Consider the following 56,375-nt stretch of genomic DNA (forward strand, 5'->3'; position numbering starts at 1 on the left):
CAATTTGCCTACCTGGTTAAATAAAGGTGAAATAAATAAATAAATAATGATTATAATAAGTTTCATTCATACAGTAACATCTAAGTCAAATGTATACATATTTTAGTCATTTATTCATAAAAATCCCATAACACCCACCCATGCCCACATTGCTCGCGTCTGTGTCCAGGATAAAGGGCAAGGTGAGGTCAGGGGGGGCGAGCACGGGGGCCTCGATCAGTGCACATTTGAGGGTGTTGAAGGCCTCCTCACACTCCACTGTCCAAGTGAAAGCCTTGTCCTTCGACAGCAGGCGGTTCAGGGGAGCAGCGACACCTGAGAAGCCCTGTACAAACCTCCTGTAGTACGAGGCCAGGCCCAGGAAGCTCTTCAGCTGACGCTGGTCGGTGGGGGTGGGCCAGTCTCGGACAGCCCCCACCTTGTCCTCCATGGTGCTGATCCCCTCCTTCCCCACTCGGTGGCCCAAGAAGGACACCGCTCTCCTCTTGAAGTGGCACTTCTCGGGGTGGAGCTTCAGACCTGCGGCAGCCACCCGCTCCAGCACACGCCGTTGCGCCACCAGGGCTGACTGGAAGGAGATGCCATGGGCCAGGATGTCATCAAGGTACACCAGACACTGCTGTCGGGGGATGCCATCCAGCACCCTGTCAATCAAACGATCAAAAGTAGCTGGAGCGTTGCACAGGCCGAAGCACAGGACCTTGAACTGCCAGTGTCCTCTGTTAGTGGAGAACCCAGTTTTGGCTCTGGCCTCTGGGGAGAGGGGCACCTGCCAGTAGCAACTGCTGAGGTCTAGTGAGGAGAACCAGGAGGACCCCCTAACCAGGTCCAGCGACTCATCGATACGTGGTATGGGGTATGAGTCCTTCCTGGTTACCTCATTCAGCCGCCTGTAGTCCGTACAACCTCAGCTTGCCCCCCTTCTTCGGAACCATGATGACTGGTGCCGCCCATGGGCTGTCTGAGGGCTCGGTGAAGTCCGCCCGCTGCATCTCCAACACAGCCTTGTCTGCCGCCTCCTGGCGTGCCAGCGGGATACGGCGGGGATGCATCTTGATGGGTCGAGCATCACCTGTGTCGATCTCATGCTGCAGCAGATGAGTCTGACCCACCTCTTCCTCACTCAGCGCAAAGCTGTCTCTGAATTCAAACAGCCACTGCCACAACCGTTCCTGCTGCTCGGGGTCAAGACCAACACAGTTCCTCCCCCATATCTCCCTCACTGTAGACAGTGTCCTCTCCTCTCCCATCTAGGGTAGCTGGGCTGGGGGGGGGGGGGGGGGGGTGGGGGGGGCAGGCAGCCATGAGTCTCTGCTGCTTTAACTGTTGGAGTAAAGGGTATGTTGGGTTGAGTGAATGTGACATTAGGGGGGGCCATGGTGACTGCCGGCCCTCCCTGGAAGCTCAGTGTGCCCCCATTTAGGTCTAACTGGCAGCCTGTGCTCCTAAGAAAGTCCAACCCCAGTATGCAAGGGTCCTGCACAGCCGCCACCCACACAGGATGACGCACAGACCTGCCCCCTACTGTCAGAGTCATTATTCCCTTCCCTTTCATGGGTGCCAGCTCACCTGTGACTGTGCGGAGCTGCACAGTTGTGGGCTCACACTGAGTCCAACCTGGCACAATATCTGGCCTCACCAGGGTTACTGTGGACCCAGTGTCCACCAGGGCAGAGCAGGGCACCCCCTCCACAGTGACAGGGACATGACAAAAGTCCACAACACAGGTCCGGCCCACCACAACAACAGGCTCCATCCGCTTGCCCTCGTCTGATTCTGGGGGAAGTGGAGCCTTGCTTCCACCGTCTGTGCCGGTGGGCTCCTCCTGAAGAAGATGGTGGTTGGGATAGAAAGCCAGGGGTCCGCACTACCCGGTCTATGTGGACCCCGAGCCGTTTCCCTGAGCTCTGGGGGACATGGGGCAATCCCGGCGCAGATGGCCTGGCAGGCCACAACCCCAGCAGACCCTGGGACCAGGGCGTGTGTTTCGTGCCGCCTGTAGCGACACAGCACGAATGAGTTCTGTCATTTCAGCCACCCATGCAGGCTTTTCCGGCTCCGGGCTGCTCTGCCCCCCAGCTCGCACAGAGGGTCTGTCTCCCTGCACCCCCACCAAAGCCCCAGCTGAAGCCCCAGCCCACACCAGCTCCCTCTCCAAAGCCATCTCCAAGGCTATCTGCAATGACTCAAGATGAGCCAGCTGGGTCTGTATGCGCCGCTCCGTAGGAGAGAGTGCCTGTATGAACTGGTCCCGTGCTAGCTCGCTCTGCACGGAGGGGGGCATGTGAGCATGTGCCCACCGAGAGAGGCTCTCAATGTCATTAGCTAGCACCCGTAGAGGCTCTCCAGGCTGCCTGCATCTATTACTCAATTTCGGAGCACAGTAGCCCGGGCTGTACACACTGTCCATAGCGCCTCCTCAGTGCTCCCACTAAAGCACCATAATCACGTCTGTCCTCGGGGCTAATCAATATCAAACAGGCCAGAGCTTCATCAGTGAGGCATAAAGCCAACTGCAGTGCCCTATCTTCATTCGACCACCCCCTAAAATGAGCTAACAGTTCAAACTGAGCATGAAAAGCTTCCCAATCCGCCTTACCGGAATACTTCGGGGTCTTAACAGATACGGACGCAGCCGGGAACTGGGCGCCGCCATGTTTGTTTACATCCTGAGCCCCAGATTCCTCGTCCCGCCGGGTTGACGTCACCCCTTCGGTCCGCCAACCAGAATCCACGCGAAGCACAGTTGACGAAGGACTCATGCCGGCTTCAGCCGCCATCACTCTAACGTCCTCCCTCAAGCGGCCTCTGGGCTCCGATGCCCTGGCGATCTCCTCAGCCAGCTCCTCCGACGTCCATGCACATGCACCTCCTTGGCCATAATTGTCCTCTACCTCCACCTTCACTTTCGGGTTTCCTCAAAGCATTTTCAACCCCCGTTCTCACCTACGGTAGCTAGCCATAGAAGTCCGCTAGCTAGCTGGCTAACTTTTATCAACGTTTTTACTTCTGACACCAATGTAATGACCTGACTAGATCATAAAGGAACAATTGTCCAGACAGAGGGTTGAGTTTACGAATTGACGGTTTATTAACCCAACTTTACACAGGCTACTGTTTGGCCGTAGCCCACGCCAAATAAACGAAAGATACCCCACAAGCCAACCGTGACCTTCTCTTGTGAAGCCCAGACGTAAGAGAGAGAACAATGGCTAAACCTGGTCTTAACTTCCAATGCTCCATCCCCCTGCCCAACCCCCCTCCACGCCACTCCGCCAACCACCAGGATGCCCGGCATCAGAACATTCCAAGCATCCCCGTGATTGGCAGATAGCAGGTTGATTGGCATGTCGGACCCCGCGAACACTGGCAAGTACAACACAACCCACTAATAGCCTACCACATAACATTCCGCTGTCTGTGCGGGTCGCTACAATACTATTTAGCTACCTACATTGATTGATTAATATTCTTATGTAGTGATGTAACCTCCACAAACTACTGGTGTATTCAATAGTCGGATTCCGTTGCAAACGTTTTTGTGTTGCAGTTTGCAACGGAAACAGTTTACTCCAAACATAAAACGCTTTGCAAGGACACATTCAGGTAAGTCCCTCCCCGTTTTAGTTCTGTTTGGTTCCTAGAAAGTAAACGGCTTCCGTTGACAAATTGTTTGCAACAGAAAATGTTTTGCTGCAAATCAGACTAATGAATACACCTCTGGACTAATGGCTCTTTCAATGTGTTCTGCTAAACAGGTTGGACACCACAGGAGGACAAGAACCTGTTATTCTGGGAATGGAAGTACGGCAAGGGTACTCCCTCTATCCCCTTTGACAGCGTACCCTTCATGTTTATCGGACACAAACTGATGGGATGCCACAGGGGCCAGGCTAAGTGTGGATTCAAGAAGAGGCAGGAACTTGAGGATCAAAGGGTGCTACTATTTATGATATTCTGAAATGGCTTTTAAGTGTTCCATGTAGTTACAGATTGTTACACCAGATAATGTGATCTAACAAAATATTTTTGGTATCCGTTACTGGGAGTTACAGGTTAGATACCGTTTGGTGTAGCACAGAGAATTTTCCACCAACCTTATATTGGCAATGCTGTCTTCATCCTTAAGTCTTTGGTTAGATCACATTATCAGGTGTAACAATCTGTAGCTAGGATGTATTTTGCATCTAAACCTGAATCGAATTCATTAGGGCACACTATGGAAAAGTGTTAAAAAAGCATTGTGCAACTGAAAACGTAAAGGAGCTTTTCTTATTGGAGTAGAGGTTGTCCCTCCCTATTTCATTACATGTTCTTCCATATGGTGCCTAATGAATACGACCCTGGTTCCATCAATGCTTCTAGGTGGTTGACCAATCTCAACAACCACAGCCAATCTCAACAATTCCATTCTTACCTACCAGTAATTTTCTCCAAAATCCTCAAAAAGTTCTACAGCTGCACAACTCTGAGCATCCCGACTGGCTGCATCACAGCTTGGTATGGCATCAGCTTTGTATCCGCAAGGCGCTACAGAGGGTAGTGCGTACGGCCCAGTACACCACTGGAGCAGTGCTACCTGCCATCCAGGACTTCTATACCAGGCGGTGTCAAAAGAAGCCGCTAAAATGATCAGACTCCAGCCACCCATGCCATAGACTGTTCTCTCTGCTACAGCACGGCAAGCGGTACCAATGCAACAAGTCTTGAACCAACAGGACTTTGAACCGCGTCTACCCCCAAGCCTTAAGACTGCTAAATAGTTAATCAAATAGGTACCCAGACTATTAGCATTGACCCTTTTTGCACTAACTCTTCTGACTCATCACATACGCTGCCACTACTGTTTATTATCTATCCTGTTGCCTAGTCACTTTACCCCTACCTATATGTACATATCTACCTCAATAACCTCGTACCCTTGCACACACGGTTGAGGAGGGTTTTGTCTATTTCCATCAAACAAGCTCTCCAGACAGACCCAGCCTCGGTGCAGTGGAAGATACATTATTTCCTCAAATACCCAGTGTCACTGACCACAAGGGCCATCCTATTGGAAAGGTATTACTATGTTATTACTATACTATGACCATGGGATCTATTGCATTGGACTCTCTTTAGGCTACATAACTAGTGTCTGTATGTCTGTTCGGTAGACAGATGTAATAAAACCTTGATCTCTTCAAATTCCCTGTGGAATACAAGTATCTGACCCTGTAACAGTGGTTAGGGGTATTTTCTCCCTACTTAACAAAAGCCACTCTCTCCTCGTTCCCTCAGGGTGCAGATCAGATGGACGACAGGGTCACAGGTTACATCCGAGCGTTGGTGCAGCAGGGGGTGAGGAAGGTGAAGGAGGTAAAGAACCAGATGGTCCAGTACGTGTGGACGGAGCTGTTCCGAGACACGACCCCGCTGAGGCGCTTCTTCCCCACAGAGATAACCATCCATGCCGTCATGGCTCAGGTCATCGCAGAGGAACACTACAGCAACATAGACCTGGTCAACCTGCTGGTGAGAAGGCTGTGTTGCACTCCATCATTCCCACCTATTCATCAGATATTTGGATTGTCTTCTGAGATAAGGCCATTGGGGCTTGTGGTGTTAGCTGTATGTTTTCAATGCAATTTATGAACAGTTTGTATGCAGTTTGTATGCACCCTCTTTGAAACACTTGTTTAAAGGGGCATTTTACTGACTATTGTTTCATTAGTCAACTTTTTGATATAGTCCCAAAACATTCTGCATGTCAACATTCATGCTTTCAGTATATATTGCTTTCAGTCTCCTGATGCCCAAAATCAAGCAAGTGAATATGTTGGGTAAGGATAAACCGACAGTTGTGCTGAGCACATGAGGCATTGATATGTTATATTCTTCTAGAATCAATGAGTAATATATCAAGAATTGAAATGACAATTGAATAGTTTCCAAAATCCCAGTCTGTAGCTTTCAGTTTGGATGATTGTGTGTCAGTGCCTGTTTCTCTGCATGATAGAAAGAGACTTGACAAGCCTTTATTATACAATTCAGGAACGCACATGCAGAGTTTTCCACGGATTCAAGAAAAATGAAAATTCATAACAGCTTTGTGGTACGTTATCCTTACATGGGAAGAGCAGAAAGCCACTGAAAATGGTTGTCATCAGACCAGAGCCTGGAGTCTTTCCAGAGACTCCTTTCACCACCAACAAGGCTGTGTTTACTAATTGATCTTTTCACATCAGATCTTTTTCAGAACTGATCTGATTGGTCAAAAGACCAATTAGTGAAAAAAAGATCAGAACTGGGCTGCCTGTCTAAACGCAGCCAGAGTCACTAATTTGGATACATGGTCATTGCCTCCATTGCGATTGTATTTATATTTTAGTAATTTAGCAGACGTTCTCATCCAGAGTGACTTACATGAGCAATTAGGATAAAGTGCCTTGCTCAAAGGGCACAGACAGATTTTTCACCTAGTCGGCTGATTCTAACCAGAAACCTTTCTATTACTGGCCCAACGCTCTTAACTGCTAGGCTACCTTGGCTGGGCCTGGCTGCAAGGGGGTGAGCCCTCCAAGGCCCACCCAATGGCTGCACCCCTGTACAGTCATGTGAAATCCATAGATTAGGGACTAATGAATTCATTTAAATTGACCTCTCTATATGGGTTGTAACTCAGTAAATTCTTTGAAGTTGCGTTCATATTGGCCTTCCGATTGGCGCAGCGGTCTAAAGCACTGCATCTCAGTGCAAGAGGCGTCACTACAGTCCCTGGTTTGATTCCAGGCTGTATCACATTCGGCTGTGATTGGGAGTCCCATAGGGTGACAATTGTAAAAATTCTGTAATGTTGCAATTATGCATTCATGCAGGAGGAAATGCAATGATTGCGCTAGTGCATATGCGTGAAAGTGGTCTGCACATTATCCCCGGAGATGCCAAACTCGGGCAAAGTGTCCCCCATATGACGTCACAGTGATGTCATAATGAGTGGAGAAAAAAACACCTGCATCAGAGACAGTGCAAAGGTTTTCATACTCTGCCACATCCTGAAGAGTTACCTTGTTGTACAATGTCTACCATTTACTACTGGAATCTACATTGAATTTACAACATGTACAGTTTTTCTTATGAATACATTTCTTTGTTGTTGTCCCATAATTTTCACTTAGCAAAAATGAATTAATGTCAACGCAAAATTGATTGTGAGGACGAACAAAGGTACTTTTTACATAGTCCTATGTGCATCCCAAATCAACCCTATAAAGTACATTATCGGCCATGGTCAAAAGTAGTACACTATGTAGGGAATAGTGTCCCATCAGAGGACAACCACTCATGATGCATCATGGACAGTAGCTGTGAAGTGATACACATTGCTACAGTATGGTTTGTACTATGTTTATGAGCTTACTAGTACTAAATATACTGTATTTCAAACATAGAAGTGGATAAATTGGTTAACAGGCCTATGTGGATCTGGTGTTTGCTGTCTGTCAGGGTGGGTGTGGTCTCCCATGGCACCACATTACATCACAATTGTGATGTCATAAATGATTGTATTTACTGTTATGATGACAGCCTAAATGGTTTGACATAGCGTTACTCTCACATTACAGCAATACTTACAAGTTCAATTCAGGGTCAAAATCAATTCTATATTTTTTATGGTTATTTTTTAAGTGATTGGTAAGTAGTTGTGACCACTTGTGATTTAGTTTGAAAAGGCCTACTTTGTGACACAATTTAATTTAGATGATTTAAATAATAATATTTTGAAGCCATATTGTATCTTTTTCAGGATTACTGTAATTGAAGGAACTATGGGAAAGTTCTCCTTCCCAAGGATCATCATAAGAATGGTTAGAATCTCTTTTCTCTCACCACCCTCATAGTCAAAACTCCAGTGATTTAAAATCATCACTTTGACATATAGACCTATGAGCTTTTCTAGGATTGAAAATAACAAACTTGTATCACGATAACCTCATTACTGACTGCATGTTTGTCCTCATTTTCATTTCTAGCCATGGGCAAAGCGGACTGCACAGGACGATTTCTGCACAGAAACTACTGAACTCCACAGGCCCAGAACACACCAGCCTCACAACTCCTCACAACTCCCCAGCCTTAATGTAAGTCCCATCTGCAGGCTAAATCTACGACCCACTAAAGTGGTCCAGACTAATCATGTATGGCCAATCAGTGTAAACTTTGTACTAACTACGGCTTGATCTAGTGTCAACATTATACCTTATTGATATTGTATATCAATGAAATACAATGGAAGGCACATAATAATCCAATGAGTAAAATAAAATATACCATGTTCTATTCTCAATATCCCTACTACCCTAAAGGTGTGTAGGCAGGGCAAGGAGAACACCGATTCAACCCAGAAGAAGAGGAAAAAGAAGAGACTAAATGAGAAGGGAACCCAGGTTGAACTAGGCATGCGGGAGGATATCCATGACCTTGACCTCGCCCATTGGAGATTGGCTAGAGAGACATGGAGAACTGAGCGAGGAAACATAAGGGAGATTAAGGCGCTGTATGGAGAAATATTTAGGCTGCACCAACTCTTGGAGGAGGTAACAAGAGCAGTTTTCTTTAATCAGACTTTCATATAAGTAGATATACTGTAGTTGCTTTAGATGTTCCCAATCCTGATACACAGAAATGAGATCAAAATAGATAGAATAGTGAAATAAGAAGGCAAGAAAAAAACGGAACACTGGTAGTATTCTCAGGAAGGTCTGCATTCTGCACTGGTAGTATTCTCAGGAAGGTCTGCATTCTGCACTGGTAGTATTCTCAGGAAGGTCTGCATTCTGCACTGGTAGTATTCTCAGGAAGGTCTGCATTCTGCACTGGTAGTATTATTAAGAAGGTCTGCATTCTGCACTGGTAGTATTCTTAAGAAGGTCTACATTCTGCACTGGTAGAATACTCAGGAAGGTCTGCATTCTGCACTGGTGGTATTCTCAGGAAGGTCTGCATTCTGCACTGGTAGTGTTATTAAGAAGGTCTGCATTCTGCACTGGTAGTGTTATTAAGAAGGTCTGCATTCTGCAATGGTAGTATTCATAAGAAGGTCTGCATTCTTTGAATAAAGTTGAAAAAGAATGGAAGAATTTCTGAATTGGAATGATTCCAAAAGTTCATTTTCCTAATAGGCTAATATACAGTAATAAAACATGTTTTCTCTATGATATTTATTACCCATACACATGTAAATGTTTTTAGATTGTAATATCAATGACCATCAAGCTATTAAGTAATAAAAATGTGTCTGTCATCATACAGATTGAGGTGGATAAAGGGGTGATCAAGCAGCGCTCCACCTCCTCCATTCTTTGTCCCGTCTCCCCGACACTGCCAGCTTTCAACAGGTACAACCTCCACAGGTACCTCGCCAACAGCCAATCGGAGCCTGACCAGCATGCTGCCGGCACCCAGAAGGACCCATCTAAGAAACACTCAATATTTCCCTCTCTGGACACACAGAGCTGCACCTCCCCTGATAAATGGCCTCCTTCTCAGTTCAAGACGTCACACCCACACGCTTCACACCGATTTGCTGTCCCATCCCACCCCCTGGCTTCCGGCCCTCCTGCCCGGATGAGACAGACCCATCCGCACGTCTACCCCAGGTCCTCATTGACTGGACAGGAAAAGGTTAAGGATGAGGTCAACAGGCCAGAGATTGCATCGCCTGAGGAATTGTCTGAGGAAGTTCAACGGAGAGGCGCAGAAATTGCGAATATGTATAAAGCACAGCTGAAAGAGAGGATGGCCCAAAAGAGAAAGGAAGAGATTCTGAAGAAAGGGGTAAACAACGATGACAAGAACGATGACACTGAGGCCTCCTGCTCCTCTGCAGTAAAACAATCCAATACCCCTGCCACAGCCCCCGAGCGCCCGGCCAGCCCAGACGCCACGCCAGTGGCCGCCCGAGAGGACACTCAGGGGGACACCCAGCAGGACCTGGCAGAGGTTGTGAATGTGCTCAAGAGGCAATCATCTGATCTATACCTGCCTGACGACGTTTGTGAGGAGTCACTCACATGGATGTCTATTTACGAGGAGCTGTGCCCGCTCGCTCACAGGGTGAACACAGAAGCTGACTACATCAAGGCGCTCCGCGTCATCACTGAGAAGGCTGTGACTCCCTCGTGCTCGTCTGAGGATGATGTGTCTCAGAGTGTGAGTGAGGTCACAAGTCAGGAGGGGAGTAGTGAAAGTGAGGAGAGCATGAGTGGACAACAGCAGAGATGTCTACACAGGGAACCTTATGGTGAGAGGGACAGGAAGGAGATTGATAGTAGTAAAATGGAAGGGAGATATGCAACCGGCAATGCATTGTCTATGATGGCAAGCCGAGGGAAAGAAGAACTTAATGCCATGAGCTACGCAGACAGGATCAAATATTTCAAGGACGAGGCTAAGAGAAATGAAGAGATGATGAAGATTGAAAGAAGGAAGGAAAAAGCCAGGGACGAAGAGCTCAAAAAGTGGGAAAAGAGGCAGAAGAAATTGAATGAGGAGGAAAGGAAAAGGACAGAAAATATGGAAAAAAACAAGTTAGAGGAGCAGAGGAAAAGGGAGAAGGCAGAGATGAAACTAAAGATCGAACATGAGAAAAAGAGACAAGAGCAAGAGAAAAAAAGAGAGAAAATAGAAAGAAAGAATCAGGAGATGCAACAGAAGGCCCGTGCAAAAGAAGAGAAAGAGAGGGCAGAGGAAGAGAAAAAGCTGGAGAAAAAGAGGATGGAGGAGGAGAGGAACAGGGAAAAGGAGAGAATGAAGGTGTTGGAGATGCAGCAAAAGGCACGGAAAGAGGAACAGAAAAGGAGATTGAAGATACAGCAGGAACAAGAGAAGGAGGAACAGAAAAGGCAGACAAGGATACGGGACGAGGATAAGAAGAGAGCAGAGCTACAAAGAATAAAAGATCACGAGGCCAGGTTCAAGATGGAGATGGAGAAACTGTACGAGAGAGAAGAGAGGAATGCACAGATTGAAAGAGAAAAGAGGCGTGCGCTGTGTCAGAAAAAAGGGCAGACACAGAGAGCAAAACAGCTGGTGGCATACGAGGTCACAGCGTCTACATCTGACGCCTCTGTGCGGAGGGAAGAGAGAGAGCAGCGTCCAGAGACCGCTCACGCACAGTCTGCGAAGAGGAGAACAAGGAAGAAGCAGAAGAAAGCGGCGGACGAGGCATTGACAACTTTTGAGTAGATGACAGAAGAAAATACTAACAAAAAAAAGAGAAAATAAGCAAAAGGAGGAAAATATTATAAGGAAGCCAGGCATGAGGGTGAAGAGGAGGAAACATGAGAGAGGAGGAAGGGAGACCAGAGTGGTTTATCAGGAGGTCAGTAGAAGATACAGAATTCAAGTTCTGATGGACAGAATCAGGAAGGACCATGGGATAAAAGGTCAAGAGCAGAAAAGGAGAAGACCAAGAGCACAGGAAAAAGAGCCAACAGACATGTCAAAAAGAACTGAAGTCTGCCTCTTCTACTTCTCTTTTAAAGTTGCTTTGGTTTCCTTTTGTCCTCTTTCCAAGCCTGTTCAAGTCTGAGATAGATGAAAAGAGCAGCCAAAGAAACAGATCTGTTGAAGCATCAATTGGAAAGGATGGGAGGGTTGGAGGAGGAGCACAGCTGGATGACTACATTAGGTAAGTGTTTACTATCAACGCCTGTTCTCTGTAGACAACTGTATTAGTGTTGATAAACGTGCATTTATGCAATGTCTTTCAACTCAAGCGCTACAATTCCTGATCTCATGTGATTATTCACCTCATGTGAATGGGCTTTCGGATGGTTTTTTCCTGAAACAGATTGTGGCATATTAGGTCACTTTATCTGTTGAAGCATCAATAGGAAAGGATGAAAGGGGGGGAGCCAGGAAGAGGAAAACACAGAACAGCAGATGAGGTAAGTGCTTGGGCTTGTGATGAGAGGATAGGGGCTCCAGAACTGGGGTTCATGATTGAAAATTCTCAGACAAATGTATTACTGTGAATCCCATTCGTTCAATGACTGTTTGATTTATTCCTGATGAGATAATTGTTTTACAGGATGTTCTGCTTCCATGTGGATTGACAGTATTGCTTTCATGAGCTCCTGGAGGACACCATGGAGGAAGAGGGAGAGGGTTTATGATAGGCAGTTTGCCATGGCCCTAAATGGGCTTTTGGATGTTAATTCTTCCTGCTTTATATCATGCAACTTTACAATAAAAATGAATTGCAAGCATCAGCCTTTTCTGTTTGATTGTGATCAGTGCAGTAGTAGTAAGATTGGTGTAAACCCAATGAATATTCTGACCTTCTATGCATAGTTCCTCTGTCTAGTGTCAGTGTTCTTTTGCCAAGTGTCTGTGTTCTTTTGCCCATCTTAATCTTTTTATTGGCCATTCAGATATGGCTTTTTTTTTGCAACTCTGCCTAGAATGCCAGCATCCCGGAGTCACCTCTTCACTGTTGACGTCAAGACTGGTGTTTTGCGGGTACTATTTAATGAAGCTGCCAGTTGAGGCATCTATTTCTAAAACTAGACACTCTAATGTACTCTTGCTCAGTTGTGCACCGGGGCCTCCCACTCTTTCTATTCTGGTTATTGCCAGTTTGCACTGTTCTGTGGAGTAGTACACAGCGTTGTACGAGATCTTCAGTTTCAGTTTCCAATTTCTCGCACGGAATAGCCTTAATTTCTCATAACAAGAATAGGCTGACGAGTTTCTGAATAAAGTTCTTTGTTTCTGGCCATTTTGAGCCTGTAATCGAACCCACAAATGCTGATGCTCCAGATACCCAACTAGTCTAAAGGCCAGTTTTATTGCTTCTTTAATCAGAACAGTTTTCAGCTGTGCTAACGTAATTGCAAAAGGGTTTTCTAATGATCAATTTGCCTTTTAAAATGATACATTTGGATTAGCTAACAACGTGCCATTGGAAAGCAGGAGTTATGGTTGCTGATAATGGGCCTCTGTACAACTATGTACAGTTGAAGTCGGAAGTTTATATACACTTAGGTTGGAGTCAATTAAACTTGTTTTTCAACCACTCCACAAATCTCTTGTTAACAAAAAATAGTTTTGTCAAGTTGGTTAGGACATCTACTGTGTGCATGACACAAGTAATTTTTCCAACAATTGTTTACAGATAATTTCACTTATAATTCACTGTATCACAATTCCAGTGGTTCAGAGGTTTACATACACTAAGTTGACTGTGCCTTTTAAACAGCTTGTAAAATTCCAGAAAATAATGTCATGGCTTTAGAAGCTTCTGATAGGCTAATTGACATACTTTAAGTCAATTGGAGGTGTACCTGTGGATATATTTCAAGGCCTACCTTCAAACTCAGTGCTTCTTGGCTTGACATCATGGGAAAATCAAAAGAAATCAGCCAAGACCTCAGAAAATAAATTGTAGGCCTCCACAAGTCTGGTTCATCCTTGGGAGCAATTTCCAAATGCCTGAAGGTACCACGTTCATCTGTACAAGCAATAGTATGCAAGTACAAACACCATGGGACCACACAGCCTTCATACCAAGGCCTACTTACAGCCAGCAGCATACCACCCTGCACACCACTGCTGGCTTGCTTCTGAAGCTCAGCAGGGTTGGTCCTGGTCAGTCCCTGGATGGGAGACCAGATGCTGCTGGAGGTGGTGTTGGAGGGCCAGTAGGAGGCACTCCTTCCTCTGGTACTCCTTCCTCGGATAAATATAAAATACTGCTCAGGAAGGAGAAGTGTTCTGTCTCCTAAAGATAAGTGTACTTTGCAAATCAATCACAGAACAGCAGCAAAGGACCATGTGAAAATGCTGGAGGAAACATTTACAAAGTATCTATATCCACAGTAAAACGAGTCCTATATCAACATAACCTGAAAGGCCGCTCAGCAAGGAAGAAGCCACTGCTCCAAAAAAGCCAGACTGCAATTGCACATGGGGAAAAAGACTGTACTTTTTAAAGAATTGTCTTCTGCTCTGATGAAATAAAAATGAAACTGTTTGGAGGAAAAAGGGGGAGGCTTGCAAGCCAAAGAACACCATCCCAATCGTGCAGCACGGGGGTTGCAGCATCATGTTGTGGGGGTGCTTTGCTGCAGGAGAGACTGGTGAACTTCACAAATTAGATGGCTGCATGAGTAAGGAAAAGTATGTGGATATATTTAAGAAACATCAAGACATCAGTCAGGATGTGAAACCTTGTTCGCAAATGGGTCTTCCAAATGTACAATGACCCCAAGCATACTTCCAAAGTTGTGGCATAATGGCTTAATGACAAAGTCAAGGTATTGGACTGGCCATCACAAAGCCCTGACTTCAATCCTAAAGAAAATCTGTGGGCAGAACTGAGAAAGCATGTGCGAGCAAGTAGGCCTACAAACCTGACTCAGTTACAACAGTTCTGTCAGGAGGAATGGGCCAAAATTCACCCAACTTATTGTGGGAAGCTTGTGGAAGGCTACCCGAAATGTTTGACCCAAGTTAAACAATTTCAAGGCAATGCTACCAAATACTAATTGAGTGTATGTAAACTTCTGACCCACTGGGAACGTGAAAGAAATATAACTGAAATAAATCTTGATTATTCTGACAGTTTAAGAATGTGAACAATAGTGGTGATGTTACACCACTGAAAAAGGGGAGAAAGAATCACGAGTGTGATACGGAATGTTTACTCATTAAAACTTTTAGTGCAATCATTTTACATAAGTAACACATTTTACAGAATAACAGATCTACAGGAAATAGATTGTTTTGTAGGGTACAAGGCTTATTCAAGTCACAACAGTATACACTGTACATCACTGAAACAAATACTATTTTCAATATAACTGTCAAGCACAAAGCTTTAACTCAGTAAACCATAACTCAATTTATCAACAGGCAATAAAGTGTTTGAAAAACCATTACACAAATAACACCGCAAAATATCTTATTAACAACGCACATGTTCATTCACAATCGACATGAAATGGCAGCTACGTAGCAGTACCTAGCAGTACGAAGCTAGCTGCAACCGAGCAGGGCTCATATTTCTCTCTGCAAACTTAACTCACTTCCTCAATATGTTACTAAGACAAACCTTAAACACTCTTGACATGTTAGCGAGTTATTACATTTAAATTACTCTTTTTTATCATCAATAACATACCTGAAAAGGGGGAGAAAGAATCACGAGAGTGAGTAATGAAATGGTTGCATATCCCAGAGCCAATGTATTGCTGTGAGCCGGGTATGAGAGGGCTTTCAATGTTGTTCAGATGATGGATATACTTTTATAATGAATTATACGTCTTATTTATTTTTTTGTCCTATCATGGGGAACTACATTTTTTAAATAAATTATATCTAATTATTTATTATCCTATTTTAATGGTACGGTCCATGGCCCTATATCCTAGACACCCACATGAATGTCTCAGATACTAAGGAGAAGTCCCTAACTGTTTTATGTGCATGCTGTAAGCGGTCTGTATGCAGCCAAAATGAGGTCAGAGACCAAGAGCAGCACTGCCCCCTCAAGATTCTGAGCCTGCTTGGCAGGGTTGGTCCTGCAAAGCCAAAGCCCCCTAAAGGGAGAGCATAATAAACAAGGAAATTCTCAAAGCTGCTAATGAGAACCTTGACGACCTTGTACCTAGCCGGTGGGGATTCCGATGGGGTGCCCCCACCCAGGCAGTGACAGTGCTGGCAACACTAGCTGCAGTAACCCATGGGGAGGGGGTCACTCGGACATTCAGAGAGGGGGTATATTATTGTGGCCCTGGTGGCATGAAATCAAAGTCGGACTGCATGGAGATGCTTGGGAACATGGTCATGACGGATGACCGTATTGTGGGTGTTTCAGGAAGAAGGTGTACATTTGACCTCCATCATCTAGGATGTGACAATGGTAAATAAATCTCTACATTTATGCTCATTTTTTGTGCGGTCTTGCAGGCCTTCTCATGCAGCTGCAACTGCAAGTACATTTGTAAATCATGACCTATCTTGAGTTGGGCTCTGGGATGGTGCAATTGTTGAGAAAGTGAGCTTATGGTTGTGTGGGGGTAAGGGCTGAATGTGTGTGGGTGTATGTGTGTATCCCACAACTGTTGCGAAGGAAGAAGTAAAAGATGTTAGGGACTATAGAGGAAGATCCACAGCAATATATAATAAAAATCGAGGTGAGGGCGATGGAAATGCATTTGGCAATGGATCTACTTCAATTCGGTAAATGGCACTGTGTGCTCTTTTCAAAGGATGGATCCCAGTCGGTCCAGGGCTATGGGATACAGGGGGTCGAGGGTGGTCTGCCGGGCATTGGGATGACAACCCAACTCGAGATGAGGGCTTTTAGCGGGTGGAATAGTAGGGACCAATTGGAGGTTTACTTAGTAGAAATGCAAATATCATGGTACAACTATATAGACACTCAATTATTATGTTACTTTTTAATAGGACATTTACAAACATATATTTTGATAAAAAATAATTGAAAGGTGTCTCATTATGGTAAGTGGTGAAATAAGTATAGCCAGTTACAATTGTAATGGCTTAGCAGATAATAGGAAAAGACGATCAGTATTTAACTGGCTAAAAGAAAAGGATTATAATATCTATTGTTTACAGGAAACCTATTCAACAGTTTTAGATGAAGTTTTGTGGAAAAAGAACTGGGGGGGCGAAATATATTTCTCCCATGGGCAAAGAAATTCAAAAGGGGTGATAGTTTTAATTAACAATAATTTTGATCCAAATGTGCCACTTGTCCAAACAGATCCTCAATGTAGATGGATTATTTTAAATATGTTATTGGACAATAAACAGATATGGCTTATTAACCTATACGGTCCGAATAATGATGATCCAAGCTTCTTTGACAATATATATAAGAATGTATCAACTCTACAAGCAACACTAGACTCTATTATTATAGTGGGAGATTTTAATACGGTCTTAAATACCTCTATGGACCGGAAAGGAAATCACACTACAAACTATCACCCTCAGGCACTTAAGGAAATCCGGAATGTCATGGATATATTGGAATTAGTGGATATATGGAGACTTAAATACTCTGACCTAGTGAGATATACATGGCGGAGGCTTAATCAAGCTAGTCGCCTTGACTACTTTCTTATATCATTCTCTCTGGCACCAAAAGTTAAAAAGTGTTTGATAGGGGACAGAATGCGGTCGGACCATCACATAATTGGCATATATATTACTCTTACAGAATTTCTACGTGGGCGAGGATATTGGAAATTTAATCAAAGCCTACTAGATGATAAATTGTTTAGAACTAGGACAGAAGAATTTATAACTGACTTTTTTAGACATAACATAGATACAGCAGATCCCCATATTGTATGGGACACTTTTAAGTGTGCCTTTAGAGGCCATGCAATTCAGTACTCATCTATAAAACAAAAGCAATTTAGATCAAAAGAGTCCATATTAACAAAGGAAATTGAAGGACTAACAGTACAGTTAGATAACAATAAAAACGGTACCATAGAGGCACAGAATAAGTTAGAGGAAAAACAAAAAGAAATGGAGGAACTTATTCAAGAAAGATCCAGTGTAATATATTATAAAAAATAAAGCGAACTGGATGGAATATGGGGAAAAATGCACCAAATTCTTTTTCAATCTTCAATATAGAAATGCTACCAAAAAAAACGTATTAAAACTTGTTACAAATGATGGAGTCACGCATGATTCACCAAATGATATTTTGAAAGAGGAAGTAAAGTACTTTAAGAATATGTTTTCGTTTCAGGCTCCTCCATCTCCACTAACTGAAACTAATTGTATGGATTTTTTTCCTAATAATAATGTAAAATTAACATCTGTACAGAAAGACTCATGTGAGGGCCTAATTACAGAGGAGGAACTACTTGATGCAATTGGGGCCTTTAAGGATGGGAAAACTCCAGGGCTGGATGGCATACCAGTGGAAGTATACAATTTTTTTTGATATACTCAAAGGTCCATTATTAGCTTGTTTTAACCACTCCTATATAAATGATAGATTATCAGACACGCAACAAGAAGGTGTGATATCAGTATTACTGAAACAGGACCCAAGTGGTATATATAAAGATCCAGTCCATTTAAAAAATTGGAGACCTGTTGTGATGCAAGAATCCTAGCAAAATGCTTGGCGCATAGAATAAAAAAAGTTTTGTCAGATATTATTCATCCTAATCAGACAGGTTTTTTACATGGACGATACATTGGAGATAATATAAGGCAAGGTGTCATTGTACGCTGATGATTAATGTTTTCTTTTAAAACCACAACTAGAGTCTCTCCACGGCCTCTTAGAGGATCTAGATACATTTGCTATCCTCTCTGGATTAAAACCAAATTATGATAAATGTACCATATTACGTATTGGATCACTAAAAAATACTCATTTTACATTGCCATGTAGTTTACCAATTAAATGGTCTGACGGAGAGGTGGACATACTCGGTATACAAATCCCAAAAGAAAGAAATGATCTCACTCCAATAAATTTTTATAGAAAGTTAGCAAAAATAGATAAGATCTTGCTACCATGGAAAGGAAAATACCTGTCTATTTGTGGGAAAATCACCCTGATTAACTCTTTAATCATATCACAGTTTACCTATTTGCCTATGGTTTTGCCTACACCTAGTGACCTGCTTTTTAAATTCTAAATACTGTGAACCATCAGATCCTCCTCTCCACCCTCTCCGAGTTGGGCATCTCCGGCGCGGCCCACGCTTGGATTGCGTCCTACCTGACAGGTCGCTCCTACCAGGTGGCGTGGCGAGAATCTGTCTCCTCACCACGCGCTCTCACCATTGGTGTCCCCCAGGGCTCTGTTCTAGGCCCTCTCCTATTCTCGCTATACACCAAGTCACTTGGCTCTGTCATAACCTCACATGCTCTCTCCTATCATTGCTATGCAGACGACACACAATTAATCTTCTCCTTTCCCCCTTCTGATAACCAGGTGGCGAATCGTATCTCTGCATGTCTGGCAGACATGTCAGTGTGGATGACGGATCACCACCTCAAGCTGAACCTCGGCAAGACGGAGCTGCTCTTCCTCCCGGGGAAGGACTGCCCGTTCCATGATCTCGCCATCACGGTTGACAACTCCATTGTGTCCTCCTCCCAGAGCGCTAAGAACCTTGGCGTGATCCTGGACAACACCCTGTCGTTCTCAACTAACATCAAGGCGGTGGCCCGTTCCTGTAGGTTCATGCTCTACAACATCCGCAGAGTACGACCCTGCCTCACACAGGAAGCGGCGCAGGTCCTAATCCAGGCACTTGTCATCTCCCGTCTGGATTACTGCAACTCGCTGTTGGCTGGGCTCCCTGCCTGTGCCATTAAACCCCTACAACTCATCCAGAATGCCGCAGCCCGTCTGGTGTTCAACCTTCCCAAGTTCTCTCACGTCACCCCGCTCCTCCGCTCTCTCCACTGGCTTCCAGTTGAAGCTCGCATCCGCTACAAGACCATGGTGCTTGCCTACGGAGCTGTGAGGGGAACGGCACCTCAGTACCTTCAGGCTCTGATCAGGCCCTACACCCAAACAAGGGCACTGCGTTCATCCACCTCTGGCCTGCTCGCCTCCCTACCACTGAGGAAGTACAGTTCCCGCTCAGCCCAGTCAAAACTGTTCGCTGCTCTGGCACCCCAATGGTGGAACAAACTCCCTCACGACGCCAGGACAGCGGAGTCAATCACCACCTTCCGGAGACACCTGAAACCCCACCTCTTTAAGGAATACCTAGGATAGGATAAAGCAATCCTTCAGTCACCCCCCCCTTAAAAAATTTAGATGCACTATTGTAAAGTGGCTGTTCCACTGGATGTCATAAGATGGATGCACCAATTTGTAAGTCGCTCTGGATAAGAGCGTCTGCTAAATGAATTAAATGTTAAATGTCTATGAACAAAAAATATTCCATTTTATTTGGAACGGCAAGCCAGATAAAATTAAAAGGGCCTATTTATATAACGAATATGAATTCGGAGGGCAGAAATTATTAAATATTAAAGCATTAGACCTCTCACTAAAGGCATCAGTCATACAAAAGTTATACTTAAATCCAAACTGGTTCTCTAGTAAATTGGTACGAATGTCTCATCCTATGTTCAAGAAGGGCCTTTTTCCCTTTATTCAGATTACACCTGCTCACTTTCGGTTGTTTGAAAAGGAAATAATCTCCAAAATATCTTTATTTTTTAAACAAGCCTTAGAAAGTTGGTTGCAATTTCAGTTTAATCCACCTGAAAGGACGGAACAAATAGTACAACAAATATTGTGGTTAAATTCAAATATAGTAATTGATTAAAAAAAACTGTATTTATCGAAGAAATGTTTAAAAAAGGTATAATTTTTGTGAATGATATCATAAATAGGACTGGTGGAGTAATGTCACACATGCAGCTAACACAGACATATGGAAATGTCTGCTCGACCCAAAATTACAACCAATTAATTGCAGCATTACCACAAAAATGGAAGAGGCAAGTAGAAGGGGAAAAAAGTAAGGAACTTGTATGTCGGCCCTATATTAAAGAACATAAATGGTTCAAGAAAAGTGTGATATATAAAAACATATACCAATTTAATTTAAGGACCAAAAAACTGACAGCTGTGCCATATAAATTGCAAAATAGTTGGGAAGAGATTTTCGATGTACCCATTCCATGGCACATGGTTTATGAATTGATACGCAAAACAACGCCGGATTCAAAACTTCGAATTTTTCAATTTAAATGACTGTACAAAATTCTTGCAACTAATAGAATGTTATATATATGGGGGATACAATCTTCCCAGCTCTGTAGATTCTGCTGTGAGGAGGCAGAGTCATTAGATCATTTATTTTGGTATTGTCCGTATGTAGCTCGTTTTTGGTTTGGATTTGAAAAAAGCCATAGTCAATCAATCAATAATATAATAATTATTTTAGCAAAAATGTTTATTTTTAATTTACAATCCGTGGAAGCTATGAGAATAGGAAGATTCAAATCTTTTGTGAAGCATCACAGCACAGTTGAAAAATATATGGCAAATAAAAATCTGAAATGGATGATGTTGGAAGATAGATGGGAAGGGTTGAGTGGAGCTGAAGGGTGGGACTAATAACAAGATAAACAATGTAGGGCATACGGGATCTGTGAAATGTGTATAGGTGCGGAGCTTTTGTGAAATAGCACAGTTACAAGTGGAAATCAAACTGGATGGACAACAGAAAAAGGACTAAGAACAAACAAGAGAGAACTATTATAAAGTAGACTGTGTCTGTAAAATGTATATAAGATGTATAAATTGAAGGTAAAAACAGAAATCTTTATCAGTTTACTCCAATTGGGGGATCGGTGGTAGGGTTTGCGGGGAATAATGATAAAGGTATATTCTTTAAAAAAGTATGTATGTCTATATAGGTATGTGTATGTATATATGTGTATATGCATGCATACGTGTATGGATATATATATTTACCCCAAAAAATATCAGGGATTGGAAATGATGCAGACAATGACATTGGAAGCAACATTCTTTCCGCAATATTAAGCTGATACAACCCTAAAAAAAAATATAAAAAAATAAAATCACGAGAGTGATAGGTTAATGTTTACTCATTGAGAACTTTTAGTGCAATGAGAAAAATATCGCGAATTCTCCGTGAACTTGAGTGGAGACCAGAGCAATCGATCTCAGGCTCATAGATTAAGAGCATTTAGATCACAAATTAACACTTTTACTCACGACAACATAAAGTAATCAACAAAACGTTTACACATTCCTCTCACAATTCGTACCCTTTGTATGCTTGACGGATTTTAACACAATTCTATAAATATTATCAATCTCAACTAATACTGAATGCATGATCTTCTTAACCTTAGATGTTAAGATCCTCACATACTATGAATTTACTAATACTTTTTAATGTATAACAGGCTATTAGTATTTCCTTTAACCTGTCACACAGATCCTAACTAACCTAAGACAAGGAATTTTTACTAGGATTAAATGTCAGGAATTGTTTAAAACAGAGTTTAAATGTATTTGGGTAAGGCGTATGTAAACTTCCGACTTCAACTGTAGATATTCCACTAAAAACCTGCCCTTTCCAACTACAATAATTATTTACAACGTTGTCTACACTATTTCTGATCACTTAATTTTAATGGACAAAAAAGGCTGTCAAAAACAAGGATATTTCTAAGTGACCGCAAACTTTTGAACGGTAGTGTGTGTATACATCTTTATGTATATTTGTTAAGTATTCCATGCTAAAAGGTGGGCCACGTTCCTGGTACCGGTTATCCTGAATTGAGCTCAAGAGTTAACCAAAGTTCTCGTCAACTCAAACCTGTTTCGTAGTACACCCTTCCAGAGGGCGACATTCTGATTTTGGTGAGTCTATGATCCCTGCTGTCTAAGTCCTGTGTTACAGCGTCATCATTTTTAAATCATTTGTTGCCTAGCTAGTCAGCAAAGTTTTATACCTTAATCACCATTAATTTAAGTCGTCTCTCCTGCTGTGCTAGATCTACTTCATCTCTGATCCCACCTTGGGATGTATGATGAGCATAGCTGAGAAGGTCCATTATAGAATGAAATAGAACACAGCAAGAAACATCACACTGACTGGATTCTTTTCAGTCTAGGTCATTGTATTTATTTCCAAGACAAGTGCAGTGGAATAGGCCTAATTCAAGGCAGCAAGAGCACACAGGACAAATTAAACTACTGCCTGCTGCTGAACACACGTATAATACGTCAGAAAGCTTTAAGGGACTAGTTCAACTTATTCATTGTTGAGAAGTTAAAATGTCAGTGCCATTTGTGTTGGAATCTTCAGTCGACAGCAGCGGTGTTGAAATCTTCGATGGTGTAATAAATGCTAAACTGTGCATTGTTATTCTGTGAAAGACAGGACATGAACATGGTTAGAATACAGCACGAGAATGACTGCATTTAAAAAGGCAGCCCAACTCTGATATTTTTCCTGTCTCTGTGTGTGCATGTCTTTACCACATTGATAGAGTTTGTTAAGGCGTGTTATGTCCAGGGGGCTCAGGTGATTTCTCTGTCCAATCTGGACTCCACTCTTCTTGGAGCCAATAGTGGGGTTCCGGTTTGATGAGAAGTAGTATCTGCCAGGAGAAACCCAACAATGGGGGATTAGAGGACTTGCTACTTTAACACAAGGACTGCGTCACAATGCCACCCTATTCCCAATATAGTGCACATAGTTTGACCAGAGCCCAGGTAAAAAAGTGACCTAAATAGGGAACCATTTGGTACGCACCGGGAAATGTTACTGGAGCTGGATACTGTACACAGGCCCAGTAAAACTAATATTTACTTATTGCCAGCAGTTTAAAAACAAGGTGAGTAAAATTAGGACTTTAGTGGGAATAAGGAGGAGAGGAGTGTGACTGACGTTCCGTAGTGCATTATGGAGTCGTAGTCATAGGGCAGGTCCTGAGTGTCTCCTTTCTTCACCTTAAAGTTATCTTCTTTTCCTGGAAGTTAAAAGAGTTACAAGAGGCAGATGTGACTGGTGGACACTGCTGGGTGTGAATGTGATATAAGGGAATGAAAATGGAAATGTAGACAAGTTGAGATGGAAACCATTAAGTTGAACCTCTAGCAGGAGGAAACGCTACAGGAATCAAGGTATGAATATTTAATCTTACCTAATTAAACCCATTGCGGGTGGTAATGTAACAAAACTGCTCTAAAAAACAAGCTTACATGTTATCCCAGGATACCCATTACGGGTGGCAACTGTAAAAGGTATATTTTACACCAGGATACCCATTAACTGTAGATGACAATGTAGAGTTATTCGCGTCAGGTAAATTTAGTGAACAAGGTTGCTGCAGTCACGCCAGGGGAAATTCGCAGGAGTTAACAAATTCAGGTAAATTCTACATCATTGGAAATGAGTCTATAAAATACATAGTTCTGCATAGTATTGGTCTCAAACTAAAGAACACTGATGGTTACTGGTGTAAGATTCTCTCTGGTGTTTACAGAACTGGTGCTGTGAGATTAGGATAGCAGGATTCAAGGCTGCTATGATATTAGGCTATCAGGACCTGCTTAGACAAAGACATTTCAACAATAGAGAAAAGGGTTGCAATGGATGGGGGAATGAATGGCTGCAGTATTTCCGTTTTAATAAGTACATGATAAATGGAACGTTAAGGCATAAATGTATGAAAGAATATACTTATTTTAAACTAATGTTGTTCTGTCCTTGTGCTGTACTGTCTATTAAATGTTATATTGCGTTTCATGTTGTGTGGACCCCAGGAAGAGTAGCTGCTGCTTAGGCAGTACCTAATAAAATACTAAATGTCAATAGTTATTCTATACGGTCTTCACTCCAGACCACAAAAAGCTGAATCTGGTATGTTAGTGTTGGGCTGGTACAAAAGCCTGCACACTGCAGCTCTTCCATGGGACAAATTGACCAGCCCTGCCCCTGATCCACATGCAATGCCCGTGAGGTGGTTTAGTATGTTGTGAGTTACCTGGGACCACATTGTCCCACTGTATGGTGACGTATTGGTCACGGTCTGGCCGTGTGTGCTCGTGGTGCAGGCCCAGTGCATGCATCAGCTCATGACACAGGTTCCCCACGCTACAGGCTCTACCGAAGTACAGAGACTGGGCCCCGCCCTGAAAACCTACATACGACGCACAGCTAGAGTTAAGTGAAGAAAGATAAAGGTGAGAGAAGCGGGAGGAGAGAAATGGAGGAGAAAGAGGTGATATGACAGGAAGAGAGAAAAATAAAGGATTGAACACAGGAAAAGGAAGGAGAGGTTGTGAGTTATTAACTGTAAACTGCTGGGAAGGAGAGAATGTGTTAATGTGCCCACTTTGGACTCACCCTGTCCCAGAGATGAACTCGATGTAGTTCATCTCATTGGTGTATTCGTGGAAGAGGATACACGTCCGGTCTGAAATCATCTTGAACGCTGCTAGTATAGTTTCCTTTCTGTCCACTGTGTGGATCAGAGACAATCTACCATTAGACGGTGCATATCATTCTCACTATATTAGAAAACATCTAGTGTTACAGTGTTCATCTCTCCTACTGTATTCGACACTCACCCAGATAATCGTTGATCTTGTAGGGGATAGAAGTGACGCCTTCATTCTCAGGCCAAAGTGACTTCACAGCTAATCGGTCTTCCTGTAGGACAAAACACCTAGTCTTAAATCCAGCTGTCGCTAGAGAGTATAGGCCTCAGATTAATTAAATTGTTATTTCTGCATTTCCCCTATGAATGTTTAAATTCTAAAATGGTAAAACTATTTCAGTATTAACTTAAATGACTAAAACCAGACTAAGTATGTAGAAGAAGAAAAAAGAAGATTGGAGCAATATACAGTGTACTTTCCATGACAGACTGACCAGGTGAATGCTATGATCCTTATTGAGGTCACCTGTTCAATCAGTGTATATGAAGAGACCAGTTAAAGGAGGATTGTTAAGCCTTGCAACATGGATTATGTATATATGCCATTCAGAGGGTGAATGGGCAGGACAAAATATTTAAGTACCTTTGATCAGGGTATGGTAGGTACCAGGCTCACCAGTTTGAGTGTGTCAAGAACTGCAACGTTGCTGGCTATTTCACACTCAGTTTCCCGTGTGTGAACAATGGTCCACCACCCAAAGGACATCCAGCCAATGGCAGTCCAGTGGTCAAAAATGGGTGACACGAATTGTGCAGAGCAACAGACGGGCTACAGTTATAGTCAATTGACAGTCCAGTTAAACATTTGTGCCCAAAGACCCAAAAAATGCTCAACTCGTAGAACCTTGACACAAATGGGGTATGGCAGCCGACAACCTTACAGTTCCACTTATTTCAGCAAAAGAAATTGTTGCAGTGGACTAATGAAACACTGGACACAGGAGAATTGGAAAAACGTCTGGTCTGACGAATCCCGTTTTTTTTGCAATTTCACGCTGATGGGAGGACTAGGGTATGAAGAAAACCACATGCATCCATCATGATATTTGTCATCATTGCAGGCTGGTGAGTGGTAGTGGTGGTGTGATGCTGTGGGGTGCCTTCATGGCACACGTTGGGCCCCATGATAATGTTTGAATGTCTGAACATAATTGAAAATCAGGTGCATCCCTTCATGGCAGCAGTGTATCTATCTGTGAATTGATTTTTTCAGCAGGATAATGCCCCATGCCACAAGACTAGGATTGTCCAGGAATGGTTCCACAAAGATTACAGTGAATTCAGCTTAGTGCAGTGGCCTGCACAGTCACCAGATCTCAATCCAATGAAGCATCTGTGGGATGAGATGGAACGAGCTATTTCGGATTAGATATCCACTACCAGCCAACTGGGCACAATGGTGGCAAGCATTGAGGAAATCATGGGGCCAGCATTCCTGTGGAATGCTTGACACCTTGTAGAGTCCATGCTCTGAAATTGAGGCTTCTGAGGGCAAAGGGGGGTGCAACTCAATATTATTTGTTCCTAATGTTTTGTAAACTATATATATTTTAAGATCCTTTAGAAGAAAAATAAATAAACTCACCAAAAATAAACTAAAACCGTGCCATTGGCAACGCCCACTACGATTTAAATTGAGATTGTCGTCCACTTCATATTTTCAAGCATAGTGGTGGATGCATCATGTCATGGGTATGCTTGTAATCGTTGTGGACTGGGGAGTTTCAGGATAAAAAAAGAAACGGAATGAGCTAAGCACAAGCAAGATCCTAGAGGAAATCCTGGTTTAGTCTGCTTTCTACCAGACACTGGGAGCATCATTCACCTTTCTGCAGGACAATAACCTAAAACACAAGGGCAAATCTGCACTGGAGTTGCTTACCATGAAGACAGAATGTTCCCGAGTGGCCGAGTTACAGTATTGACAAATCTACGGCAAGACCTGAACATGGTTGTTTAGTAGTGATCAACAACCAATTTGACAACTTGAATAATTTTGAGAAGTTACACATTCCAGATGTGGAAAGCTCTTAGACTTACCCAGAGAGACTCACAGCTGTAATCGATGCCAAAGGTGCTTCTACAAAGTATTCACTCTGGGATGCGAATAGTTGAGATTTCTGCATACAATTTTCAATAAACTAGCAAACATTTTCACTGTCATTATGGGGTATTTTGTGTAGATGGGTTTGAATTTGTATTTTATCCATTTTGAATTCAGGCTGTAACAAAATGTGAAATAAGTCAAGGGGTATGATGCTTTCGGAAGGCACTGTACCAGCTTCTGGTATACACAGACTGAAACTAATGACTGCAAAATCGTTTAAGGTTTCTTTACAAGACAGAATGTTGAATTAAATGACATTGAAACTTACTCTACTGGTGGTCCGTGGTGTTGATCCTTCAGATGGTTAAAAATATCCACAGGAAAGTACTGTTAACACAACTTTTAAGAGTGGCGGTACTGAAGTTGAAATTTCTATCACCTGGCACTTCAGTTAGTATGCATGCATTGTATATTTTCCTGTGGATATATTGGCTCAAATTTCAACCATCTGAAGGACCAACACCATGGACAACCGGAAGAGCAAGTTCAAATGTAATTCTGTTCAACAATCTGGCTTGAATGATTTTGCAGTCATTAGCTTCAGACTGTGTATACCAGAAGGTGGTATCAATCTGATTCATCAGCCTAAAAGATGCAGTAACAGGACAGAAAGCAAGGATAATAGACTCACCGAAACCAGAATGTCTCCCTCCGTGATAGCAAGGTCAAACTGTAAGTCCTCTGTAACAGAGAGAGAGGGTCTGAAACAACCACACTGACATGTACTAGTTACAAGTCACTACCTCCAGTGCCATTAAAGTCCAGACCTCATGGTAGAGGTCCAGGATTGTGCGCTTCATCTAATGAATGCGTTACCTTCTCTAGTTTCAGGCGTTTTAACCCAATCATTTTGTTTGTGGCGTGTCCCCATTGAGGCAGTAGAACCTAAAAGGAATTGTGAACAAACTCATTTTGTAATATCATTATGTTTATTGATAGACAAGCCATAAACTTGAAGACAACAGAATGAATTGTTTCTTTGGGCCCCATCATCCCAAGTGACTGACTTGAAAATCACAGTATAGGCCTACCTGTGGCAGAGAAAGTCACATTTGTAGAATTGTTGATGGGGTTTTTAGAATTGTCCACTGAAACACAGAAATAAAATATTACAAAGTGGAACAGTACAATAACAGTTTTGCAGTACAGCTGGCCTACATTAAATAAAAACATGGAAAACAGATAACAGGCCTAGCTTTCAGCCTATCACCTAACAAAATGACTGGTCCCAAATGCAGGACTGCCTACCTGTGGCAGGGATAGTAGCATTTGAAGTAGTAGCATTTGTGAAATTGGTGATCGGAACACTGCCCACTGAAATACACAAAGGTAACATAATACATGTTACATAACATGAAGAACCGATTCACCTGTCCTACATCAAATGGAAAACACTCAAAAGCAGGATGTCACAAAAACAAAATGACTGGTCCTACCTTGGACAAACCAGATGAGAATCAGAAACCAAACCATGTTGCAGCAACAATTGTCCCCCAAGATTTGGAAAAAAACAATCAAAGAAACAGCACAAACAAATTTGTGCAATAGCTCTCCTTCCAGTCAAATAGTGGGCAGGGCAGCAATCACAAAAGAACAGGTGCATTCTCCTTCTTCTTCTTCTTCTCCTTCTTCTTCGGTGAGGTTTAAAGATGGTTGGCATCCAATATGTTGAATTATCGCCCTCTACTGAACTATTGTATGAATCCATTACACTCTGTTATACAAATTGGTATAAGGGGAAACGTGAAAAAATCCATACAAATATATATTTAATGACCCTACTAACTAACCCTACACTCATTAAAACCCATCACCTTATTCCACTACTTTAACCCTGTCTTATCCTACCCCAGGCCAACGACCCGAGAGGGCGAGACACTACTACTCAACACACCCTGTAACTCTTCTGAAATCGAATCTCGTACCCCCAAGTTCTTCTCTGCAGCTGCCACCACAACATCTATTTTCTATGACTTACGTGTCATCTCTGCGGTACAGCTGATAACAATTGCTATGAATGCTAAGCCAACCTCACTGAAACATATATCACTCATTGGCCTATCCCTCTGTTCTGGCAAAGATCTACTATTCACAGGGATCCTCTCAGAATCCCTCACCCTTCATCAACCCTCCACTTCCTCTGCATACAACATCTTCTCCACTACAATGACCCTGGCCACCTAAACTTGCTTCTCTCGCACCAGACACCTCCACTCAGGGTTACCTTCACCGACTCAACAGCACCCACCATCTTTTCCACCCAACTTCCACAACACCTTCTACCCCTTCCATTTCACCTCCAGAACTCAAACTGGTGTCCGGACCACTCTGTTTGAACTTGATACCAATCTTCCTCGTCATACCCTCTCCCTTGTCATTGCTATCTACAACAGATACAAACCCATACTCTGCCTCCCTCAGTCTATTCAACCTCCTCTCTTTCCCTCCAATCCTCCTCCCTTAACCAATTACCCGACTCCAGAAAATATTCAACTTTTCCAAGTCAAAATCTTTTTTTAGCTTCCTTGAGGGACATGCTAAGCCCTGTACTCCCTCCACTTCAAACTCCTGTGTCACCAGAACAGATGCAGGTGTGACCACTTGTTTTTAGGTCATCAACCTCAACAACAGATTGTGCAGTATAGACAGTGTTAATGTGCATACATAGCATATAGTGAACAGTACTGTGCATAATGTAGCAGATGCAGGAATGCCCTCATGCAGGAACACCCCGAAATGTGGGCTGCAGTTGTACATTATTGACAGAAAGACACATCAACCTCAGACAAAGCATCTGAGACAGCAAAACAGCGCTCCTCTGTCTTAGTATGTGTAGGCCATGTATCTGATGCCGTCTGGTCAAAAAGAGTATGGCATGTCATACAGCCACAGTTGTAGAGCAGTCAGACTTTCTGAATGTTTAGTTCAGTCCTATGTGTTCTCTGGCCCATCTCTGATATCTTGTTGTGGATCTTGGCCATGATGGTGGGCTCCCCATTGACAGAAAATAAATATCTGCTGTGGGAAACCGTGTAGACAGTGTTAGTGTTCATGTATAGTGCAATATAGACAGTGGTCATGTGCATCCATAGTATAGAGTAGTGAACAGTACTGTCCATAATGTAGCATAGAGCCCATGTCGTAAGTCCAGGGTGTTCCCAGAGTGGTATAGCAAGAAGCAAGCTAGATCTACTCAGGGTCTGTTAAATCTAGCCAGCTTCAGTTAGCTTCACATTCCAGCTCAGGCTTCATCCGTACTACGATGGTGGATTTTGCTCATCCACCTTCCTTAAAAGGCTGTCACATGCTTCCCAGTCGAAACAGTTCAAGCTCATACATTTTGTGAAGTTTTTGTTCATTTTGGTGTTCGGTAGGTTTTTTTCAGCTGTTCGCGTGCACCAATTTTTTTGTTGAGGCAAGTCAGAGTTTGGTAGTCGAAGTCTACACCCCTTCATCAGTGATTGGTTCACAGTGGGGGTGGGAACTATGGACGGGATTCTTCAATGAAGTGTTTCCTATCATTCACTTGAGAAGGACTGCACTAAACTGATGTGTAACTAAGACCTCTGCAAAAACGTAAAAAATGATGTACAGTTTTTATTATGAATACATTTCTTTCTTGTTGTCCCATAAATTTAACTTAGTAAAAATGATTTAATGTCAACGCAAAATTGATTGTGAGGACGAACAAAGGTACTTTTTACATAGTTCTAGGTGCATCCCAAATCAACCCTATAAAGTACATTATCAACCATGGTCAAAAGTAGTACACTATGTAGGGAATAGTGTCCCATCAGAGGACAACCACTCATGATGCATCATGGACAGTAGCTGTGAAGTGATACACATTGCTACAGTCTGGTTTTTACTATGTTTATGAGCTTACTAGTACTAAATATACTGTATTTCAAACATAGAAGTGGATAAATTGGTTAACAGGCCTATGTGGCTCTGGTGTTTGCTGTCTGTCAGGGTGGGGGTGGTCTCCCATGGCACCACATTACATCACAATTGTGATGTCATAAATGATTGTATTCTGATATGATGACAGCCTAAATGGTTTGACATAGCGTTAATGTCACATTACAGCAACACTTACAAGTTCAATTCAGGGTCAAAATCATTTCTATATTTTTGATGGTTATTTTTGAAGTGATTGGTAAGTAGTTGTGACCACTTGTGATTTAGTGTGAAAAGGCCTACTTCGTGACACAATTTAATTTAGATGATTTAAATAATAATATTTTGAAACCATATTGTATCTTTTTCAGGATTACTGTAATTGAAGGAACTATGGGAAAGTTCTCCTTCCCAAGGATCATCATAAGAATGGTTAGAATCTCTTTTCTCTCACCACCCTCATAGTCAAAACTCCAGTGATTTAAAATCATCACTTTGACATATAGGTCTGTGAGCTTTTCTAGGATTGAAAATAACAAACTTGTATCACGATAACCTCATTACTGACTGCATGTTTGTCATCATTTTCATTTCTAGCCATGGGCAAAGCGGACTGCACAGGACGATTTCTGCACAGAAACTACTGAACTCCACAGGCCCAGAACACACCAGCCTCACAACTCCTCACAACTCCCCAGCCTTAATGTAAGTCCCATCTGCAGGCTAAATCTACGACCCACTAAAGTGGTCCAGACAAATCATGTATGGCCAATCAGTGTAAACTTTGTACTAACTACGGCTTGATCTAGTGTCAACATTATACCTTATTGATATTGTATATCAATGAAATACAATGGAAGGCACATAATAATCCAACGAGTAAAATTAAATATACCATGTTCTATTCTCAATATCCCTACTGCCCTAAAGGTGTGTAGGCAGGGCAAGGAGAACACCGATTCAACCCAGAAGAAGAGGAAAAAGAAGAGGCTAAATGAGAAGGGAACCCAGGTTGAACTAGGCATGCGGGAGGATATCCATGACCTTGACCTCGCCCATTGGAGATTGGCTAGAGAGACATGGAGAACTGAGCGAGGAAACATGAGGGAGATTAAGGCGCTGTATGGAGAAATATTTAGGCTGCACCAACTCTTGGAGGAGGTAACAAGAGCAGTTTTCTTTCATCAGACTTTCATATAAGTAGATATACTGTAGTTGCTTTAGATGTTCCCAATCCTGATACACAGAAATGAGATCTAAATAGATAGAATAGTGAAATAAGAAGGCAATAAAAAAACGGAACACTGGAAGTATTCAGAGGAAGGTCTGCATTCTGCACTGGTAGTATTCTCAGGAAGGTCTGCATTCTGCACTGGTAGTATTATTAAGAAGGTCTGCATTCTGCACTGGTAGTATTCTCAGGAAGGTCTGCATTCTGTACTGGTAGTATTCTCAGGAAGGTCTGCATTCTGCACTGGTAGTATTCTCAGGAAGGTCTGCATTCTGCACTGGTAGTATTCTTAAGAAGGTCTGCATTCTGCACTGGTAGTATTCTCAGGAAGGTCTGCATTCTGCACTGGTAGTATTCTCAGGAAGGTCTGCATTCTGCACTGGTAGTATTCTTAAGAAGGTCTGCATTCTGCAATGGTAGTATTCTTAGGAAGGTCTACATTCTGCACTGGTAGTATTCTCAGGAAGATCTGCATTCTGCACTGGTAGTATTATTAAGAAGATCTGCATTCTGCAATGGTAGTATTCTTAGGAAGGTCTGCATTCTTAGACAACAGTTGAAAAAGAATGGAAGAATTTCTGAATTGGAATGATTCCAAAAGTTAATTTTCCTAATAGGCTAATATACAGTAATAAAACATGTTTTCTCTATGATATTTATTACCCATACACATGTAATTGTTCTAAGATGCTAATAACAATCACCATCAATCTTTTAAGTAATACAAATGTGTCTGTCATCATACAGATTGGGGTGGATAAAGGGGTGATCAAGCAGCGCTCCACCTCCTCCATTCTTTGTCCCGTCTCCCCGACTCTGCCAGCTTTCCCCTGGTACAACCTCCATAGGTACCTCGCCAACAGCCAATCGGAGCCTGACCAGCATGCTGCCGGCACCCAGAAGGACCCATCTAAGAAAGACTCAATCTTTCCCCCTCTGGACACACAGAGCTGCACCTCCCCTGATAAATGGCCTCATTCTCAGTCCAAGAAGTCACACCCACACGCTTCACACCGATTTGCTGTCCCATCCCACCCCCTGGCTTCCTGCCCTCCTGCCCGGATAAGACAGACCCATCCGCACGTCCACCCCGGGTCCTCATTGACTGGCCAGGAAAAGGTTAAGGATGAGGTCAACAGGCCAGAGATTGCATCGCCTGAGGAATTGTCTGAGGAAGTTCAACGGAGAGGCGCAGAAATTGCGAATATGTATAAAGCACAGCTGAAAGAGAGGATGGCACAAAAGAGAAAGGAAGAGATTCTGAAGAAAAGGGTAAACAACGATGACAAGAACGATGACACTGAGGCCTCCTGCTCCTCTGCAGTAGAACAATCCAATACCCCTGCCACAGCCCCTGAGCGCCCGGCCAGCCCAGACGCCACGCCAGTGGCCGCCCAAGAGGACACTCAGGGGGACACCCAGCAGGACCTGGCAGAGGTTGTGAATGTGCTCAAGAGGCAATCATCTGATCTATACCTGCCTGACGACGTTTGTGAGGAGTCACTCACATGGAAGTCCATTTACGAGGAGCTGTGCCCGCTCGCTCACAGGGTGAACACAGAAGTTGACTACATCAAGGCGCTCCGCGTCATCACTGAGAAGGCTGTGACTCCCTCGTGCTCATCTGAGGATGATGTGTCTCAGAGTGTGAGTGAGGTCACAAGTCAGGAGGGGAGTAGTGAAAGTGAGGAGAGCATGAGTGGACAACAGCAGAGATGTCTACACCGGGAAACTTATGGTGAGAGGGACAGGAAGGAGATTGATAGTGGTAAAATGGAAGGGAGATATGCAACCGCCAATGCATTGTCTATGATGGCAAGCCGAGGGAAAGAAGAACTTAATGCCATGAGCTACGCAGACAGGATCAAATATTTCAAGGACGAGGCTAAGAGAAATGAAGAGATGATGAAGATTGAAATGAGGAAGGAAAAAGCCAGGGACGAAGAGCTCAAAAAGTGGCAAAAGAGACAGAAGAAATTGAATGAGGAGGAAAGGAAAAGGACAGAAAACATGGAAAAAAACAAGTTAGAGGAGCAGAGGAAAAGGGAGAAGGCAGAGATGAAACTAAAGATCGAACATGAGAAAAAGAGCCAAGAGCAAGACAAAAAAAGTGAGAAAAAAGAAAGAAAGAAGCAGGAGATGCAACAGAAGGCCCGTGCAAAAGAAGAGAAAAAAAGGGCAGAGGAAGAGAAAAAGATGGAGAAAAAGAGGGCAGAGATGTTGAAAAAGATTGAGAAACAGAGGATGGAGAAGGAGAGGAACAGGGAAAAGGAGAGAATGAAGGTGTTGGAGATGCAGCAAAAGGCACGAGAGAAAGAAGAGAAGAGGAGGAAAGAGGAACAGAAAAGGAGATTGATGATACAGCAGGAACAAGAGAAGGAGGAACAGAAAAGGCAGACAAGGATACGGGACGAGGATAAGAAGAGAGCAGAGCTTCAAAGAATAAAAGATCACGAGGCCAGGTTCAAGATGGAGATGGAGAAACTGTATGAGAGAGAAGAGAGGAATGCCAGGATTGAAAGAGAAAAGAGGCGTGCGCTGTGTCAGAAAAAAGGGCAGACACAGAGAGCAAAACAGGTGGTGGCATACGAGGTCACAGCGTCTACATCTGACGCCTCTGTGCGGAGGGAAGAGAGGGAGCAGCGTCCAGAGACCGCTCACACACAGTCTGCGAAGAGGAGAACAAGCAAGAAGCAGAAGAAAGCGGCGGACGAGGCATTGACAACTTTTGTGTAGATGACAAAAGAAAATACTAACAAAGAAAATGAGAAAATAAGCAAAAGGAGGAAAATATTATAAGGAAGCCAGGCATGAGGGTGAAGAGGAAGAAACATGAGAGAGGAGGAAGGGAGACCAGAGTGGTTTATCAGGAGGTCAGTAGAAGATACAGAATTCAAGTTCTGATGGACAGAATCAGGAAGGACCATGGGATAAAAGGTACATGAGATTAGCAGTAAAGAGCTGAGTGGATCAAAAAAAAGTAATGGAAAACACAAGGGGGGAGGCAAGATAAACAGAGACCCAGAAAAAAGAGGTGAAAACATTTTATAAGAGTAAAAGAGAGGAGATTGAACTAGAATTCCCATGGACATATGGCCAAAATAACTATCTAAATAACTAAGGATGAGCAGAAAAGGAGAAGACCAAGAGCACAGGAAAAAGAGCCAACAGACATGTCAAAAAGAACTGAAGTCTGCCTCTTCTACTTCTCTTTTAAAGTTGCTTTGGTTTCCTTTTGTCCTCTTTCCAAGCCTGTTCAAGTCTGAGATAGATGAAAAGAGCAGCCAAAGAAACAGATCTGTTGAAGCATCAATTGGAAAGGATGGGAGGGTTGGAGGAGGAGCACAGCTGGATGACTACATTAGGTAAGTGTTTACTATCAACGCCTGTTCTCTGTAGACAACTGTATTAGTGTTGATAGACGTGCATTTATGCAATGTCTTTCAACTCAAACACTACAATTCCTGATCTCATGTGATTATTCACCTCATGTGAATGGGCTTTCGGATGGTTTTTTCCTGAAACAGATTGTGGCATATGAGGTCACTTTATCTGTTGAAGCATCAATAGGAAAGGATGAAAGGGAGGGAGGCAGGAAGAGGAAAACACAGAAGAGCAGATGAGGTAAGTGCTTGGGCTTGTGATGAGAGGATAGGGGCTCCAGAACTGGGGTTCATGATTGAAAATTCTCAGACAACTGTATTACTGTGAATCCCATTCGTTCAATGGCTGTTTGATTCATTCCTGATGGGATAATTGTTTTACAGGAGCACTCTATGTTCTGCTTCCATGTGGATTGACAGCATTGCTTTCATGAGCTCCTGGAGGACACCATGGAGGAAGAGGGAGAGGGTCTATGATAGGCAGTTTGCCATGGCCCTAAATGGGCTTTTGGATGTTCATACAACTTTACAATAAAAATGAATTGCAAGCATCAGCCTTTTCTGTTTGATTGTGATCAGTGCAGTAGTAATAAGATTGGTGTAAACCCAATGATTATTCTGGCAGTAGTGTTCAGTTGGTATAAAATAGTGTGATAAGAAATTATCAACATCTTACGAAAACAATATGGAAATAGAAATATCAAAAGAAGTGTTGCATTTACTTAGTAATAGCTATTTCTCCCTCATAGAGAATGGTGTCCTTGTTGTGATCAGTCTATCGACAAATGCATGTATGCGCGCACACACACCCACAGAGAGTTAGTCATGATTTCCCTGAGTCATCAGACTCTGGTGAAGGTTTCTTTGCATATTGAGCAGTCTGTGTTGTATCCTTGCCGGACTCATCTATAACAATCTCGAAGGCCGCCTCTTCTTCTACCCTCTTCACTTTCTCCCCTTTCGCTGCAAGGATTTCCTCAATGTTCCTTTAGGTAAAAAAACATGAATAATAAATAAAAATATTCAGGTATAATACTCGTCTTAAGGAGCCTACACACTTCATGCAAACAGAGAGAAGGAGCATCGTATATAGTTTGTTCCAAAACTCAAGTACCTACAACTGTGTGAGAAAATGATGCTGCATTTGCGTGAAGTGTGTAGGGCCCTTTAGTCCACACAAACGTTACAGCCTATTAATACGGGATTCACTTATGACTGCAGTTCCATTTCTCTTCTGTGCAAATCACTATCAATAGGGGAAATGAATATCCTTGTGGCCAAAAGTTCTGAGAATGACACAAATATTAATTTCCACAAAGTTTGCTGCTTCAGTGTCTTTAGATATTTTTGTCAGATGTTACTATGGAATACTGAAGTATAATTACAAGCATTTCATAAGTGTCAAAGACTTTTATTGACAATTACATGAAGTTGATGCAAAGAGTCAATAGTGGCAGTCTGCCCTGGCATGCTGTCAATTAACTTCTGGGCCACATCCTGACTGATGGCAGCCCATTCTTGCATAATCAATGCTTGGAGTTTGTCAGAATTTGTGGGGTTTTGTTTGTCCACCTGCCTCTTGAGGATTGACCACAAGTTCTCAATGGGATTAAGGTCTGGGGAGTTTCCTGGCCATGGACCCAAAATATCGATGTTTTGTTCCCCGAGCCACTTAGTTATCACTTTTGCCTTATGGCAAGGTGGTCCATTATGCTGGAAAAGGTATTGTTCGTCAGCAAACTGTTCCTGGATGGTTGGGAGAAGTTGCTCTTGAAGGATGTGTTTGTACCATTCTTTATTCATGGCTGTGCTCTTAGGCAAAATTGTGAGTGAGCCCACTCCCTTGGCTGAGAAGCAACCCCACACATGAATGGTCTCAGGATGCTTTAGTGTTGGCATGACACAGGACTGATGGTAGCGCTCACCTTGTCTTCTCCGGACAAGCTTTTTTCCGTATTCCCCAAACAATCGGAAAGGGGATTCATCAGAGAAAATGACTTTACCCCAGTCCTCAGCAGTCCAATCCCTGTACCTTTTCCAGAATATTAGTCTGTCCCTGATGTTTTTCCTGGAGAGAAGTGGCTTCTTTGCTGCCCTGCTTGACACCAGGCAATCCTCCAAAAGTCTTCGCCTCACTGTTCGTGCAGATGCACTCACACCTGCCTGCTGCCATTCCTGAGCAAGCTCTGCACTGGTGGTGCCCCGATCCCGCAGCTGAATCAACTTTAGGAGACGGTCCTGGCGCTTGCTGGACTTTCTTGGGCGCCCTGAAGTCTTCTTCACAACAATTGAACCGCTCTCCTTGAAGTTCTTGATGATCCGATAAATGGTTGATTTAGGTGCAATCTTACTGGCAGCAATATCCTTGCCTGTGAAGCCCTTTTTGTGCAAAGCAATGATGACGGCACGTGTTTCCTTGCAGGTAACCATGGTCGACAGAGGGAGAACAATGATTCCAAGCACCACCCTCCTTTTGAAGCTTCCAGTCTGTTATTCGACCTCAATCAGCACAACAGAGTGATCTCCAGCCTTGTCCTCGTCAACACTCACACCTGTGTTAACGTGAAAATCACTGACATGTCAGCTGGTCCTTTTTTGGCAGGGCTGAAATGCAGTGGAAATGTTTTTGGGGGATTCAGTTAATTTGCATGGCAAAGAGGGACTTTGCAATTCATCTGATCACTCTTCATAACATTCTGGAGTATATGCAAATTGCCATCATACAAACTGAGGCAGCAGACTTTGTGAAAATTAATGTTTGTGTCATTCTCAAAACCTTTGGCCACGACTGTAGAATGCATGCATGTAAAATGTTCAGACCAACATTAACTTGGCCACCAACCTCTTTCCCTTCAGATCAGAGAACCATCCCAAGTTGTCAGCAATAATGTGGTGTTTTTCACATCCTGGGCAGGTCACTAGGACACCTTTATGATAGGCTACCTTAGATATCCTCTTCGTTGACCTGGTTGAGCACACCTGCATACAGATCATTTACAGTCAAATAATGATACAGTTTATTAGAAGAGTCAGGGTGAATCTGAACTTAATAAACTATCCATATAATCGTATTCATTATTATCTAAAAGGCTAAACTGATCTTTTCAGTTTGCTGCAGCAGGAGACAGAAACAAGCTGCAAATAAACACTCAACCTGGACAGTTATCTCAATCTCTTCATTCAAAGATTCAATCATGGACACTCTTACTGACAGTCGTGGCTGCTTTGCGTGATGTATTGTTATTGTGATGTGTGTTTTGTCCTATATTTATATATATATATATTGTAACGACCCTGGGTTTATAAGCGCGGAAATCGACTCTGCCGGACGAGCGTGCTGGACTTCGGGTTAGAAGGTCGAGGGTTCAAGACCTGCTCCCTGCCTGTTTCATTACAATATATATATAAATATAGGACAAAACACACATCACAATAACGACAACCATACATGTACATATATATATATGTAGCGGGTCTCTTACGTACCACAGGAGGACCAAGAAATGAAGAGCGACACCGCGGCTCTCTTTTAGGCTTTTATGTTGATCTGCAATAGTATTGTGAAAAGACAGGAGAGGAACACATCAGTCTCCAATGCACCATCTGACAAGTTGTTCTTTCTCTCTGTGTTTTCTCGGACTCACACAATCACACTCATACATAAAGCCATAATGTATACTATAAAATAATAACCAATCCTTAATACAAAGAATGTATCATCTTAATTCTTAGACAATAGAACCATACCTGCAATAGTATTTTGAAAAGACAGGACAGGAACACATCAGTCTCCAATGCACCATCTGACAAGTTGTTCTACACAGGAGCATGAAGAAAGGTAAAACACATATCCTGTCTCACATCCCCAATACATTGCTTGGTGCTTTCAGTGTTGACAGTACCAAAATACAACAACTCATGTACAAAAACACTGCAACATAAACAAGTTACAACGTGTGAAATCGCCTCTATTCCATTCATACCGTAAAGGACCAAACTACATCCCCCACAATGATACGCCAGCACCAGCTAATCTAACCGTCTGCATCACAGAGAGGCATGCTAGCTAGCAACAGCAGCACTTTAAGCACTCTGTCAACTATATTAATAACAACAATAAAACTCTGAAAGTTACATGTTTCAATAGTCTCACACTCCCTTATAACAATATATACAACATTAACCTTGGGATGTTTTATTTATTTCACGTTATGGACTTCTACAAAGGAGTAATGAGCAACACATACCTTTGTCTCACTGTTTTCTCGGACTGAGGAGAACGGGAGCTACGGGTAGTACCAGGGTGTTAGTAGGTGACACAAGCACCCAGATGAAATAAAATAGATGTAATGAAACAAAACCCGAAGATGTTAACATCATTCAGCTACTGTAGCTGCCTACCTAACATCAACAGGCAGCACCAGTAGCGCAACAATTAAAAATAGACACCAAAAGTAAAGTTCCTGGCGATCATAGCGATCTGACTCCCCCCTTGTGTCTAAACTTGGAATATTCCTGTTCGCGGGCTTTGGCCACTGACCCTAGGCTGTCATTGTAAATAAGAATTTGTTCTTAACTGACTTGCCTAGTTAAATAAAAGTTAAATACAAATAAAAATCCATCACATGTGGCAGTTTAAAGGAAATACTAATAGCCTGTTATACATTAAAAAGTATTAGTAAATTCATAGTATGTGAGGATCTTAAAACATCTAAGGTTAAGAAGATCATGCAATCAGTATTAGTTGATAGATTGATAACATTTATATAACATCCGTCAAGCATACAAAGGGTACGAATTGTGAGAGGAATGTGTAAACGTTATGTTGATTACTTTATGTTGTCGTGGGTAAAAGTGTTAATCTGTGATCTACTAAATGCTCTTAATCTATGAGCCTGAGATCGATTGCTCTGGTCTCCACTCAAGTTCACGGAGAATTCGCGGTCTTTTTCTCATTGCACTAAAAGTTCTCAATGAGTAAACATTAACCTATCAATCTCGTGAATCTTTCTCCCCTTTTTCAGGTACGTTATTGATGATAAAAAAAGAGTAATTTAAATGTAATAACTCGCTAACATGTCAAGAGTGTTTAAGGTTTGTCTTAGTAACATATTGAGGAAGTTAGTTAAGTTTGCAGAGAGAAATATGAGCCCTGCTCGGTTGCAGCGAAGAATAGCTTCGTATTGCTAGGTACTGCTATTTTGCGGCATTATTTGTGTAATTGTTTTTCAAACACTTTATTGCCTGTTGATAAATTGAGTTATGGTTTACTGAGTTAAAGCTTTGTGCTTGACAGTTATATTGAAAATAGTATTGTTTCAGTGATATACTGTTATGATTTGAATAAGCCTTGTACCCTACAAAACTATCTATTTCCTGTAGATCTGTTATTCTGTAAAATGTGTTACTTTTGTAAAATGATTGCACTAAAAGTTCTCTAAGTAAACATTAACCTATCAATCTCGTGATTCTTTCTCCCCTTTTTCAGGGGTGTAACACACACTCCTACTCTGAGATGTTTCGTGGATACGGGCCCTGAGTACCAGTGTTTTGATCACCTCACCAACCAAATCTTGATTGCCAAATCATGCTATGACTGTCAGTGTAGATCAGTAGCGTGCCGTGGGCCTGGGGCCTGGGCCTTCAGTGAGGTCCTACACAGTCCCACCCGAATTAATCCACCTCTTATTACAGAAACGCAGTATAACCAGGCGTTGCGTCACCTTGAAATTGACATTTTTATTCAGAGAATTGCAGGGGAAGAGTACAATACAGTACAGTTCAACTAATAGGTAAGAACATAGTCGAGTGCAACAGAGTTATATTAGTATTCTTCTTCTATCCATTTCTGGTCCACAAACTTTGAGCTTTAAGTCCCCAAAAAAATAAATACAGTGTGTTCACTAAACAGCGCATTGTCGCACCCAAAGCAGTTTCACCGTGATGATAAAGACACATAACTATTCACTGAAAATAAAAGAAAGAAAACAAATAATTTGCAATATAGGCTATTTGCCATTTTATTTTGTTAATATATAGGGTATTTAATATTAACGAAATAAAATGCGAAACATACATACACATTTAATAAAAAATAACATGCATTGTATGCCTACTCACCAAAGACTGATTATTTGAACACAAAATCCTTCCTCCTTTCTTTCCTCAAGAAGACTTCAATGACTATGTTGTACAGTCTATCTGTGCGTTTTAGTTCCACCAATAAGTCCTTTTCTATCGACATGGAGGCTAATGCTGAAAGCCGAGTCTGTCCAGTAGCATGTCTGGAATACGTTTTGATTCGCTTTAAGGCCGAGAATGACCGCTCGACAGAAGCCGTGGACACAGGGATAGTCACTGTCACACATGCCAATGTGTAAAGTTGCCCCATGTCCTCATTCAGAGTTTTCTGCTTAAGGAAATCAAGGAGATCAGAGGGACTTTTCCCTTCAAAATCAGTCATAGCATACATTACAGTCAGTTCTGTTTTTAGCTTGGATAGGTCGAACAGTGTTCCGTGACTCTCTGTTAAGCTGGAGAAGGCTGTTTGCGGGAATTTTTTCCGGTAGGTCTGAAAGTGCCGGGGGTCCAGGAGGCAGAGAAACATTAATTTTTCGTGGTCTTGAAAACTGTTTCGTATCGGGCAAAGAATGTTGTCCAGAATATTGCTGTGGAGTTGTTGATAGTATGTGCGAGGGCCTCCTTGTGGGCCTCTGCGTGAGCTGGGTAAACTTGAGATGCGCGCTGTGTCATCGTAGATTTGACTGAACCTGCACCTCTCTCGCTCAATTGTGTCACAAAACCCGTTCACCCTTGTCAGGCAGAATTGTACATCCAAAGTTTGTTTCTGTAGAATTCCAAAAAGCACATCCGAATAATTAAAAATCGCATTGAATGTTTCAAGCAAAAAACAAAACTCAAAATCATCCAAACGTGCATTAAATCCATCTTCGAGGTCTCACTCAGACTACCTCACCTCTCACAATGCGATTCATGCTGAAACTACACTTCCAAGACGTATCGCTTCTTCACCCTGTGTATGTTACCAGCCTCGAAACTGAACACCTGCTACTCAGAGCAGACTTGGATCGTTTGGTCCCACTGATGGATTGGGAAAAACAACCAATTGTGGTTACAAGTAACCATGCCGTCTCCACTGACCACACTGTCTTTTCCTAAATCAAATCAAATCAAATTTTATTCGTCACATGCGCCAAATACAGCAAGTGCAGACCTTACAGTGAAATGCTTACTTACCGACAGTGCAGTTTCAAAAAATACGGATAAGAATAAGAGATGAAAGTAACAAGTAATTAAAGAGCAGCAGTAAAAAATAACAATAAAGCTGGCTGCAACACAGTTATCCACAAGGAGTATCTGTCAACAGGACCCCTTGGGAAAAAAAACGTTTCGATACCTCTTGGTGCAAAATCTGACTCAAGCAGACATTACGATATCTCGTCACAATTCAATCAGCAAACTTGATAGAATATTATTTCCATGATTTCGAGCCAGCAGTCCCTGTGAGTGAGCAAAAGACTCATCCTTGGAGTCATGTCATACTGTACCTAAGATGAACTTCTCTTGTCCTTCAGATACTTCTGCAAGCACCGCGGCCGTATGAGGAAACAAATCATCACCATTCAGATTCAGAGTGGACTCTGCTTCCAATGATACATGTTCCGCTTTGAGTGGGACTAAAACACCTTACAATGAAACTAACTTTCCACCTCCACCCCAATAATCATTCCTTGCCATGTGTAGTGTTAGTAAAACGTTTACTGTTGACAGGAGAACAAGAGGAGACAATAGGACGAGGTGGATAATTTTATAATAAGGCAGTTTAATTACATGTAAAGATATCTTAGTAAAATCTTGCAGCAAGGCTCTTTCAGTCTGACTCCTAGTGAATCGTCCGGGAAAGAGGCAGTTTCCAGAAATGTTCAGTACTATATAGTCAACAAGCAAAGTAGGTAGATCTGCGAGTCCGGCCTTCCGGTTGGTCGATCTGGGTCTTGGGTAGTCCTGATCAGGCCTGGTGTCCACGTTCCATTGGTTCCTGAGAGTTCTTTGTCCTGAGGTCCAACCATGGGTTGGGTGTGTCTGTGTGATTTTCATGGGGGAGGGGAATTGTGGGTGCCGTGTATATGTCCTATGTGTCCAGCATATGTCCAAGAGAAAGAGGGGGTGTGTATGTTGTGTCAACTTATAGGTAATGTTGAGAAGTTGTTAAAACAAGTTACCAATATCTAATACAATTTCTTACAAATCCCCCTCTTCACGTCTCACAAGAGACGTGACATAAAAGTATATAAAAGACAAAACTAATGGATAAAATTTGTCAGAAGACAAATTTTTAATTCCCTCTCTTCACGTCTCACAAGAGACGTGACATAAAAGTATAAAAAGACAAAGCTATGGGATAAAATTTGTCAGAAGACAAATTTTTGATTCCCTCTCTTCACGTCTCACAAGAGACGTGACATAAAAGTATAAAAAGACAAAGCTATGGGATAAAATTTGTCAGAAGACAAATTTTTGATTCCCTCTCTTCACGTCTCACAAGAGACGTGACATAAAAGTATCTTAGTCCTCAAATAGATAGACAGGTCCAGCTTCCCCATCATCAAGCAATGGGAACATTTGGGCCCTTTCCTGATTAGGGTCTATGGCGGCAGTTATAACACGGCTAGCAAGCGTGCGCGCACATGGTATGCAACAGCATCCACAAAGTACAAGAATGGCCGCAAAAACAGAAATTGATACTAGGATGGAGGAAACCAGCGTCTTATATTTACCAAAAGCATCCATCCATGAGTCCCACATAGTAGTGTCCACTCCAGAATGCTGTTTCATCTTACCATTAAGGGTACGAAGTCCCTCCAATGCTACAGTTAGACTCCCATCCGTAGCTGTGTTATTGGGAATGAAAGTACAACACTGTTCACCAAACATTGCACAGACCCCCCCCCCCCGTTCAGCCAATAACATATCAACCGCGATTCTATTTTGAAATGCCATCAAGGACGTAGCTGCCAATTGTCCATGGACCGCCTCGAAGCCTTGTTGAGTCCAATTGCCCAGTTTCTGGACATTAAAATGAATGTAGTTAATTCTGTCCACATTTTTATTAACTGTACACCACCAACAAAATGATGATTCAAACCCAGCTGTCACTTGGTCCGCCAGTTTATATTCATCTGGCACCCCCTAGGGAGACCAATAGCATCAATGTAAGTTGAGTCGTAATTGAGCAAGGACCAAAAAGGAGACCACTCCAATAACTACCCCTGGAGTGGCCAACCACACATTAGTAAACCAAAAAACGAGAATATGTTAAACCCTCAGGTCCATCCCTCTATGCAACCTGTACCAGGTGGGCTCGTCGCCACCCGGGAACTTCAAACCTTCACAACAGGGAGGACAAACATCACTTTTTATTCATTCAACATCAACTACAGCAAACCAAGGGTCCTCCTCTGTCAGCCCACTCTCCTGCGGAAGCTCGTTTTCGTATCAGCCTCTCCAACTGGAGCATCAAGCAACGGCATCATACTAGAGGCTCCTTACACATCTGTAACAAACTTCTTCAAACAAGGTATGATACAGGCAACACAGAAATGAAAAACAACAACTAGTGTCAGAAATCCAGTAATCATCATTGCAGTGTACTTACCAAACAACCACCCAGCCAGGGGAACAGTCCACTCTCCTCCACACCTGCAAGACCCTTCATCTCCACTGTTAACCTTGCCAACCCACTCAGAGCTTTTGAAATGCTCCCATCCGGACTAGTATTGTTAGGAACAAACGTGCAACACTGTTACACCTCCCTTGTTGGCCAGACTTATGTCCAGTGTTAGTCTATTGTGTCTACTGGTTTGTGAGGCAGCATCCAATTGTTCAGCCATCCCTGTAAGTCCTGTGTGGGTGTGTTTATAATTGATCCAGACCTTTTGTTTTAACATCAACAATAGCTGGGCCAATGATGGGCATCAGATGCCACAGGCCATCATTCCTGGTTAATGTCTGGAATTCGTGGGGGACCCCTATTGGGACCCCCAACAGGTTGGTGTGCATGTTATCTGTACCCTCGGACCAAGGAGCGTCACGTTTCTGCCGTCTCCTGGGTTGGTCCCAAGCCTCTGTGTCCTGTGTAGCTCCCAGAAGTTGATTAGCTATAATAATAGGCAATGGTGGTATCAGACTGGCCAAACCACATGAGCAACGACAATTTCCTTTCAAAAATGGGGTTAATCGCCTGGCAGGTCCACACATCCACCATACATCAGCAACACCTCTAGTTCCTAGTGGTATTAGTGATGCAGGTAGTAGCAGGGAGCCCTCCATAGTCCATACCGCTACCTGTGCCAGGGATACAGCTGTTATATCCCCCATATGCCTTAACTCCCCACGGTACCTTCTGGGGAGGGACCACTGGGAACACAAGACTCAGAGTTTTACACAGGGTTGAATTTGGCTCGAACTTTTCCAATATGCACATCCAACCTTCCCCATTACTTAGGACAAATGGGTGAGCAGCCAGAATAGGTCTGGCATGTCCACATACGACACAGTCCTTTCTATTAAGTGTTTTGTAGGTCAACCACATATTCTCCCTTTCCTCATACTCAGTTTCAGTCCCCAAATGTTCACTATCTGAGATGTCTTTTATATTTATTATCTGTACCAGATTGGAGAGCTTAGGTGATGGCGTGGGACTTGGTCTTGAAGTGGTGGAGGAGGCCGGCTGAACCCTGGTCCGTTGGAACTGGTGGTGGTTCCGGCAGTACTGCGATGGTATCATCCCCATCGTATCCTGATCAGACAGCTCAGGACTACAAGCAGTCCTGTAAAACCCCACCCTCTCCCAGAGAACACATCATCAGCCAGAGATCAAGCAACACTTTCACTTCTATGAACGAACACAGTGAGGAAAGGTCGGGGTCAGGGAATTCTTCATTAAGGAGTTGACCCCTGAGCTTTATTAGCAACAGTTCTTCTCCTTAACTCTGTGATCATTCGGCAGTGTCAGTGTGTCTCACCCTCCAAGTGCGATATGCCCCCAGGTCGAGTGATTCACCTTCTCCCTTAATTCACCTGCAATGTATAAACTCTTGGACATACAGGTCTGGTTAGCAAACAGTTCCTCATTTGTTCTTTCTGATTATATATTTAACTTCTATGCCTAATTTTTTAGCTATAAATGTTTAATTTTAAATAAGTTTATTATCCAATAGGCCCCATCCTTTCCTAGTCCACAATGTACCCTCCTTCGTTTGATACCTGGCTCTGGCCAGGTATCAACCTTACCTACTCTAAATAATAACTTAGTACATCATATTCTAGGAACGTCCCTTTTATTCCCCGCATATCCAATTCTCCCTTGGGCGTACATTCATATCTATTCTTTTCCAATTCTCTGTCAAGTGGCTTATCTACTTTGAAATGTATCTGTGCTGCTTATATATGTTAACCCCTTTCTCCTATCTTATTTCACAGCCTACCTTGCTCATTTCCTGGTCCACCCTCCCCACTCTGCTCTCAAACCTTCAAGGTCTGAACAGTGCGGGGTAGACCCATCTGTCTGCCTTTTTCTATGTGTTCCTTTACAATATTAACTAAGTGTTTCACTGTTTTGACTTTATCTGCATGGATTTAAAAATAACAACAGGTCTTATAGTGTCAATCTTTAAAGTCCTAACATAACCTTAATTAACCTATCTCTATCTTCTAATGGCCAATACAAATGCTTACCTTATGGTCAAGAGTTATAAACTCTATTATAATCAATTTACCTCAAAACTAGTATCCCAAATGACACAATCTCATTATTCTCACCACATTTCCCCGCGAGTGATCAAGTCGCCGGAAAATGCAATGGAAACAGAAAACAGGTCAAAATGTTACACCTACATTCGTGTTCCATATCTAAACATACCAAAAGAACCCTTTATCTTCTCAAAGTCCCTTGCCTAAATAAAACTCAGAAAGTAAAACTCCTATTCCCATATGAGTGTATTCTTTTAAGATATCTTATCTCTGGGTACACGGAAACCCTTAACCTTAATGTTTACTCCAAAAAACAAAATTATGTCACCAGCATTCAACCAGTCGGCTGGGAGACCATTTGGGTGCTACAATACTGCCATCTTCTGTCCATTCTCTGCATAGCTCTCCACCCACTCTCATTCAACCTTCTCAATTTGAGCCATATTAGTTTCTTATTTTAACTATTGTTTTCTAAATTTTTGATTTTTTTAATTTTTTAATCTATTATTACCTAGTTAGACTAGAGTGTCCGTGACATACATCCATGGGGATCCGGTTACAGTTTATTCTATTAACCATGTGAAAGTGCCCAGGGACACCCCAAATGTCAAATAAGGGGCCAGATATCCCTAGCCTTGCCCAGGGAGGGAGAAATATCCCTCTAACTGGGCGAGGTTCCTTTATCAGGGGAGGCGGAGTTTGATACCGCATCACCTGTGTCAGGAATGTCTTCATTTGGAATCGAATTTAAGCTGTTTAAATCAGCTCTGACTTCTGTCAGTGTTCTAGAAGGGATTGGGGCTGGAGTGCAATGTGTGAGGTGGTGCCAAGGTGCGCCTGATTTACCTTTGACCTGGACTGAGTGTGAAGTAACCTCCCTCACTTCGTACTGTCCATTCCACCTGGGTTCTAGCCACTTTCTCTTGTGGACATTAACCCCACCCAGTCACCAATTTTAACTTCCGTGTGCCAGATCTCCCTTCTGCTTCCCCGTTGGACCTTATGAATCTGTGTGGAGAGAGCTGCAGAATGTTCCGTCAATTATCAAACATTACAATTTGTTGTACATCAAGGGCGGGCATATGACCTCCCTTCCTTGGTGGACCAAGCATGACTCCTCCAGCCATTGTCTCATGAGGAGAGAGATGGGTGCCTGCACCTGGAGAGGCTATCATGGCCAGCAACGCCAGGGGCAGGACTTCAACCCAAATCAACTTCAAACCTGCACATACATTTGATTGGCGCGTTCCACGAGACTTATGAGATTGTGGCCTGTACACTAACCCCATCATTAAACAACATCCATTAATCAGTTGACATTTACACATCCGACCCTATTGGTACATGGAGCGTTTGTCATTAAACAACACACATGAGTTTGGTTTGCAGCCACTTAATGACCTATTTTGCATCCTCCCCTGCTGTTGGTATTGCCTCAACCCATTTAGAGAACCTGTCTACCATAACTAACAGGTACCTTTTTCCATTAGTCACATTGTCTTTCCCCATATCTGTGTGTGTTGGTGAGTGGTTCATTCCCCAGGTCAGGTCTCCGTTTCAGTTCCTGTGCAGCTCTTTCTGCACAGGAGTGGGGTAGACCTTCAGCATTGAGTGCGTCTGCCATGTTTTTGTCAGTGTTGACAAATGTGATGTGTGATTGTGTGCATTTATTCTGGATTTTCGTTTTCCTTTCAGCGCTGAACGTGAATTCTTTGCTCATCAGATATTCTGCAACCCCATGGTGGGTGTGGATTTCCAATGGATGGCACATTATCATGTGGGCTGTTTTTCCAATAGCTTTTGCCACTGCAGCCACATACCTGGAACATGTGGTTTGTCCTTCTTCAATGTAGTCCAGTTTGGAGGAGTGATACCTCAACACTCTTCTCTCCCCCTCTAGGTTCTGGAAAAGGATGGATGATGTAAATCCCTCCTTTTCAGAAACATCCAGATGGAACTTATTTTTTTTAGTCAGGTGCTGTTAAGGCTACTGCCACTTAGAGATCTGTTTTCAAGAGTGCAAAAGCCTTTGATGCTTCAGTAGTCCAGGTCAATGATGAGTGTAGGTTAGTGGTGAGCAGCTTCAGGGCCATGGAGCATATTCGTCAGACATGCCCTGGAAGGGGGAAGGTGATTGCTGAGTGAATGGATTTTGAAAATAGGGAGGTGGTGCTTTTTTCTCTCCCTGTGGCAGTTCTGGGTATAGATGGGTGGGGGCCGATGGGGTTGCTGTGGTGGTAGGTGGGCCATCATTATTATTGGGCCTGCCCTCTTTGGTGTCAGTTGGTGCTCCAGTGACCACTCCCATCGTATCAGGTTTCCGGTAAGGGAGAGCTTTCCTAATTTCCTCAATTGCCCATAAACCTATTCTCATCTCAGCCTGTGCCTTTTCCCTTTGCTTTGTCCCTTCTTTTTTTTTTTTTTTTTTTTTATAAGTGACTCTTATTCTTATCAACTTCACATTCTATCCCTTGCTTCACTGCTTCCTCCAATTCTTTCTCCATAATGAGGAGTTGCCCTTTTGATGGGGCGACTCCACTAAGAAAACCTGTTTGAGTCCATCCTATCCCTTACTTCCTCCCAAATCTTTTTAACGGGTTTGTAGTGTAATTTCCCGCCTGCTCTGTCTTTTATTCTCTGATCTAAATATTCGTTGAATTTGTGTTTGGGGACGATAGTCGTGGTCATTTTGTCGTTAAGCTATGTCTGGGTCTATTATTATCTTTGTATACTTTAGCCCGTCACTGATCGAAACCAGCGATGTATTTTTCTTCCCCTCTCTTCCCTCACTCTCGTGTCCGACTCGTGTGGACAAAGGATTTTATTGCCGTGTATTCGATGGATTATTTTCGTTTTCCAACAATATATCAGCTATATTCTCTTTGAAACAATATACGAATATATTCACGCGCTCCTGTTATAATTGGAATGACAGTTTTAGGTACTTTTAATAAAAAAACAACATTATTGCTTTTCGCTAATTTAATTAATTAAATACTTTGGCAAAATATTTCAGAAGTTTCCTTTGGGGACAATATACTAGTAATTCAGGCGCTCCTGATATAATTGGAATGGCAATTATATGATATATAATTCGAAAGATATTATTTCTATTAACTTTTCCGATTTAATTTGAACTTTTTCCGATTAATTAAATACTTTGCCAAAACATTTCAGAAATTTCCTTCAGGGACAATATACTAGTAATTCACGCGCTTCTATAATAATTTTCAAATTGATTCTCACCCTTAGGGATTTATCAACAGCAGGAGAGGGAAAAATCCGGTCAACTCATCAGCAGAAAATAGTTGCTTCACAGCAATATATACACATCGACACGGCGGTCACTTTAGCACAGCCTCAACTAGCATATGGCTAGTTAGTAGCAATTGGTCTCGTGGAACGTTCAATCCCCCACATTGCGACAACACAACTTACACATACAATTACAACACAACTTACACATGCAATATCACATTAGATTTCTCACGTAACACCTAGCTACATTTACATTTAAGTCATTTAGCAGACGCTCTTATCCAGAGCGACTTACAAATTGGAAAGTTCATACATATTCATCCTGGTCCCCCCATGGGAATTGAACCCTGGTCCCCCCGTGGGAATTGAACCCACAACCCTGGCGTTGCAAGCGCCATGCTCTACCAACTGAGCCACACGGGACCACGGGACACGGGACCAGCTAAGTATAGCTACTGCACGACTATTTGAAAACACATTAGATTTCTCACGTAACACCTAGCTAAGTATAGCTACTGCACGACTATTTGAAACCACATTAGATTTCTCACGTAACACCTAGCTAAGTATAGCTACTGCACGACTATTTGAAACCACATTAGATTAATTATGGATTCTTCACGGTACCCCTATCTGATCGACTGCCAGATATGGCCCGACTGTGTGAATCGTTATATATATATATTTTTTTTTTTTTTATGGGTCTTCACGGTAACACCTAGCTGATTTGCCAAATCTAACTACTGCCCGGCTATTTGGATCCCATCTTTTAATTATGGATTCTTCACGGTAACCCCTACCTGATCGACTGTCAAATATGGCCCGACTATGTGAATCGTTATAAAGCTTATTCTTCACTGTACACCTACTCGATCAGCATACCGCGTAGTGCCAGACTATGTGAATAAGTCTTTGACCTATTAATACTTAGATATCTGTACACAATGCCTTAAATTCTAAACAATTCCACATAAATTTAGCAACAATTCACTCACCACAGTACTCCTGATCATTGAATTTAGATATTGGCTATAATACAATATACAGATTTTGGTCAAACGGGCATCTGCTCACCTCTTTAGTTTCGAGCTCTTTGATCAGTTTCCTGTGTGTGTTGAATCGCGATTCTCCCTCGAAAAGGTCACCTCTCCTCTGGATAAATTTCTCCCTCTCGTCTCCTGTCCGATGGATTTTCTATTGGGCCGTATACAAATATGTTTTGACCATCCTCTGCTTCCAAGTCTGTTAGTAAAACGTTTACTGTTGACAGGAGAACAAGAGGAGACAATAGGACGAGGTGGATAATTTTATAATAAGGCAGTTTAATTACATGTAAAGATATCTTAGTAAAATCTTGCAGCAAGGCTCTTTCAGTCTGACTCCTAGTGAATCGTCCGGGAAAGAGGCAGTTTCCAGAAATGTTCAGTACTATATAGTCAACAAGCAAAGTAGGTAGATCTGCGAGTCCGGCCTTCCGGTTGGTCGATCTGGGTCTTGGGTAGTCCTGATCAGGCCTGGTGTCCACGTTCCATTGGTTCCTGAGAGTTCTTTGTCCTGAGGTCCAACCATGGGTTGGGTGTGTCTGTGTGATTTTCATGGGGGAGGGGAATTGTGGGTGCCGTGTATATGTCCTATGTGTCCAGCATATGTCCAAGAGAAAGAGGGGGTGTGTATGTTGTGTCAACTTATAGGTAATGTTGAGAAGTTGTTAAAACAAGTTACCAATATCTAATACAATTTCTTACAGTAGTCTCAACTACAATGCAACTAGTAAAATGCTCTAATCATGTGTTCGGGTAGGATAACATTACGAAAGCAATTGGTAGGGTAGCTGGTCCCCTTGGGTACCAGTACCAATGCCAGCAACAGTCAGTCCAGCCACAGTCAGTAAGAAGGTTAGAGACCTAACAATTCGAATTGCCCTTGCTAACAGCAACAGATGAGGTAGTAGTAACTCAGATTGCAACACGTGGAAAGGAATCTCCAAAACACTCTTCCGAAGGTCAACACACATGCTGCTAATAACTAGAACCAACCCTCCATTCAGGAGGAAAATTTCATGAACCATGATCACACCGCGTAACGACTGGTCCAGTGCTTATGGAGTACTTTTGTCGTGAGGTTAGCTCCTCCGTGGATAACATGGCCATGAATAAGAGTCCTTCATACCTATCGCCACTACAATGGTGAAGACACATTGACTGGAAGTAAAACCACCACAGGTCCCCTTGGCATATGACTTGAGGTCGGCACTGACTCTTACTGACACACGGTCACTGACATGGAAATGATTGATGACGTCAGACTCGTTCTGCCCAGGTTGCAGCCTCACAGGATACTTGGTTTTCTTTCCCTTGGCATGTGCGCTTGTGCAAGCATAAACGCACATGCACAACGGAACATTCAATAAGGATTTATACTAGGATCACTTAACTAAGGGTCCGAGCAAAATACCAGCCTTGGTAAAGTTGTAAATATACCCTGAAGCCCCTTTGACTCTACAGCTACATGTATCACCAGTTTCTCCCCAGAGGTCCGTAGGTCATCCCTGTAGACTGTCCGAAGCTAGTGCCTTACAGCTGTTGCCTTATCATGTAGTTATCAACTTAGGATAGTGCCCTTAGCAACACACCACTAAGTAGGATCACCCTAGATATGACATTAGACAAAATGCCATGATAGAGTCATTTAGACAAAACCATGGACATATATAGAATAGGGAAAACTGCAAAACATTTTTTAAATACATTTTAGAATAAGGCTGTAGCATAATACAATGTGGATAAAGTCAAGTGGTCTGAATACTTTCCGAATGCACTGTATCTGTAAGGTCCTTCAGTCAAGTAACACATTTCAAACACAGATTCAACCACAAATACCAGGGGTGTTATCAAATGCCTACTCGCAACTAAAGCTCTCTTCGCAAGCAGTGCAATGATACATAATGTATATGTATTGATATTTACAATAGGCCACTTAGTCGTAGGCCTGTTAGACTACAATGCAAATTGTTGTTTTTTCCTAAACTGGCTGAATGGTTGAGCTATCATTAAGCTATCCTTCAGCACCACAAGTTGGTTCAACTTCTTTCACATTATTGCACGATCCTGGCACTGTCCTTTTATAACCACGAAGAGTGCTCCAATCGTTTAAAATAACACTCACCAAGATCTGTTGCCTACGCCTAATAGTCCTCCTACTCCTCACTTATTATTATTATTGTTATCATTACAAATAGAAGACGATCACTTCTCACAGTGGTGCTTGTTTAGTAAAGTTAGATCAAAGCAGAATCAATGTCTCGCAAGATGACATAACGATTCATTTGTATTTTACCGAACAGAATATAATAGCATAGCATAGTAGGCCTATAACGTTACTGGCACATCAAAAACACCTAATTTCTAATGAGATTTTAGGATGGTTAGTTGAAGCTGAATAGTAATAAAAAATATATATATATTGGTGTTTGAGCGTATTGCCAATATAACATTTTCTTGAGACAATATGTGTGGGCATAGGCAGACATTGCAATTGGAGGATGTATTTTATGCATATTCTATGAGGGCTCTCCAACCTTGTTCCTGGAGAGCTACCATCCTGTAGGTTTTCATTCCAACCCTAATCTAGCGCATCTGTTTCTAATAATGAGTTTGTTTATAAAATGAATTAGATTAGTTACAACTGGGGTTGGAGTGGAAACCTACAGGAATTATATAATGATAGTCTATTCAATAGGCTACATCTGTCAGTACAAACTTTGATTGAGGAGATTATGACGTCATTTGCATCGTAATAAAGTATGATGGTAAATGTGTGTGTTGAAGGTGAATACCCGTTAGGATATATCCAAGATGGCGTAGCAGTCAGACGTCTTTGTCTTTGTCCTGTCGTGTCCCTTGTATATATTGTAACGACCTTGGGTTTATAAGCGCGGAAATCGCGCCGGACCTCGGGCTAGGAGGTCGAGGGTTCGAGACCTGCTCCCTGCTGTTTCATTACATTGGTGTCGGAAGTGATCGGACCTCGCATCCACGACAGTGCGTGTGCTTGGCCGGTGAGCGCGTTCCTGTAAGACGTAAAGTCGCAAGCTAGCGCGAGGACGCGCTCTTTGAAAGGAGGGAGTAGTGTAACGACCCTGGGTTTATAAGCGCGGAAATCGACTCTGCCGCTTGAGCATGCTTTTGCGGCACAGTCGATAGCGCGCCGGACCTCGGGCTAGGAGGTCGAGAGTTCGAGACCTGCTCCCTGCCTGTTTCATTACAATATCTTTTTACATCTTTTTCTTCACATATCTTTTTAAAACATTTTCCTAAACTTCAACTTCTAAATACTCTCCTGCAACCCACCTCACCCAATGTGGCGTGGATCTGCTTTTTTCTAAAGTATTTCTATTTACTTCGGATCTGGAATCCCTCAACTGAAGCTATCCAGCTAACTACATACCAGCTATCAGTTAGCAAACCACTGCTAGCGGTCATCAGCTAACCTTTAGCTCGGGAAAGCTCTCGCCAGTTCGAACAACGTGACTCAAACCAGAGCATAACGGACCTATTTCTCTCCATATCCCCGGATTCCTACCGCAAACTCTGAACATTTTCATCTGGATCTTCGCAACTAGCTAACCGCAATCCCGGGTGACCACTCCTGGCTAGTGTTTCCATCCCGGAGCAAGCACCAATTAGCCTGAAGCTAGCCCGGCCAGGGCTCCTGTGCTAACACCGAAGCCCAATCCTGGGCTACAATATCCGGACCCCTTCTACTGCCGGTACGGGGCACGGAACCCCGTCCATCCTCTACGACTGGAATACCGACATAATCTGCCCGAGGACTCCAACAGGCCCCTCAGGCGCGACGCCCGCTGAAGGTCCATTCTGCTAACCTGCTAGGCATGCTAACTACCTAGAGCTACCTGGAACCCTACTAATTCCATGACTGGTCTATCGACATCACCGCAAGAACAGGCAAAAACAGACTTACCCCCATCGCGACGTCCCCCAAAGGCTAACTTGCCTGCCCCGGTCTGCTAACTGCTAGCTTGCCTGCCCTGGTCTGCTAACTGCTTGCTTGCTAACCCAGTCTGCTAACTGCTAGCTTGTTTAGCTTGATTTTCAAGATGGCGTAGCAGTGTAGACGTGTTTCTTTAGTCCTCTCGTGTACGTTTGTATTTTTTCGTATTTCTTGTATATATTTTAACATTTTTTTTTCTATCTCTTTTCGATTTTTAATTCGATTATACCTTCCGGTAACCTACCTCACCCAATGTGATACGGAATCGCTATTATTTTTTAACTTTGGAACACTTTCAAGAACCCCCAGTAGCTAACCAGCTAATCAGCTACAAGCTAATTTAGCCATTTTTTTGCCGCTGCTAGCAGCTTTTACCTTCTGCACAGACACCAGCCCTGTTATTAGCCTGGATATTACTCACCAATTTACCAGCATCGGACTGTCTCTCGACAACAGCGCCTGATTCCTGCCGTAATCCCTGAGCCACTACTTCTGATCCTCACAGCTAGCTTGCAGCTAGCGCAGCTAGCGCCACTGCCACGAAGCTAGCACCAGTTAGCAAGCACAATTCTACAATTCACAACCTCTCTTTTGCCATTGCCATCCGGCTTGGATTCTCTGTCGACACGACCACGTCTGGTCTGCAGACGAATACCACATCCGCTGTGCCCTCAACCGGCCTCCGTCTGAGCACACCCCCTCCGTCTGA

General features: G+C 42.8%; 3 protein-coding genes and 2 long non-coding RNA genes across 6 annotated transcripts; 3 read left to right on the forward strand and 2 right to left on the reverse strand.

Moving 5' to 3' along the window:
• The first annotated feature begins 4,485 nt into the window (after window positions 1-4,485).
• Window positions 4,486-8,569, forward strand: LOC129836082 (uncharacterized). The gene is made up of 4 exons (XR_008756607.1): window positions 4,486-5,514; window positions 7,787-7,847; window positions 8,013-8,120; window positions 8,346-8,569. It is a non-coding gene; the product is annotated as an uncharacterized LOC129836082 (long non-coding RNA).
• A 674-nt stretch (window positions 8,570-9,243) lies between these two features.
• LOC129835900 (golgin subfamily A member 6-like protein 6) lies at window positions 9,244-11,420 on the forward strand. The gene has a single exon (XM_055901608.1). The coding sequence runs from the start codon at window positions 9,244-9,246 to the stop codon at window positions 11,224-11,226; it is 1,983 nt and encodes a 660-aa protein (XP_055757583.1). The 3' UTR covers window positions 11,227-11,420.
• An 11,249-nt stretch (window positions 11,421-22,669) lies between these two features.
• Window positions 22,670-28,739, reverse strand: LOC129835957 (astacin-like metalloprotease toxin 5). The gene is made up of 11 exons (XM_055901650.1): window positions 28,549-28,739; window positions 28,361-28,426; window positions 28,144-28,200; window positions 27,929-27,997; window positions 27,744-27,793; window positions 25,136-25,217; window positions 24,912-25,026; window positions 24,550-24,722; window positions 23,451-23,532; window positions 23,039-23,160; window positions 22,670-22,927 (listed from the first exon to the last, which is right to left on the reverse strand). The coding sequence occupies exons 1-11, from the start codon at window positions 28,583-28,585 to the stop codon at window positions 22,923-22,925; spliced, it is 858 nt and encodes a 285-aa protein (XP_055757625.1). The 5' UTR covers window positions 28,586-28,739; the 3' UTR covers window positions 22,670-22,922.
• A 2,637-nt stretch (window positions 28,740-31,376) lies between these two features.
• Window positions 31,377-36,180, forward strand: LOC129835955 (golgin subfamily A member 6-like protein 24). Of its 2 annotated transcripts, XM_055901649.1 has the most exons (7): window positions 31,377-31,444; window positions 31,610-31,717; window positions 31,943-32,173; window positions 32,991-35,180; window positions 35,495-35,608; window positions 35,771-35,867; window positions 36,011-36,180. In XM_055901649.1, the coding sequence occupies exons 1-4, from the start codon at window positions 31,406-31,408 to the stop codon at window positions 34,977-34,979; spliced, it is 2,367 nt and encodes a 788-aa protein (XP_055757624.1). In that variant the 5' UTR covers window positions 31,377-31,405; the 3' UTR covers window positions 34,980-35,180; window positions 35,495-35,608; window positions 35,771-35,867; window positions 36,011-36,180. The 2 variants fall into 2 exon arrangements, with proteins under 2 accessions (XP_055757624.1, XP_055757623.1); XM_055901648.1 differs by having other exon boundaries at window positions 32,991-35,608.
• Window positions 36,181-43,449: 7,269 nt separating this feature from the next.
• Window positions 43,450-52,398, reverse strand: LOC129835958 (uncharacterized). The gene is made up of 2 exons (XR_008756586.1): window positions 51,155-52,398; window positions 43,450-50,895 (listed from the first exon to the last, which is right to left on the reverse strand). It is a non-coding gene; the product is annotated as an uncharacterized LOC129835958 (long non-coding RNA).
• Between the last annotated feature and the right edge of the window lie 3,977 nt (window positions 52,399-56,375).

The sequence above is a fragment of the Salvelinus fontinalis genome, chromosome 37 (assembly GCF_029448725.1).
Source record: "Salvelinus fontinalis isolate EN_2023a chromosome 37, ASM2944872v1, whole genome shotgun sequence".
Taxonomy (NCBI): Eukaryota; Metazoa; Chordata; class Actinopteri; order Salmoniformes; family Salmonidae; genus Salvelinus; species Salvelinus fontinalis.

Bases quoted from the DNA above. Each gene is read 5' to 3' on its own strand.
- LOC129835900 (XM_055901608.1), top strand. From the start codon at position 9,244: ATGACCATCAAGCTATTAAGTAATAAAAATGTGTCTGTCATCATACAG.
- LOC129835957 (XM_055901650.1), bottom strand. From the start codon at position 28,585: ATGGTTTGGTTTCTGATTCTCATCTGGTTTGTCCAAG. The intron at 25,027-25,135 runs GTGAGTGTCGAA...TGATCCACACAG, and splicing joins CAAGATCAACGATTATCTGG to TGGACAGAAAGGAAACTATA. The intron at 23,161-23,450 runs GTCAGTCACACT...TTCTCCTGGCAG, and splicing joins TCCATAATGCACTACGGAAC to ATACTACTTCTCATCAAACC.
- LOC129835955 (XM_055901648.1), top strand. From the start codon at position 31,406: ATGGGAAAGTTCTCCTTCCCAAGGATCATCATAAGAATG. The intron at 31,718-31,942 runs GTAAGTCCCATC...ACTGCCCTAAAG, and splicing joins CACAACTCCCCAGCCTTAAT to GTGTGTAGGCAGGGCAAGGA. The intron at 32,174-32,990 runs GTAACAAGAGCA...GTCATCATACAG, and splicing joins TGCACCAACTCTTGGAGGAG to ATTGGGGTGGATAAAGGGGT.